This window comes from Lonchura striata, chromosome 5 (genome assembly GCF_046129695.1).
Source record: "Lonchura striata isolate bLonStr1 chromosome 5, bLonStr1.mat, whole genome shotgun sequence".
Taxonomy (NCBI): domain Eukaryota; kingdom Metazoa; phylum Chordata; class Aves; order Passeriformes; family Estrildidae; genus Lonchura; species Lonchura striata.
Window position 1 is genome coordinate 558176 of NC_134607.1, and position 70115 is coordinate 628290.

A 70115-nucleotide genomic window follows, 5' to 3' on the forward strand; every position below is an offset into this window, starting at 1 on the left:
CCACAGAGCAGAGCAGCTCTGCACCAATGCCTTTAAGAACCACAGACCAAGGTGCCACAGTTTGACATATAATGCCCAACGAGAATCCAACCCTTAAGAAATTAATTAATTTTCATTTTCCAGTCTGTCAGTCTTGTTGAAGAGATTTTGCTCACTGTATAGCAAGGTTGCTGTGACAAATTTTGACAAAATCCAAGTTCAAGTGTTTTTTGGTTTCGCAAGCATATGAGCTCAGTGAGAAAGAACAGACTGAGATGACAAGGAGAACAGCCAATCCTGTTATATTTGTCTTTCTTATTACTGACTTGCCATGATAAATATGGAAAATTATATTTGGCTAGAAGGAGGCTGAGAAAGGGAACAGATGGCCACCAAAAGAATACTAGAGCAGCTAATAGTCACTGGCATATTTCCGGGAGAAAAATTTAAATCTGAAGCCAAGCAGAAGCATTATCCATTTTTTTCTGCTCAGGGCACTGTGCATGGAACTGCTCCTGCTATGCTCTGACTAGATGAAGGTGGGCTTCCTGAAATGCCTTCGCTGAATGAAATAAACAGCTCCTGTCCTGCACTTAACAGCTCTTGCAGTAATGCTGACAGAAATAGTTGACAAGGTGGGGAAAATGTTTGTGTTCCTACTGTATTTTCAGTGAGAGAGTATATTTGCTGTGGCTTTTTAATGTGTTGCGTGATTTAGCACCTGTGTTGTATTCTTTCCATGTATTCTATGGGCTTCATTCATTTTTGAGAACAGGGGAAGGAGAATGCCTTTGTGAATGAAGAGGCAATGGGGTCTTTATTTCATGTAGTTATGTATTTAAAATTTCCAAAATTTAATTCATTTCTGATTTCTGTGGCTAACATGGTAATGAAAAAATACTCTGGTATTTTGAGAATTACGGAAGTGTGTCATGATGCCTGATTTTGCAGAATGCTGTAAACCTAAAACTTGGTGACTGCGGGCTAGAGGGTGGATGAGGAACCTTGTTCTGTTTCTTTGGTGGTAACTGGAATGAGCAAGGTGCTCCAGGATTTGAAGGGCTGGAATACCAGGAGATGATAGTCTGGGATTGCAGCATTGGAGCTGTAGGATAAGGCTGAGCGCCACAGGAACAGGGAAACCAGGAATGAAATGGAGTGGAATAGTAACAGTTGCTGCAGTTTTTCTTTGGAGTGCATCTGCCTGACCAAACTCAGCCACAACAGCTCAGCTGCAGAGCCCATAGGGTAACTCCAGGGTTTTGCTAGAGCAGTTCTGCTGGCTCACCTGGATCAAGACCATCAAATAAAGCCACTGTATGGACTGTCCAATAAATCCACCTGCCCCCCACTCAGCCCCCAGCAGGACTGGTGTGGGCACAGATCAGTTTTTCCACTAATAAAAATTTATGTTATTTACCCATTTAGGGGAATTTTATGAAGGTCTGACTTTATTGAATAAATTGCCTAAAGAGCAATAAATCCATAGTTAGTAGGTTTTGAGAAAGAGGACAAAGAGGATCACAGATTTCCATGGTTTAAAAAAGGCATGGTTTTGCTTTTGCACTCTAAAAGGAGAAATGTCTGCCTCAAAATCTTGGTAATCTTTCCCCACTGAATGGAAATTAAATGTATTCTAAATTCTGGCAGCACATCTTGACACCCACTCACCTTCCTCCTTAGCTCTTGCTTAGTTTTAAAGATGTTTTTTGAATTTTTCATGCTCTGTTAATAAATCTACTTAAAAATTAGTAATATGGACATAACTTCCTAGATTTTTAAAAGTATTGTTAAGAAATAAAATGCCATTTTGGAGTCAAGATTCTGCAGTCTGCACAGGTACGTGAAGTCATTGTTTCTTTGGTTTTCAGTGATATCTTTTTCTTTATAAAATCTTGGCTTTGTATTGATTTGTAGCTAGAAAAGCATGAAGCAGTTAAGGAACTACATTTAAATGAAATGCAGTATTTTCATCAGCTCCAGGAATTGAAAATTATAGCTTGCAAGGAATGAAGTATGGATGAAGTGTGAGGAAAGAGTATAACATGCACTAAAATTAATAGTCTTACTAAGAGCTGGGCTGATATAATTAGTAGTTTTGAATGTGTATCCCAGACTCACCTTCATAACAAATGTGATTGTCCCTTGAAATGCAAGTTACAAGATTTCATGAGAAGATTGTCTGTAGATTGTCTGGTAAAATACCCTGGGACTGAGTTTTCCATGGAATCATCATCTTAAGAAATTCATACCCCTAAGGATACTTGGTGGCCTCAGCAAAGTTTGTCGTGCTCTAGTACACTCCTGCTTAGGATGCAGTAGTCTAGTGACCATCCTCTGTGGCATTTGCTGTGCTGGCACTTGTAATATTTTGGATTTACAGCACATCATCCCTTATCCCTGGCTGGGTGATCGCCTCTTCCAAAGATGGGAATTACTGTGTCCAGCAAAGCCAGATTTTAGTACTTATCCCTTTCCTGCCATTCTCCTGTGTTTCACAGCCATCAGTGACCCTTCATCTCACGCCAGAGCTGTTCTCAGTTTGTTCTAAATCTGAAGTTTGCCCTTGCTGTAGGGTTTGTTTATTCATTTGTGAACAGGAAGAGCACACACAGAGCACAGTTATCTCAGGGGCAGTTTCCAGCTAGTCTGCCTGGCTTCAGTGGTGTCTTCCTGCTGATGGTGACACAGCTGAAACCTACCAAGAGGCAGCATTTCCTCCATGTGGTCAGGTAGATCTGTACACAGAGTTTTAGCTCCATATTTCCTTTGGAAAAGTCCTTTAGAGTCTCTAATCTATGCAAGGGTGCATATGCCACTGGCTCTGGAGTCAGTCGAGAGGAGGCCATCAAGATTGTCAGAAGGATGGAGCAGCTCTGCTGGAAGGAAAGGCTGAGGGAATTGGGATTGCTCAGCCTGGAGATGAGAAGGCTTTGGGGTGACCTCACTGTGGCCTTGCAGTGCCTGAAGGGAGCCCAGAGGGAAGATGCAGAGAGACTCTTGACAAGGGCCCAGAGTGACAGGACAAGGGGGAATGGCTTCACACTGACAGAGAGGAGGGTTAGATGGGATTTCCCATGGGAAAGGAGGAAGAAATGGGAGGTAGGAGATGGGAGGAAGAAATTGTTCCCTGTGAGGGTAGTGAGACCCTGGCACAGGTTGTCCAAGAGGATGCCTGGATCCTGGGGCTCTGTGCAGCCTGGTCTCATGGAAGGTATCCCTGCCCGTGGCAGGGGTTGGAACTGCTTGGTTTTTAAGGTCCCTTCCAACTCAAACCAGTCTTGATTCTGTTCAGGGCAGGATGTGCCAGAGCCTTTGTCAGGATATGTTCAGTTTGATCTCCCTGTTTGCAGCAATACTAATTTGCCCTGAATATATATCAATGTTACAGTGTGTGTGTGTGTGTGTGTGTGTATCAGCTTGCACGCAAGCATCCCTTACCCGTCTCACACCCAGTTTATATATATATATATATATATATATATATATATATATATATATATATATATATATGTTTATCTATGTCTATGTCTATGTCTATATATGGATCTCTGCAGTGTATTGGCACAGGTGCAGCATCTCATCTGAGTTGTCCCTGCCTTTTCCAGGCTCAGACAGACTCTTTCAGGAGCCCTTTTGATCAAATTCAGTGGGGTTTACTCCAGCCTATAGAGCAGAGCTCCAATGTGCTTTAGCCACAGAATTTTCTCAGTCTAAATTATCCTAAAGATTTGTACATTTCATTGCAGTTTGTTATTGGGCAGAAGTGTACAATGCTACTTAGCATGTTTATTGAAAAACTGCTGAAAGCACCAGCAAACTCTTTAAAATGGTGAGCTGCTTAGCACTTTCCCCATATGGTTTATTTTTTATTTATTGCTGATACTATCTGCCCATTGGGGCCAATGGGGTTTTTCTATATTTCAGTAAACCTAAACCCTGATTTTATTTTTAGAAGCTGAATCAGTTTAATGCTTCTTTTAGCAATGTAGGAGCTCAAAATCTACGTAGTGATGCAGTTTAAAGTGGTCCTTCCAAGCAGACTTATTACCAGCTTCCAAGTACATATTTAGGGATGGCAGAGGGCCCCTTTCCCCTTGGCTGAGCACAGGGGCACACCAAACATCTGAGAGGCATAATAACAAAATAAAATGTCTCTGCCCCATCCTACAAAACAGCAGCTCAATTGAGAGAGCCATTGCCAGAGTGTGTAACGTGTTTTCAGCAGCTTTTGTGGCCCTCTCTCACACCTTGTGTTGGCATAGGCACTGTCACAAAGGAGGGAAATACAGAAATCAGGCAGGGGCTCCATAATTTTTTCCTCCAGAATAATTTTTATTAAAGCTTCACTTTATGTTTGCAGTCTTCCCACGTGGATGCTTTTTCTCAGTCTCAGCTGACTGTTCAAGAGAGGGAACATCTGGGCTCTAACAGAGTCTTACATCAGGTATGTGACTCTTCAGCTGACTTCAAAAGTAGCTGAATTCTTGTTTTTTAAGTGATCTCTTATAATAAATGAATATGGGCAAGTCTTCTATTCCTTGTCCTCTTCCATTTTCTCTGTGGCTATATGACTGTCCCAAATGCTTGCAAGTATTTTGGTTTTCCTGTGTTCAGTAGCATTTGAGGCATTTCTTCTGCCAAGTTACTTTTGTTTCTTGAAGCTTTTGGGAAAAGTCTACTGGAATCCCAGTTCTAAGATTTTAAATGCTATTCCACAGTACTGGAATAAAAAAAAGTTGATTAAAGTTGATTGGTTTGAGAGCATTGCTCCTTTGCATTTTAAGAAAATATCAAACCTCACTCTTGTTGTCAAAAGCTTGCCAAATATGTTTCTATGCTTCCCTGAGGAGAAAAATTTCACAGGTTTATGTGGGCTGTAGTTTTAGCTCTCTAGACCTTATTCTGCATTTTACAGTGCATAGTTGATCTATTTCAGATTTATTTCAAATAATTGTTTTATTATTCACTAAAGAAATAGTCTACCTGAAAGAGTTTTCTTTGCTTCTAAGAGTTTGACTTCTCTGACTTGAGATTCAAGACGTTGATAAGACATACAAAGCATTCATAAAACCATGCCCTTTAATGTCTGACTGTAATTAACAAATGATATAGAAGTGTTTTGCAAATAATAAATGGGAGAAGTCAGGAAGAACTAGTAATCCTGGATTATTTAAATGAGCATAAGCACTTATTTCTAAGCAAAGTTTGCTGAGAGCTTGTCTTTTCCTCACTAATAAGGAGTACAGCAAATGAGCCCAGTCAATTTGAGCTCCATATAAAATGAGGGGGAAGGAGATATGGAGAAGCCGTGCAGGGAAGACTTCCCACTGTATCCACCCCTGGTGTTTGGCAGCAGTCCCAGTCTCTATTCTGCCACTGGGAATAGTTAATGATATTTTCTCCCATTGACACTTCATGGCTACTTACTACCCTGTGTGGGCTTTATTTTCCCTTCTCACAGGAGTCCTGCTGCCTGGAATGGCTGCTGGGCTTCCAAACCTAGCCACCCTTTGCAGCTGAAGCAGTCGCTGCCCTGATGCTGGATGGAAGTGTTCTTGTGAGGAGTCTCATTCCCTAAATTGTGCTGGACTGCATGAACAACCTCCTGCTGCTTGTTAGTACAGCTGGAGCTGCCTTAGCATCTGCTCATTTCCCCTTTGCCTTTAGGTGTCAGAAGCGAACCACACACATTTTCCAAGGAGTTACATCCCTCTGGAGTTCACAGATGTGGCACAGAACTGCTTGCTAGGCCGTTTATGTGACATTTCCTTTTGCTTTCTATTTAGAGAGTCAGTTGTGGTGTCCTTGCTCTCCCACATCTGGAAGGTCAAGTGAAGCATGGTCTGGCTGCAGACACTGCAAACCCTCCCCCCTTTGAAAGCAGCCTGCCTCAAAGAGCAAATAAGAGCTTGCAGAGTGTCCTCCCCTCTTTTCAGGTGAGTTATAAAGCTCCTGGACATCTTGTTTGCCTGCTGAACCAGCCTCTCTCTAAGTACCACTGAGAGAGTGTCAGTGGCAAAGTGTCACAAGTGTATACGTGTGGGGGAAGAGAGAAGAAGGGTCAGAATTAGAGACAAGTATGGAAAAATGCTTCATTTTGAAAAGAACCCATTTTTACTTGCACACATCCTTAACTCAAACCCCACAACCACAAAGATGCTTTTATTGAAGTGGTACCAGTCAGGACTTCTTGCAAGGATGTGGTGGACCAAGCTTGCCCACTTATTAGTCCATATCCCATCACTTGGGTTCTGCTTCTCTTGGCAACCATGTGCTGGTTTTTGAATATGGCTTTGGTACCCTTCTGACACGCACAGACACTGAGCTGTTTTTTTGTCTCCACCCAGCCCTACTTTCTCAAAGGATGAGAAATAAATAAAGGAATCATTTAGCTTGGAGGAGACCTCTGAAGGATATCTGGCCCAACCTCTCACTACCGAGCAGACTTGGAGCAGGCTGCTCACATAATGATCCATTTATCCAGTTCATTTCCCACTCACTGGGCTCCAGTGTCACAGGCCCTGCTCAAGACAAAGTCCACGATGCTCAGTGCTTTTCTCCCACTGGCCAAGCCAATCACTTAATCAGAGAAGACAACAAAGCTGTTCAGACACCATTTGTTGGCATATCCATACTGGTTATTCCAAATAAACTTCCTGTCTTTCACTTGGTTTGGTATGGTTTCCAAGAGGGAAACCACAGCCCTCCAAGGCTGACCAGCATTGGTATAGATAGCATTTCTAGAAAGTCTATATACTGAATGAATCTGGAAGATGAACTTCCTTCTCTCATTTATAGAGATTTATCTTTCCATAGTCCAACAGCCTTTAGTGCTTTTGGCAGAATTTGCAGTCTGAATAAGCAGGGTGTTCTAGTGCCCAAGCTTGCTTGTTCTGTCTCAGCACAAAATTGACAGAGATTACTCAACTAATCCAAAATAAATATATTGCAGCTTTGACTCTGTGAATATAGCAGTTTTTAAATTTTGATTTTTTTTTTTTTCTGCTTGGCAGGAAAATGGAACTCAAGGCAATTTTCCTCAATTTAACCTTCCAGACAGTCTTCCTGAGAGTGATACCAGAGTCCATACAAAACCATCTGAACTGGAGAGCACCAGCATTGGGGTCAAACTGCCTATGACAGCTTCAGGTAGAATATCCCTGGATAAACTGAAAGCGCTGGAGTGACAGGCCTGCACAGATGAGGAGTGTGTACAGTCAGGACACTCAGGGGCCAGAGTTACCATGTTAAATGGCTGCTGAAATATTTAGCAACTTAGAGCACAGCAATATGGATGGGACTAAGTGATTTATAATTATCCAGCTTGGGGAACTACCCAGTAGGGGAATGATTTGACTAACACAAATACAGAAGAGAACCATGCAGTATAAAAAACAATGTATATTTATCTGAGACTTAGGTGGGGTAGGTGACAGCAACATTCCATTACAGGGATAAAACCCTTTCCTACTTCCTTGTGTCTGTGTCCCATTTTATTGATGTGGGCTAAATTGCATTTTGGGAGTTTTTGGATCTAGAAAGTTTCTGACAGAGTTAATCTATTTCTAGAAGGAGTCTAGGAAAAAAAAAGTAGTGGCCTTTTGCTTTGAAATGATTTAGCATTCCTGCATTGCTGGATGAAGATCTGCCACTGTTTAACAAAACACCCACACATGCATGCAACACATAGATTTATAATGCTCCTGTCTGAATATATATCCACATATAAATGATGGGAGTGGAGGTGTTAGGGCAGCTGAAATTCTATGCAGGAAGAATCAGAACTAGGAGAAATGCAGATTTGGGCTCCATTTAATTCCTAATCTCAAGCATCTGACTGATGATTTTTATCAGAAAAACAAGTACTTGAAAGCTTTGGTTAACTAGTCATTACTGACATTTTATAAATATAGCAATCAAACCAATAAAAATGTGACTTTTCATGTAAGTTATGGAGCCTGAGGGAACAGATAGACAACAGATGGAATTTTCAAAAAATCTATATACATAACTTCCCTCACAATTAAATAATTTTTACCTAAGCTCTCTTAAAAGTCTTGCTGACAGATGATGAGTGCTTTATTGAACTTAATACTGCAAGCCAGAAAAAAAATAGAGATTTATATGAAATTGTAGAAAAAGAGAAATTTGAGTTGGAAGGGAACTCTAACAGCCTTTCTCAGCATCCTGCTCAAAGTGGTGGGCTGTACTGTGAAATGTTCCATTGTAAAAGCACTTTGCCATCAGGTTTCTGACATTTTATTGATTTTTGGTTTTACGTTCTTGTTTTCTGATTTAGAAGCCTTGAAAAATTTTAGAAATCAGCTAACAGTCTATGAGCAAAAAGAAATTTTCAATTATACAGAGCTCTGGTTTCTTGGCCTGGAAGCTAAAAAGATTGAAGGTTTGCCTGAAACCCAGAATAATAATTGTTATGATGATGAGCATGGTTCCTACTTAAAGGTAAGTGGAAATATTATGGTATTCGTTTTGAGCTCAGTAAGTTTGTAGTGATTTTATTTCAACTCTTTAAGTGTTGTCTGTGAAATAAATGTTATTTCTAGAAGATAAAGATTCACACAGTGAAAATGTGCCTTTTAAAGCTCAGGGGAGAATTTACTTTGCATGTCATGCAGTGTTGATGCAAGGTAGGTGGGCTGTGGAAGCATCACTTGGGATTTTCCTTGTTACCCTTATTTGATGTGGACTTCACCTGCGGCTAGCACACCATCTGTCATGGAGAGCAGGCTCAAACACACAGGAGCTACTGGAAAGCCTGGTCTTTGTTGTACTCCTTGAATCTGAACTCTTTGTGTTCTTTTGAAGGTTTTGCATGACCACATTGCCTACCGCTACGAAGTCTTGGAGGTCATTGGGAAAGGGTCATTTGGGCAGGTGGCCAAATGCCTGGATCACAAAACCAATGAGTTAGTGGCATTGAAAATAATAAGAAATAAGAAAAGGTGAGGTATCTGCTGACTTTAAACCAGTACAATCATCATCACCAGTGACAACATGAACAAATCAAAATCAAACCTCCTGTACATTCATTAAACACAGTGAGGGCAGAGTGAGGAAGGAGGATGTTAGGAACTGACCTGGACCCAGAGGAGAGACAGCCTAGGAAAGCAAGCACAGTTTCTCCAGGCTTACAAGGAGGTCTCTCTATGTGTTGCACAGTGAATACACAACCCAGGTAACCAGCTGTGCAGGCATGAGAGCAGGGAGCATCCCCACAAGGCTCCAAAACCACAGAAATATGCTGGAAGGCACCCATCACTTGCTTGAACGTGAAAAATTTTACAGTGGTCCTAAGCAACCTGTTCCTGTTTAGTGGCTGGTTACAAATTTGTGAGCTTGAAGCAGAGTCAGTGAAACAGATGTTCAGCTGTTTTCCTCCTCAGTGAACACTAAGTGTAAAGATGCTTTTCAAAATACACTGTCTGACTGGTAGGTGTGAAACATGGCCCTGTTCAACGAAAGTGAAGCATTTCCATAGATTTGAGAGCACCAGGATTTTAGTCTGGATGCTCACTGGAAACCTTCTCATTTAAAGGTTTTTTCAGACAAGTCAAATTAGGTACCCTGAAGTGTTATGTAAGGCCAGTGTATTTAGACTAGGAATCAACCATCAGAAATAAAAATTACAGTGGTTAACAGGGTTGAATGAAAAATTTTAATAATTGTTCCACTTGCTGAGCTTACATAAGCTTGTGGTGTTTGTAGCATTTGCAGAAATACAAATGCTACCCTGAGTTGATGTCACCATTCCCGTGTCATGTGATATTTCAGATTTCACAGCCAGGCTTTGGTAGAAGTGAAGATCCTTGATGCTCTGCTGAAGAAGGACAAAGATGATACTCACAATATCATCCACATGAAGGAATACTTCTACTTTCGCAATCACTTCTGTATCTCCTTTGAACTGCTAGGGTAAAGTACATTTTCCTTTACACACACCTTGAGGAGAATTGTAGCTCTTGTGCCTTACAAGATTTAATTTTTATGTCTTCTTCAGAAGAATTGGCAGCTAGAAAAGAACACTATCTAAATACAGACTGCATAACTGAGCCTTTGATCACCCAAGGTGAACTGAAAAAGGCCACGTTCAGACTTCACACGGGCAATGACATGATCCATCCCTTATTTTCTGTGCTGGGTATTGAAGTCTTCTTCCCCGAAAGACCTATGAGGAAAAGAGTAAATTCAGGACTGGTAAACTTCAGGGTATACAAGTATGAATAATATCAAATAATTTAAAATTAAAACTGCATCTTGATTTTTATACATCTTTGCTGCAGGGCATCTTAGGAGGAATTCTGGAGGAACTTTGGAGAAGTCAGATCATTTTATTCATCAGCCTTCTTGTAATCAGGGAATCAAACTGGAGTTATCCAGGCTACCCCCATTTCTCCACCCCTTAGGGTAAAACCCCCACTGGTGTATGTGCTAGAGCCCCTGCTGAAGATTCAGCATCATATGCACAGCTTGATCCCAGAGAAACCTAAATCCCTTGTGTTGCTGTATATGAGTCTGTCACTTACAGGCACACAGGGTAAGAGGTAACTTCATTCCAGGGAAGACACAGACCAGTCTTTTCTGAAAGCTGCTATGGAAACACACAGGAAATGGGATAGCCACTATCTTTAGCTCCCCACCATGGAGTTGAAGACAGGTTGTCATAGAAAAATGTTTGTCTGGTAAAATTTTCACTGCCTTTAAAATACCATGAAAAGCCTTTGATTTGTGGTCTTTTCCATTAAGTCTGGGAAACTTTAATTCCAAAGGAATGGGCCGTGCCTGCCACCAGTGGACACTCCAGTGAGGAAGGCAGAAAGCTCCAGTTGGTCATGTCCTTGCAGATGTGTGCTAGTGCTGAGGACACCTCTCACAGGGAAGAATTTATTCCTAATATCCAGTCTAAACCTACTCCTTTTTCAGTTTGAAATCATTACCTCTTGTCCTATCACTATCACTTCAAAAATATCTCTCCCTCTCCTTTTTGTAGGCCCCTTAAGGCACTGGAAAGCTGCAATGAGATCTTCCAGAGCCTTCTCTTCTCCAGGCTACTCGAAGTTGCTAAGATGTGATGGTCACAGGAGGGATATAAAAACCTAATGAGACCTGAATTGATATTGGGACGGGTTATCTAGAAATATTTACTGCTGGTTAAAAACCTTTAGACAGAAATTATTTACTCAAGATGCCAAATCAAGGAGAAATGACAGCAAAAGGAGACAGAAGAAAATTAATTTTGGTTACTGAATGATTATTGTTCTTGGTGAAAATCAGCACAGCTGCTTAACAGCAGAGAATTTATCAGGAAAGTTCACTGGTTTTACATCTGCTTTAGATCTGGGAGGTGTTTGTGCATATCACATGCAGAGCAGTGTTTGCAGGGAGGAAAATAGCTCTCCTTTTCCTCTGCATGAGTCCTCCATGTGGGAAGAAAAGCTCTTAACACACTGGAAACTAATCATGCCCTTAAAAATAAATTCCCCAATCTCTTATCTGCTCTCTGTCTGCTGCTTCTTTCTCCCCCACAGGATAAATTTGTATGAGTTGATCAAAAAGAACAATTTCCAAGGCTTCAGCCTGTCGTTGATTCGCCACTTCACTCGGTGTGTGCTGAGGTGCTTACAAGTGCTCTACCAGGAAAGAATCATTCACTGTGATCTGAAGCCTGTAAGTACAATCATTTCATCACCTGGTATTCTGTACAGAATAAATGAACTTGTCCTGTTCTTTATTGACTGAGAGGAACTGTCAGGAGAAACCCTAAAACCCAGTATGATGTTTGTACAGAAGCTGTAATTTATTTCAAATTATGTTCATGCTACAGTCAGCTGATTATTACCATTGATTCAGTTCATTCACCGAAGCATTAAATGAGATTATTTGGTTGCCAAAACATATGCAAATATGAATAAAATTCAGATAATGACTTTTTACTTAGAGTAAAAGTACTTGTAAAATTAGGTATTTCAAGATGAGAGACATTGTAATGCGAGGAGTATTCACAAGGCAGCCTGTTTCAGGTTATCTTGTTAAGTCTATTTAATTTCTTAGGCAAAACTATAAAATTAAGTAGCCTAGTAAATGGCAAAGGAATTCTGTGGAACAGTATTTAGGGTGTTCACCTGTTTTTGGAGGAACATCTGTCCTCCAATTTCCTCTGCTCTATCTGCTAAGCATTCATGATAGGTTAAACATTTTCATTCTCCTTAAGCCCCAAATTTAAATTTTTGCATTTTTCTGAGAGTTCTGAAGGATTTTAATTATATTTTCACTTGAGTTCAAGTTTCTCTTGATTTCCTTTTCAAAAGGGCAAATTAACCAATAAAGCAATAAGTAAGTTCTCAGGTAAAAATGCTAAGGATAAAATTCTATTCTCACTTTGCTGAATATATCTTGATTTAGAATTCTGAGAAGTCGCATACTATCTATACCCATTGTCTTGCCAAAATCTTTGCCAGACCAATTTGCAGTGAGAAGAGAGACTTGCAAGATAACCCAAATATCTGAATCAAAAACGATTAGCCCAATGGGAAATCTGTTTCCAGGCAGCCACTGGTAAGGAATGATGTTAGCAGCATCAATTAGTGTAGTCTGTATTTAAATAGAGCAACATATTAGTGAAAATGTAGTGAGTTAACTAAAAGACAATTTTGTTCTCATTCAGCAACTGTACAGTTTCATGAATTTATGTTGCCTGAAACTCACATCTGTTATCCCATCTGCCTCCTATGATATTTCTTAGCACAAAGTAGAATATGGAGTTTCTCTGGCCTTTATGCTAGGTAATCACTGCCTCCAAAGCCTGGTTTTCCAGCTTTGATCAGCTCCTTTGCATTGTGAGGGATTCAGTATAAGAGACAGTCCTATGTGCATGAAGGGATATCGAGCTGTAGAGAGGGGATGCTGCTTCCCTTACTAGAGCACCTGGATTGTGGAAGTCAGTCCTAGCCTTGACTTTCACCAGCAGCAGCTTCTACTTCCTGGCACATGAAGCATTTCCTTATGTGCTAGTTACCCAGGAAACCACTTCATCATTATTTAGCATCCACCTGGGAAGTGTTCAGCCCTTTAAAGCCCTGACATATAATCACTGTAAAACTGATAAAAGTAGCCACCTGTCTGGTGAAGAGCGGAGAAGGAAATCCTTCATTTAGACAGACTTTTAATGAGGATAAAACTCAGCTTTGCAGAAGAGAGCTGAAGGCTGTGTTTGCTCATCAGTGCACATATCCCTGAGCTGGCTGTTTAAGGATCACTTCTCCAGCTGGAATTGCAGGAGCCCAGTGCTATACCCACCTGCACCCAGCTAGGAATCCATATGACCCTGCCTTGTCCATTTATCCCTCCCTTGAGACCTGTGCCTCACACAGGTGGGGAGGGATGAGCTGACACAGAGTCTGGGGAAGGCAGTGCAGGGAAGAACTGAGGAGTGTGGCACCTTCATAGGCAAGGGGCTTTCTGTGCTTACAAAAGGATAGTTCTGGTTAATTCAGCACAGCACAAAGCCAGGTGCACTTTGGCTTTTACTAGACAAGCAACCCTGACTTTTGGGGAGCTCCCTGGTTGCCCTTTCCTGCAGCCTGGGTACCTTTACAAATCTCCTCTCTGCTTTGCACAATTGCACATTATTGGCTGTCTCTTCATGTTAGCAAATGCATTCCAAAAGAGGTTGAATTTTGAAGCTCTCATTATGCAGAGAAGTGTAAATGAGATTTGCATTCTGATTTTCACAAGTGTTCATTAACTTAATATGGTGCTAAACTCTTCTTTTCCCTGTGATTTTTTTTCTTTTTAGGAAAACATACTATTATACCACAATGGGCAAGGTTCAGTCAAAGTTATTGATTTTGGATCAAGCTGCTATGAAGACCAAAGAGGTTTGCAGAAAAGTCAATTTGATGTAATTTTCTTAATAAGCTTTCTTAATTTTAAATAATGTGGAAAAACTATTTCTTGGATTGGGCTACTATATTGACCTATGCCCATAATTAGAACCTGGTGAACTGTTCAGCCACTGATGGTGGAGCAAATACTGTTAAAGACAAGTAAGATATTACCATTCTTTTTCTTTGTCCCAAGCCTGATCAGCTCCTCTACTCCTGCTGAAATAAGAATTGCACTTTCAGGAGTGGTTAGCTGGAACAAACTTAAGAGGATAATCTAAATATTTTGCTTATGAAGAAATTTGTCAGATCCAGAGAGCCTTTCTCTGTGAGATGGTTAAATTATAATTGGTACTTTTTGTATGAATACCACAGGGAGGGAAATGGGAACTGTGCTTTTAATTTAGGAACTGTTGATTGATGCAAATGGAACACCTTCAAATAGGAAAATGAGCATGGATAAACTGAATCACGGCATTAGTAAAACAATTTCCTTCAGTGAAACTTGTTGAAGAACAATTTCTAAATAGAACAGGGGAAAGTGTATCACCCATTACTTTTAGGATGGGATTTGAAAATGTTTCCAGAGCCTATGTGAGCAATCTGTGGATAGACAGATTTATGATTCCTGAACATATGCCACTTTCCTGTGAAATCTGCAAATTGATATTTCATTTCCAACTGTGATATTTTTCTTCTTGTCTAACTTTTGATCCAGTGTACACCTATGTTCAGAGCCGCTTTTATCGCTCCCCTGAGGTGATTCTTGGTCATCCTTACGCTATGGCTGTTGATATGTGGAGCTTAGGCTGTATCATAGCAGAGCTTTACACAGGCTACCCACTGTTCCCAGGGGAAAATGAAGCTGACCAACTTGCCTGCATCATGGAGGTAACTTTTGGGATTGGTTTGCACACCCATTTGATAAACTACACCACCAGAAACAAAGAGAAACCTCAAGCAAGAAGGGAATATGATTGGCTGCAGCCTGGCCCTTCAGAGGGAGGTTTAATGCAGCCAAATGGCTTTTCAAGCCAGAAGAGCCCCCTGAGCCTCTCTTCCTCTAGGCTGAGCCCCTTTCCCAGCTTCCTCAGCTTCCTTTCATCAGACTTGTGCTCCAGCCCCTTCCCCAGCTCTGTTCCCTTCTGTGAACATGCTCCAGCCCCTCAATGTTCTTCTTGAAGTGATAGGTCCAGAACTGGACACAGGATTTGAGCTGTGGCCTCACCAGTGCCATGGAGAGAGGGACAATCACTGCCCTGCTTCTGCTGGCCATGCTATTTCTGATGCAAAGACATGTACAGGCAGCACTAAGGAATCCTTCAATTCCTTCCACAATAAGACAAAATATTTTGCAGACATTTCACAGTGAATTGCAACATTCAACTTCTTTTCATAAGAAGGGCAAAATGCCATATCTCACCTGATGGTTGTTGTGTATCTTTATGAAATGAGGAGTAACTCTATGAATTCATTTTCTGTGAAGGTATTGGGTCTTCCACCAGCTGATTTTATCCAGGCTGCATCAAGGAGGAGAACATTCTTTGGTAATTTCTTCTGATTATTCGTCCTTGCTGGGTGCCTCCTGGGTAGTTAATCACTAATTAATAGCACTGGTAGAGAGTAGAGTCAGAGATCTTTAGCTAATTCCTAGTTAATAAAAATACTTCCAGGAAGAGGTATGGAAAAAAAGCAAAAGGATAAAATGAGACCTATAAACTAACCCTGAGCTCTGCTCTTCATGTCTTATGGGCCTCCAATTGCCAAAGTGATAGAGAAGTTGCTTTTTAAAAGTATTGCTGCTGAAAGGAATGCAGTGGGCTCTGGGAACTAGTTTGTATTTTTCATTTCTCTGTATATAAATTGGGTTTGGAAATTGCTCAAAGCAATCAAACCAACAACAGTGGTCTCTGGGATGTAACCAATCCTGTTTGCCACAATTCTGGTAGATTATCAATCCAACAGGGCAAAACTGGAGTTAGTGGGATGAACATAGATACTGTTTATGCAACTTTTTAAAGTATTTAGTGAAAGTGTTTAATGTAACTTTCTGAGGGTGTCTCTTTTTTTAAGATTCCAAAGGTTTTCCTAAATCAGTAACTAACAGCAAGGGGAAAAAGAGATGCCCAGACTCCAAGGATCTAAGCACAGTGCTGAACACCCATGATGCTGGCTTCTTGGACTTTTTGAAAGGATGCTTAATGTGAGTTCATACTGTATGCAACAAGCTAGTTTTGACTTTGCTTTCATTCTTTTGTGCCTTTAAAATCTTGGCATCTCTTGTGTTTGCTTTTTTATTTTTCGGTGAGATGTTTTGAATTTGGTTTATTTTTTTTGTTTGTTTTGTTTTGTTTTCCACATGGCATCATTTGTATAACTATTATTATTGACACTTTACTATGCCTTCTTTAGCAGTGATTTCAAATTTCTTTCTAGCAGTTCAGTAGCACTTTCCTAAAGAAATTCTAAAGAAACTGCTAACTTGTGGTTACATGGGGAGGGAAGAAAAAAATCATCCCACTATGTTTCACAAGAAGGTTGCTTTCAGTGTTCTCTGTTTGCCAAGTCTGTGTGAATCACTGATTCATTTTAGTTTGCTGGTTGAATCCGAATTTTCAGAAAATAATTTCATTGGAGCAAAAAACCAAGCCTTAAACAAGAATGTTGGGTCCCTACCCTGATACCAGCAGGAACTGCATATTATAAAAATGGTTTGATGCTGCAGAGGGTTTGATCAGCATGGTACTGACGTAAATGGGTTTTGAAGGCTGAAGAAGATCACATAAGATTTTTCCATGGTTATTGGATAAAAAGAAAATTTTTTTGTTTCAAAAAAATGTTCTCATGACCTGACTTTCAAAAGACAAGGCTGAATCTCTTGCCTCTTGCTAATTTTCAGATAGAAATAGTTGAATAATGATTTGTCTCCCGTGGATTTAAGGTGGGAGCCTTCCCTGCGCATGACTCCCGATGAAGCGATGAAACACACGTGGATCCAGGAGCCAAAAATCTTCCGGAAAACACAGACCCCAAGGAAGATGAGTGATGGCTCATTCTCTGTACTGGAAAATAGAAGAGAGACTATTCGTAAGCATGTTCCACCTCAGAACTAAGTGCATTTATGTCAGTGTTTGGTGTTTCTTTGTGTTTAGTGTCATCTGCCTGGAAGTGTGGAGATAATGGATGGCTCCTGAAATGGGGTGGGTAAAGGCAGCATTCCTCACTTGTGTAGAGCTGCATGCCTTATGTTTTAGTTCAGATGTCTGCAAGAAGAGTTGGAAGTGCTGAAGAGTCACACGGAAAGCCCTTTTCCCTGCTGAGAGCAAAACACTATCTGACAGCACACCACAGTGCATGTCACTTTCAGAGCAAAAGAATGCAGCAGTGGGGGTTGTAAGATCCCAGAGAAAACTTTCACCTGATTTGCTGGGAATTTGTGTCAGTCCTGTGTTTTACCTGCAGTTAAAAGTCTGCAGTCTTAACCCTCTCATTTTAATGATTTATTGTTGCAGAGAATCTCTGGAAGAATGCAGCTGACAGAGTGAGAAGTGAACTGGCTGACAGACTGACTCCTTTCACAGGCACAGCAGAAAGTGATGTGCAGAACACAAGAAAACATGCTATTTCAGAGAAATATTTGGAAAACCACATGGAAAAGCCTATTAAATATGATCAAGCAGAATATAGTGGTGAAAGAGCTCTTCCAAAAACTTCTCTTTTTTTCCCACCGATTAAGTAACACAGAGCATAAGCTATGATTGGCTCAGTTGCACACCTAGTGTATTTCGTAGGTATTATTTGTACTCAGGAATATAAGCTATATCTGTCTGTTCATGGGCTGTGCACATTGTAAGTATATTTAATGTTCTTTTTACCCTGAAATCATCTAGTCAACCAAAACAGAATTTGAGAACCATTCCTTTTCCTCATCTCCATCTTTGTGATCAGAGATTCTTCACAACCAGCAGCAATAAAATGGAGACTGTAGAGGTGGAGAGTGGCTTATTCTTGGTGTTTTAACAGACTTTGGAATTTTATATTTTCCTGGATCTAAAAGAACAGATGTGTTGACTGAAGAATCTGAATCCTTTTACTTACCGCAGCATAAGACAGGAATAATTCATGGATAAGATTACGGAATTTACTTATGTATAAAACAAATAGGAGAAATCAAACCCAGCATCCTCATTTTCCTCCTGCTCCATCTTCCTCTTTTTATAGTGAAGCTGCTAGATGAAAACCATTGTCACACCATCCTAGTAGATTTAGAAATGTAAATTTTGCTCTTTAGCTCTCTCAAAACAACAGAGCAGAGTGGTATTCTGGGCCCATTTCTGCAGGGACTCAACAGAAAGAATGGATTAAAGCAAGCTGATTTGATTTGGGAAAATTGTCCTTCGTAACAAGTTTAACTTGATACTCTGAAAAAAGCCCAACTAAAACCAAACTAATTTCTATGATCCCTATGGCTTATGTGCTTAATGTGTTTAATTTAGGTATTTCACTCTTCAAGCAACAGACTATTTTTTCACTGCATTTGTAAAGCACCCACCTCATTACACCTCTTGCATTTACTGGAGCTTATAGCTAGAAATTCGGTTGAAAAGGGATAATGAGAAAACTATCCTACCAAAAGCAGCTGCTACTTTAGTAGTGACACTCCAGCAGCCCCCAGGGAAAGAGGTGTTCAGAGGTGCTTAGAGTCACCATAGCAGCAAACTCCCAAAGGCTCTTTTGCAAAAGGAAAGGAAAGGAAGGATATAGTCCTCAAACAGTTCCAGTGTTACAGGAGTAAACAAGCCACCTGAGAGGTACAGCTGAATCATGTAATGGTAGAAGTCACCTCAGGGAAAATGGACTGCTGTCATCATCCCCTCAGCTTCAGGCAAATCCTGGGACTCCTGAAGAAACACCTGGAAAATGAGTGACCCAAAAAGGGCACTAGCCCATTATTGAGGGTAATTGATTGAAGAATTACAAGGATATTTTGGCAGACAAATACCATCCTGCTGTAATAATGACATTCCTGACAAGAAGGCCAGCTTTCAATTACAGAATTATTTGTACCTCTGGTGTCAGAGAGACTCCTTTGCATCTGAACCCTCACGGAAACCATAAATGCTCCTATTCCCATTCTTCAGCAGAATGATGTACTGGGAAAAGTGAGTTCTGTTCTGCACCATGTTATGGCACAGCACAGGCAGGGTGGGTGCACTGCAGAGTGTGGACAGAGCCCTTACCACATTTCTCAGACCCTTAGAACAAGAATTTACTGTTTGGTGCAGTTGCTGCTCATTCTTCATCTGCTGTGTCACATTCCTTTCACTGCTTAGGCTGCCCCAAGTTACAATATCTAATTCTCACAACTGTGCACTTGGGTTTTTGTCTGCTCTACCTCAGGGGTAAAGTTTGGGCTTAATTATATTGAGGTACCCTTCACCCCTGGAATTGATGTCACCCTAATGAAGGTGTAAATGGACTTCTGTGCTGGAGCTGTGTTTTCTTCACAATTAGTATATTTCAGTAGCTCTTTGTAGTAAGCATCATCATATTTTTTCTCATGGCGTATGTTGATGCGTTTTCCAAGGCATTCAGTGTTGAGGGAAAAGTGGCAAAGTCATCTAAGCCTATAATTCAGTTTGATCATCTTTCCGTATAGAAGGGAGATGGATGGTATTTCACTGCTGCTATGAATTTGCTGTCTTCCCTTCCTTGCTGACCTGCTGTTCTCTTTTAATTCCTGCAGCCTTCATGGTGATCTCCATCTTCAAAATCTTTCCTAATAAGGGCTCTTGTGGATAGCTACTGGATTTTTTCAGAGATGACAGAAATAAATAGAAATTACTTGGCAGAAATATCTAGCCCTGAGATATCATCACTGCTTTCACATTCCTCTGCAGAAACAAGTAGATCCATCAGACACAGAGGTAGCATCCTCATCCCTCTGCCGTTTGAAAGGAGATAATGAGAAAATCCTCTGTGTAAGAGAACAACCTACAAAATGCTGAGAATAATCTTCTGACTCATGTTCAGCTGGAGCCACCCTCAGACTTTTCATTATGCAGTCTCACAGAGAAAAAAACACTGATAATTTGCTTTCTTGAAAAGCCCAATCCATACATCATGTTTTGTTTCTCTATGTATTGTCATTTTTTAACCCCATTTTCCAAGAAAATGAGGTAGTTGCTTTCTTGTCCATCTCTGGAGATTGGCCTGTCTGTCTGGTTTAGTGGAAGGTGTCCCTGCCATGACAGGAGGGTTGCAATGAGATGATCTTTAAGGTCCCCTCCAACACAAACCATTCTGTCATCTTATGATTCTATCTTCCAGTTGCTGGACATTTTTACAGCCCATTTTTTAAGTGATTTGGGGTGTGAGGCTGAGAGGGGTATCACAGTACGGAGAAGTTCTAGGAATCCAACTGAGTTGAAGGGAAGGTGCAGCAGTGGGTATTTATAGGATGTCAGATCTTCAGATAACTGAGCTGTGAGAATACAAAGGCTCAGTGACCAAGCTGTTAGATTACTTCTGTCTCTGAAACCTCATAACAAAACTGTTTTGTTGTCTGTAAATAACAGCCTTTCTGGAATTGAATGCTTTCTGCATAATTGCACTTCACCACTGCTCCTGGGAGGGTATAACTGCAATACATCAAATGCACAGTCATTGCAGAGTACACATTGCTGGCCTTCAAAAGCAGAGACTCTCCTGATAGCTCCTGATCTACTGTGCAAGGATTTACCAGCAGGCATCAATTTCTGCAGCTCTGGGTGTGCCTGTGGCCTCCTGTTTGCTACGTGAGATGAGTAAAGCAAATTTATCAGCCTGGGAACTGTAAATCTTCAACCCTCTTTGTGCTTCCAGTGCTCTGAGCTTCCAGGTGACAAGTCTGTCCAGGAAATGGCTATGTAGGCACTGTTTATATTTATTCCAAAATGCCTTTAGCCATCATCTGGGATGCCCCTGCCTTTAGCAATATTTTTGGCACCTCTTTAAAGCTTGAAAAGGGAAAGGGGAAAAAAGAACTGCAGTCCTACAATTCCCCATTCCATAAATATCCCTCACATGCTGATGTGTCCCTGCTAACGCACTTTGCAAATTACTTATTAAAAGGAGAATCTCCACCTCTCTATCCTCAGGTTTTTTTGGCATCCAGGATTTTCAGCCTGTGGAGAAGGAAAGGGTTTTTCACAGCTGCAGTGGGACAACTCCTAGAACAGGAGGATTTGTGCAACACAGCTGTGGATAAACAAGCCCAGAGCATTGAAAGAGCTGGGAAATTACATTAAGTAAAGGTGAAGTCCTTTCACAAGGCAGCTTTTGAAAAAGTCTCCCTTATGCCACCTCTTTTCCTTCAGGATTGCACGTGTTACTCAACAAGGAGCTTTACATCTCCTGTGCTCCTTCCATATGTTCCTTAAGATTTGGAAGAAGTAGCCCTGCAGATGTGTGGCAAAAGGTGAGTCAGCTTGTCACCATCTTCCACAAGGGCTATAGCTTTTTGAAATAAAGAGAATCTGGGATGTGTTATAAATTGTGACACGGCAATTTGAAGTGTCTTAATTCAATAAAGCAATTTTATTTAAAATTGGCAAGCGAGTAAGGCAGGCAAAAATTCAGCGCTGGGCGGCCGGGGAATCTCCTGCTCCACCAACGGCACGCAAAAATGTTCTGTCCCAACCTTCCTTTTATCCCCCCTTTTCTCCTTGCAGACGTGACTCTCCAAATGTAGTCTGAGTCTGGTCGTTGTGATAGCTTCTAAGTCTCTTCTTTTGAGATACAGTAAGCAGACCAGATACACACACGCCCAGGACTTTAATCTCAACCTCCTTATCACCTTGTAAGCAAATAAGCATTTCAAAGACACACCAGTACATTCTTAGCCATTATCTTATGCAAAACAAATTAGGTTAACATACCACAGTACATTCTTATGCAAACTAAGACAAGCAAGCATATTACAGTGAACAAATTATCTTTTACTTATCTCAGGATGGATTCAGACATGGAAAAGAGGGATGTCAAAGAAGTGAGTAGCTGAATGTAAGGTTATTTTTTAGCCTAGTTACAATAGTTTCAAGTTACCACTCTGTTAAATACCCATTTGGGTATCAGCCTTCAGGCATTTTTAAACCCAATTTCTTTTTAAGTTGAATTTTTTGTTAAAATTTGTCCGAAAAGACCAGAGGTGTTAAATAACCTCACCAGGATGCAAATACTGTGAAATTATATTGACATTACTTCAATTGGCTCTATATAACAGTACTCTGCTTCTTCCTGCACTGCAACAGGGAGTTGCTGAGCTGGGGAGGTGTGGGGTGGAAGTTGTCTGTGAGTCAGGGATATGTGTGCTGCCAGCAAAGGATTTCAGCAGTGGAACAATCAGGGCTGTTTTGAGAGTACTGGGCATAGCATTTTCCTTCCTCCTCACCTTCTGAGTTTGTTGCACGTCATTATAATCCCCAGAGAGAAAACTGAGTGGAACTTCACTGCTTTCCTCTCCTGTCTGTCTCTGTCTGTTGCCTGAGGCAGATACTCAGAGGTGCCATTGCATCCTGTGATTCTGACTCTCCTCTTTCTTTTCACACTTGGCTCCTGTAAGAGCATTTAGTTTTCTACAGGAAGCAGATTTTATCTTCCTCCCTCTTCTCAGGTCATCTATAATTTTAAAATCTTCCTTGGCATGCTTTTCACTGCCAATCTGTGGTATCTTCCTGCTCCTGCACATCTCTCCCACGCCTCTCAGCAGTGCCATGCAAACACCACCACATCCTGTTCCACCCAAGAGACCAGGCAACTCTAATCCTTGTCACACAGCCAAACTACTTCTTCTTGTAATTGCAGGAGAGTTGCACATTCCAGCGGTGTCTCAGTTGCATCCTCCAATCTCACACTCTTCTCCATGTGAGGAAGGGATTTTCTGCCTAAAAGTGGAGAACAAGTCACCCATAGGCAGCTCTGCAAGATGCAGATCCACTTGCCTTTTTCCCTCCCCACTTCATGATTAGTTCTGTCTTTGGTTCATCCTCCAGACAGGCCAAAGTCTCTCAGTTTTGATATCCCTGTGCTGTGCTAACCTCCAAATACTCAATTTGCATTACTGTATCCCTCAGCCCTGGCTCCCCCCAAAACCAGAGTCTTGGGCCTCTGGAGCAGACAGTATGAAAAGTGTCAGCATTTGATTAGAGAACTGAAATAAGAAGTCATAAATATACTTGCTGTCTAAAGCAGGATTGTCAACAACATGACCTGGGATTCAAGCAATCTGTATGCAATTTGATCTCTTTAAACCCTGTGCCTGAGGATCAGATAGGTAACTTTCCTTCTCTATTGTTCATCTGTTCTTCCAACACTTGCCCCAGAAAAATAACACAAATGGCTTTTCTGCATTTTCCCTGCAAGTTAATAGGAATAAACTACCATATCCTCCAGAATCCACAGATCTGGGATAAGTTTTGTAGTGGATTATGCAATTGGGCAAATTGGAGACGATGGACAAGGCAATTCCTGGCAGAACTGGTGAGAAACCTGCTGAGGGTTATTGTTTTTATGTCATTACACTGAAAGGCCTCAGGCAGCACAAGAGATGATGCACTATTCTCCATTGACTCACTCCCACCAAGGTATACTACATGGAGCAGAGGCATTTTTCTTATTCTGCTCTTCCAGATTGCTATCACAGGAGCCCTTTCCATGTGCCACAACAGCTTCCTCTGATAAGCCCTGGCATTAAGACTTGGCTTCTTTCCTACAAACTTGTCCATAACCATCCCACCACAGTGGCACAATCAGGATTCATTTTAGAATCTGCAATGGCAAGACAAGTTCATCAGAAGAGCCCCTTTTCCTTGGTGAGGAGAGCCAACATTCACCCACCCTGAGGAGTACTGAGTAGGAGGTAAGCACTTGGCTGCCTTGTTTTGGTTCTGTAGGGCAAAAAAGGTGCTAAAAATGTTCAAAGATGTATATGAGATGGCTTAGTACAGTTTCACTCAGGCAAGGTGCCAGGGCATGTTATGTAAAGTGTTGGTCTTTCCTACATTTTAAATTGAATATAGAACAGTTGGGTTCCATCCCTCCTTCCTGGCAACCAGCCCAGCCTTGGGCACTTCCATTATAAACTGGGTTTCTCCTAGCTACCCAAGGTACCAGCAAGACTCAGAGACTGCAGAGATGATGGTGATCTTTTCAGGAATCAAGAGAATGCTCTTCCTCTTGTTCCTCTCTTGCCTCTGTTCTGGCCAGCTTGCATCTCCACTGCTGTGTTTCCCCACCTTCCTGGATTCTTCTAGCATGTTCCACCTCTGCTAGGACCATGAGGAACAGGAGCTGATGGGGTTGAGCTGCACATCCACACTGCCTCATCCACACTGTAGATTCATGGAGAGCTGCCTGGATCTGACATTGTGACAGGAGGTGCCTTCTGAAATGGCAGCATCTGCTTCTCTGTAAGTTGAAAAGATATCCTCTTCATTCTCCTTTGCCAAGGGTCATGCTCCAAGTATGTTGGAAAAAAAGGTATATTGAAAGGCTAAGAGGATTGGGAATCTTCAGCCTGGAAAGGCTGAGGGAACTGGGATTGTTCAGCCTGGAGAAGAAAAGGCTTTGGGGTGACCTCATTGTGGCCTTGCAGTGCCTGAAGGGAACCCACAGGAAAAATGGAGACTCTTGCCAAGGGCCAGGAGTGAGAGGATAAGGGAATGGCTTCACACTGACAGAGAGCAGGTTTAGATGGATTTGAGGAAGAAATTTTTCCCTGTGAGGGTGATGAGGCCTCGGCACACTTAAATATGTCAGGCATAGGATAGGACATCCCTGGGAAATGTTTTTCCACTGTCAGGAAACCACTAAGTACAGATGTCTGATGTTAAAGCAGCTGGAGTTTAGAGAGAGAAAAATGCCACCAAGGCTGCTAAATAAAAACCAGGCTGTTGTTTTGTTTTATTTTAAGTATAAAAGAGAAATTGGCAGCTTTATTTTACCCAGATACAGAGAGAAAGAATTTATACCAGTTTGCCAGTTTCAGTAGTTTTGCTCTGCTCAGCTGTTTTCAGTTCCTCTTTCACATAACAGTAAAATATATGTTGCACAAAATATGTCACAATGTTTGTCTAAAAATGGGTAAACTTTGGAGGGAGTGAGGTAGCCAGCCTTCCTTATGGTCATCAGCTGATTGCAAAGTGATTCTTGTCAAAAGCACTTTTTATATCTTTTTTTGATTGTGACCCAGACAGAGACCTTTTGGCTCTGAATTACTGCAGGAAAAAACAGAAGAAACACTTGTTCTTATTGGTTTAGTAATGATATCTAGAAAGTGATTTGGGGTAAGCCCAAAGCATTTAATTTCGCCTAAAATAACATTCTGAAAGGAAAAATTGAAATGTTTGCTTTCAAAAGTATTAAACATTCAATTATTTTCAGAAAATATATTTAATGTTAACGATTATTTTTTCCTCCTTGGCAGCAGAAACTCTTTGTTTATATTAGAAAATAATTTTGGTCCCAGAAAAGTTACAGGTTTTTTCAAATCTTACATATGAGAAAATCTTTCAAATCTTACATATCAGAAAATATCTCCCAATTATTTTAGGTCTGGATACAGTAAGCAAGCACATTAAATCCAGAAAAATCCACATTTGCTCAGCTGTCAAGTACATCCACTGAACCCAAGGAACAGATAGTTTGAGGGATAGACATCCTAGTTACTGTAAGTGGAATTTAAGTGAGGTTTTTCTATTTGAAATCTTCTTTCTAAGCCTCTCTCTCTCACATCCTTGGTTTTTGTTTTAATTTTCCTTTTTACTACAACCAAAAAAGTCATTATCCGAGTATTGTCAAGGGGTGAAAAGCCAGCCCAAAGGCTTGCTTTCACAAAGGAGGGTTGTTCTTCCAAATGTTTACTCCATTCTTTGTCCATAATGTATATTTAAATATTTCATCTATTTCAGAATAGCTGATTCGCAAACTACTTCTCTTTGAATTTGGATATTGTAATGAAATATTTACCAAATCTGTTTTCTTGATGAGGTACAGAGACGCAGTGGACTCAACTGACCCCAGAAGATTCTTCACCTCTGACCTGGGGCTGCACAATGTAAGTATTATACTGGTATGTTTAAAATCTCCCCTTCTTCTGTCTTTCCTGGTCATGGCCACACTGAGTTTGGGATTGCAGAGGCTGAAAGATGGACATGACTCTTCTTGGAAACATGGAAGTAGAGCTGGCAAGAGTAGGAGTGAAATGGGAGTGTGAGGGGTTATCTGTTAGGAAAATGCTGTCAGATGTTGCCCATGTCCTTAGCTAGAGTTTACGAAACCAAATTCATTAGGTGCTAATGAATTACAGCAGAATTATTAACACAGACATCTCATTATTAACACAGACATGCAGGCCCATTGTCCCATCCATATAGACACACATTAAAATATCTTTAAATTATTGAAGATATTTACCACTCCCCATCATAGTTTTGTGGGAAATACACAATACCACAGACACATAATAAGTATACATTTAAATGCTGAAAAGTGTGGCTAAGTGCTAAGAAATACAATACAAACTACCCTGTGTGCTATCTCCAGTATTAAGTTATGCAGCATCTCAGTATCACATAAAAGGATTTACAAGGGGAGCTGGAGCCCTGTTTTAACTTCCCCCCCATGATATTTGCACCATCCTTGTCAAATGGAGTTCAAAAGCATCAACTCAGTGGGGTATTGCACCTTCCTTCGTCAAACAGCACCGGCCCACACAGTCAGCACTCCCTCAAGATGCAGCACAACCTGCTAATCAGTGTAGGCAATATTCCACAGGAGGGAGGGGCACTATTTTTATGGCAAAATTTGTGGGATTGATGCTATCATGTGCTTGTCACTCCAGAAAACCAGCAATAAAAACAGAAAAAAAGTTGATTGAACTCAATGGATGTTTCCTACACTCAAATTAGCAATGTAATTCCCTAATAGGAAGGAAAAATCTGAATGAAAAAAAAAAATTAAGACTTGGTGGAGCTGAAAAGTCACAGAATACTTTGGGTTGCCCAGAGAAGCTGTGTCTGCCCCATGCCTGGAAGTATCCAAGGCCAGGTAGATGGGGCTCTGAGCAATCTGGGATAGTGGAAGGTGTCCCTGCCCATGGCAAGGGTTTGGAACAAGATGAACTTTAAGATTCTTTCCAACCCATTCCAGCTTTGTGGAGATGTGGAATGGCTTCCCAACTTTGTTGTGACAGTGGTCCATTTTTTATACTCCTAAACAAACAAGCTGACATAATTTCTAGTTTCATTCCCCTATTGGATTTCTCCCAAAGTCTGGACAGGGCTCAATGAGGAACCAAGGGACTTGTCTTTGATTGTGTACCCCCCTAATTAGGCCAGATGTGGCCTTATCCAGCTTCTGGATATGGAAACATAAACACATGTTTTGCCAATAAACAAACACATATAACAATAGTTCATTAATGATTGAATTTATATATATAACATTTGGTTGGAAGATTCATCTAGAGGCAACTTTAGCTCAGGGCCTGTTGTTCATGCTTCAGTCAGGGTCTGTTGTTTAGACCTCAGTACTTCATCCTGTCACAGAATTTCTGGACATATCTCTCTGTCAGGTCTGAGGGCCACTGCAAACCTTCATTTGAACTTCTGAGTCATCAACCACCACAGAAACTGCTTCACTTCCTCTTCTTTCTCACACACAGTTGGTGTTTGCTTGGCTTCTCTGGGCCTCTGATTATGGGACATGAGGCACAGTATACTGTGGGAACCCAGGGCAAGGGGACTATCCCCCTGTTCGAGCCGGGCTCAAACCCACCACCCGGGGAGTATGCCAGAACACACCCCTGGCTCTTTGAAGAAGCCTCTGTGGTGTTCCAGATCTGATGGCTCTGAGAGAATATATCCATAACACAAAATTGTCTTTCTGTGGAAGAAATAGGTTCAATCAGAATTGGTATTTATTTTATTTAAAAACATTCAACTTTGTCTTATAGTTTGAAATCAGAAAAGCCATGTGTTATATTTCTAGAATGACAATAATATACAGAATGGTTTGGGTTGGAAGGGACCTTAAGATCATCTCATTTCACTTTCTCTGTCATGGATAGGGACACTTTCCACTATCCCAGGTTGCTCAGAGTTCCATCCAACCTGACCTTGGACACTTTCAGGCATAGGGCAGCCACAGCTGGGGAATCTGTACCAGGGCCTCACCAGCCTCTCAGAGAAGAATTTCTTCCTAATATCCAATTTAAACCCACTCACTGTCAGTGTGAAGCTGTTTCCTCTTGTCAGGCACTCCAGGCCCCTGTCAAGAGTCTCTCTCCATCTTTCTTGTAGCTCCCTTCAGGCCCCAGAAGGCCACAATCAGGTCACCCCAAAGCTTTTGCTCTCCAGACTAAAATATCTCATTCTCTCAGACTTTCTTCCTGGCAAAAGTTCACTAGCTTCTCAACACTTTGTCGGCCTCATCTGGACTCTCTCCAACTGTTTCATGTTGTTCCTGTGCTGGGACTCCAGAGAGAAAAGAGCCTCAGCCTTTTTTTTTTTTTCTCCAAACTTAAGAAACCATGGAATTCTCAGCTTCTCCTCACAGGACATTCCTTCCAACACTTTCACCAGCTTTGTTCCCTTCGTCTGAGCCTCCATTAAAGGACCTTCACATCCTTCTTAAATTCTAGGGCCCTGGGCTGGTTTTGGCTGGGATAGAGTTAAATTCCTTTTTATCAGCTGGTATGGACTATATTTTGGACTTGTGCTGGAACAGTGCTGAGAACACGGGGATGCTTTAGTTTTTGCCGAGCAGAGATTAAAGAGAGTGAGAGTCCTCTGTTTGTCATCCCATCCCACCACTGAGGGGGCTAGGGGTGCACAAGGAGTTGAGAGGGGACACAGATGACCCCAACTGCCCAGAGGGATATTACAAACTTAAAAAGCCAAGGGATTGTTTTGTTTAGGCTGCACTATTCCTGGGGCTGCTTTTGTATATTAAGCACCTTTTGGGCTTCCCAAAACAGACTGGACAAATCCCCTGTTCTGATCCCCATTTTGCCTCTCAAATTCCCTTGTAGAGAAGCAGACAATGTCTGTGAGCTGCACAGAGCCCACAATGCTCAAGACACAGCAGGACAAAGTGTTTTGTGGGTGGGGGGGGGTGAAGCAATGGGAATTCAAGACACTTCCAATAGCTGAACCACTTCCCAAGACAGGTGACCTCAGGGAGCCCATCAACGTATATTTCCTCATGGTACTGACATAAAACCCTGTGCCATCAAAAGATGAAGCAGAAATAAACTTCTCTTTTCACTAGAAGTTGATGTGTGACCAGAAGAGTCATGAACTTCCTCCTGAAGGTTAGAGAGGGGAGGGACCTCTGAGTTGTTCCCAGCCCAGAGTGCCACTGACAGAACAGCCAAGGGAGGAAAGAAGAGAGTGGAACAAAAATGGCAGAAAACGTCCTCTATGCTGACTTGAACTTACCTGAACCAACGAGACCCAGAATCCTGACGGTCTCAGATGTCCAAGGTAGGTCCAGTGCTGAGCACTGAGCTTTCTTTGAATTCTCCAGTCTCTCTCCCACACACATCTGTTGAGAGAGGTCCTTGGAGCTCCAAAGTCCCAAAGAGCACAAGGGAAACATGAGGGCCAGTGCTGGAAAACTGCAGGTGGAGTGTCCAGAGAGGGTTTTGTTTTTGTTTGTATTTACAAAGGCAAGTTGTTGTAAGATCTACTTTTCTCTTGCTGAGGTGCAAGTGTGAGGCAGTGTCTGTGCTGTGATATTAAGAGTCATTTTTGTCCATTTTGGAGAGCATTCCAGAGCTGAACATCCATTGCTCCTGGCCCTGGCCAGTTGTCCCCCAGCAGGCTGAGATTCCTGCAGCAAACTGCTCCGGATGGAGTGGCTGCTGTTGCTGGTGTTCACAGCAGTCTCTTGCACAGCTGTTCCTGCTTCCTGAGCACAGCACCACTGCCTGGGGGCTTCTCCTCCTGCTCTGGCTGTCCAAACTGCTTGTTAAATGCACAGGTGGGAAATGGTTTATAGACAGGTTTAGTCTTATTTAGGATTAAGCACTTTGCAAACTTCTAACTGAGGATTTATCTTTCTTTAATGAGTTTAAAGTGATTGCATATCTGTCTGCAATATCTGCCATGAAATTAGATCCTAAAAATTAGCAGACTTCATAGAGTGTTTCTCTGTATTTAATTTTCATTTTTCTTTCCTTTCTTTCTATCCCCTGCTTTCATTCTGGCAGAAATTATTTATTGCCATCTAATTCTTGTCTTTAGCACAATGTGTGAACCCTCTGCACGTCTTTTCGGATGGGTGGAGTTATTAACACCAGGAAACAGGGTTTTACAATCCCTTTCAACAGATGAATTCAGGGCCTAATTGACCACAACAGATGCCACCTGATTGCAAGTTCCATATTCCTTAGAATTTTACCCTTGTATTCCTATTCAAAATTTTGATCAATTTCTAGTAACATTTGAGTGTTTTCTTTCTGGAAAGCTCCTATCCACTCTTCTATGGTGTTCACTGAATTTATGCACAAGATTTCCCAGATATCATCACCATCTTCTGAGAAGAGCTCAAAACCCTGACTTCTATCTTAGCTGTGTACGGAGATAGAACCCAGAAGGCTCAGTGTTGTATATCCTGATGACTTTGAGAGATTTATAACATTACAACGTCCTATTTTTTACTTTCTACCCACTTTTTATCTCCCTCTGACCTTGCTTTCCTCTCCATATGTTTTCTTTCCTGCTGTTTTGTATATATTACCTGCAGATGATATAATAGAATTCACCACGTTATTTTCTCCACGTTATCGTGTTAATTTTTGATAAAATCTCAAACCACTCCAAATTTAGCATAATCTGCAGTTTTCAGGCTTTGATGTTTTAGTCATTCTCACCACTCCTGTCTGGGTGAACCTCCTTAGGCCACCCTTGGCACATTTCTTCCCTTTTGTCAAGACTGACAATGTGTTTATATGCCCCTGTACCCTCTGGTGTTGTCTGTCTTGGAGAGAAACCAATTTTCTTCCTGCCTCTAGCAAGTGCTGCAAGGGTGAAAGTGTCATCATGGAACATAGAATATCCTGAGCTGGAAGGGACCCACAAAGATCATCCAGTCCAACTCGTCGCCCTGCACAGACACCCCAATAATCCCACCCTGTGCATCCCTGAGAGCACTGTCCATACGCTCCTTGAGCTCTGGCAGCCCTGGGGCTGTGACCATTCCCTGGGGAGCCTGTTCAGTGCCTGAGCACCCTCTGGGGGAAGAACCTTTTCCTGATATCCAGCCTGACCCTGTCCTGACACAGCTCCAGCTCTTCCCTTGGGTCCTCTTCCTGGTCACCACAGAGCTGAGATCAGTGCCTATAATGGAGAAAAATACAATTTGTGCATAGTTAACCACAGTCACATCAACCAGCTGCTGTCCTTTGTTCAGCATTTCTCACCATTTCAGTAATTTTTGTTTCATTTAAGTTGATTCTCAGATCTCTCTGTGCTCTCTTCTTGGTCCCAGGCTCAAGTTGTACCTATGCAGAAGTGAAAGTGAAATCCCAAGAGACAAATGCTGCAGCAAACTGCAAATCATCAGGTGAGTTTAATTGTCTGTTAAAGTGATGAGAATTCAAACAAGAAGGGGAGAGGGGCTGATCCTGATGCCCCAAACATGCAGTGACACAAAACCATGAGGAGGCAGGAGGATACAATTGTCTGCTTTCCACACTCAGAGCAGGAGCAGCTGAGGTGTTGCATTCTGTGCCACTAAACACTTGTTGGCTTTCCTGGCAGAGGAATAGAAGGATGTGATGGGCCACACCCAGACAGTCCCGAGCCCAGGCTCCTGTCCCCCGCAGCACTGGGAAGTGAGCAAAGGAGATGAGGAAGCACAGGGCAGGCACTGATTGTGAGGACTCTCCTCCTTTTCAGCTCTCCTCAAACCCATGGCAGGTTGGCATCTGTTCAGTTCCTTGGGTGCAGGTGACCAGAGCCAGCAGGGAAACACCAGGACACTGAGCCTGGCTCCAGCCTGCAGATCTGGAAGGTCCCAGATTCCCAGTGGGAGCCTGGAAAACGCACCTTGGAATGCAGGGCAAAGGTGCTTCTGTCCAGCTGCTCCCCTAATGTTTATTTTTCTATCCTTCTGTAGGTAAAAGCCGTTGTTCCAGAAAACATGCTGCTATATTGGTGGTGATAATCCTCGTACTGGTCCTGGCAGTATATTTAATAATCACATGTAAGTTCTTTTGTTAGTGTCATAACAGCAATTAATTTGTGTCTCTCTCCCATGGTCTGAGGTACAGGGCATGACATATAAAGCCAGTAGGAATGGAAGTTTGGTTTGAAGGCAAAGGACAGCAGTTTTTAGCCAATCATAGCTATAAGACGAAATCTGTAAGAGAGTTGAATGGTTTGAAAGTTGGAAATTTAAAGAGATAAAATAGCCAAAATCCCAATGAAAAACCGACAACATTCAAATGACAAAGAATTTATTATACACATGATTTGATGAAACAAGTGATGATTCGATAATGCCTACCAGTAATACAATTGCTATCTGTGAGAATCCCACAAGCTGATGAGGTTGTAGCATGAGACCAAGATGTCCATAACACCACAAATCTTAAAATAATTACGAATTAGAGTTCATTTGAAGGAGGCAACTAAATCACATCTTACAGGAGTTTGCTTAAGATCATAACAAATTTGAGCTACATAAACTGATAAATGATATTTTGTAGTAAAAAAATATCTTATTTTCATCAGAAAAAAATAATAGACCCAATTGGTATTTCCTTTAAAATTTTTAAAGAACCATTTTAAAATTTCAGGTGGATTTTTTTGTTTCTTTCCATCCTTTGATAGCTGAGAAAGCCTGAGAAGCTTCCACCACCAATAACTCTCAAGTCCCAGAGTTTGCCACCTGCTCAGAAATGCACATGTGGAAGGCATGGCAAAGTCTTTGATCCTTGGAACTTAAAGAATAGGGCTGGGGGAGGCAAGTCATTCTGCTTTTTTAAGGCAAAGAGTTCAGGATTGATATCTGACAGTGCTCTGACATTTATAAACATCCAACAGCAAAGGGTGGGGCAAATGAAAAACAAATAATAAACCAACAGAAAATAAAAGGATCTAACATTGAAAGAGGAGTCCTTAGACTTAGATCCAGGTCTGGCTTCAGTTATAGTTCTTTTGTGGGTCTCAGTATTGGCTCAGAACAGCTACAGACCTGAAAAAATACGCCTAAGAAACTTGAGATCAAGATCAAACTTGAGAAATTAAATCAAGGCAGTTCTTAAGTTCAAGAGCACACAGGTTTCACGTGTTCTCCAAATAAAAACTGTTGCTTTATGAGTTTATGCTAAGTTTTAGTTTTGTATGAATATTCCAATAGGTCTTGTTATTAACAAATCCAATGTTATTAAGATACAACTTGTTTAAATGGACTAAAGTGTTGCCCTTTACTCAGTGGAACATCACCTAGCTATTTAATGATTTTTATAGTACTCTCATGAGCAGAGTTTGCATTCTGTGTTGGGTGAAGGGGCTCAGTGAGGTGCAGCAGAGCTCTGACAGTGCATGGCACAGTGACCATTCCTTGCAAGCAGAAATCGTGTTCTTATTTCCAGATGGTCCAACTGCAGGCAGCCAAGAGGACTCAACAAGAACCATCCCTGAAGAGGCACTAGGTGGGTAATCCTCTGTCATTGCAGAGGGAGTTTCCAGAAGCCTGTGGCATTGACTGTGAAGGGGACAGGGGAAGCTGTGTGACTGGGTTTTGTTCAGAAGGGACACAAAGAAAGAACACCCCTCCCATCTCAGGAATACAAACCTTATCCTGGACACCCCCAGGATGAGCTCTGGAAGGCACTGGAGGAACAATCCCTCTGGAAGCACAGCACTGCTGAGAGCAGGATGCACAATAGGCTTCAACTGCTTTTCCAAGGCCCTCCATTACCAGCCTTTCGACTCAGTGCAATCCCCTGTGGCTGTTTAGGATCTGCTGAGCAAAGATGGGAAAGGCTGGATCATGTTTGCTGTGCTGCTCCCTGCCTGGTGATTCTGGGCTGCTGTCAGCTCCAGAGGCTGTGGGAGTCCCTGGTGCACTGGTGACAATTCCCAGCAGGAGCACACAGGCATTTCTGGGGCTGGAACTGCCTCTCTCACCTCTCTGTTATCATGGCATCCTTTGGTTAGTATGAACATGGATTTTCCACACCTCTTCTTCCCTTCTGCAGGCTGCCACCCACGATGGGAGAAACATGGGAGAAATTGCTACTTCTTTTCTCCAGAGGCAAAACCAAAGAGCTGGAATGCCTCTCGTGCAGAATGCACTGCTATGGGCTCAGACCTGGTGGTCATTGACAGCAGGGAAGAGCTGGTGAGATCCAACTCCTGGGGCAGCTGCTCGGGGGGCTGGAGCTGCCTGGCCAAGGGCTGAGCAGTGACACTTGTGCCACCTCCTGTCACATGTCCTTGGGCTCTGGACCTGCTGCGAGCCATGGACACGCCAGCCCTGGCAGTGGGAGCAAAGCCCTGCACAGGGAGAGGCTTCCTGGGGCTTGGAGTCCTTCTGTGCCCAGGCCTGATCCCATGGCAAGGAGAAAACTCCCTGCCCAGCTGGCTGGGGTTTTGCAGGGATTTAGTTCACAGGCCAGGGAGGTTGAACAGACACTTCTTTGTGAGAGCCATGGCTGTGACAAAACCTGAGAAGGCTTTGCCAGCCCCATCAGAAGGGAAAAGTGTCCCCGGGTATCAAGTCACACCTGTCTGACTGCAATGTACAGCTGTAATGGCACCGGTGTATTATTACATTTATTACAGTCATAAGGGGCATTCAAAAGGGTGATGACCTTCAATAGAAATGGAGAAATTCATCCTGTGGAGCTGTGAACAGAGGTGCTGTGGCTGGGGGCACACTGCACTCTCTGTGCTGCCTGTGCAGCACTGAGCCCTCTGTGCCTCTGGTGGAGAAAATGTCATTTTCACGAATCCCCATTGTTGGCTTCCTTTCCAGAGCTACCTTCACTCCCAATCAAGATATAACTACTACTTACTTGGGCTCACACGCCCTGAAGAGGGGCAGAAGTGGAAGTGGATCAACAACGTGGAACTCAACCCAGCCATGTGAGCTCATTCCAGCAAGTCCCTGCCATGCAATGTCTGGGAGAGGAAAATCCCAAAGGCAGAGCAAAGAGCAGAGAGCCCAAGGGAGATCCAGGACTGTGGTTTGGGGGAAGGGGATTCCTCGGGATGCAGGTGCTTCAGCACATGCCTGTGCCAAGGAAAGGGAGCCTTTCAGGCCAGGGAGCACGGGGCTGTCCTGGAAGGATGGCAGGAGAGGACACAGCTGTAGCTCTGCTGGGGAAGGAAGGATCTGGCTGGATGCAGTTCCTGGGGAAAGGAAGCAGACAGGATGCAGGGACAAGAGAGAGGGTGATGTCAGCACCATTGGGTGCAGGGGACCAAAGCAGGGGAATGTTTCTGGATGGGAAAGCATTGCCCAGAAACTTTTTTGGAGCTGTGGGGAACAAAAATGTGGGATGGGAGGGGGATTCCAACAAGGCAGTTCCTGGTCCCAGTAGCACAAACACATCTTAGCAGCCAGGTCAGGTGCCACTCTGCCTTTCACTGCATGTCAGTAATGTCATCAAATTTTTCTTTTTTCCCCTGATCAGGTTTAATCTAAATGGATCTTACCGGGACTATCACTGCACAGCCATTGGATTTGGTGAAGTACATACTGCACCTTGTGATGGATCCCAAACAACACAAAATATGTGTGAAAAAGCTGCAACAATTCCATAAAGGCATCAGAAGGAGAGCTAAATAAAGAGGTGCGGGCTGATATGTTATGCTCAGCTTCCTGTAGGACCCATGGGTGGGATGTGTCTCATTTCTCTTTAGCTGCCCAGTCTCTGCTCCCAGGCTCTCCTGCAGCCTCTCTCCAGACTGGTGGCCCAGCCCAGCCTAGCCTTTCCCTGATGGTGTCTGAGGCTGGAGGGATCCCCTCTGCAAGAGCTGGCACTGGCACAGGAGGAGTCTGGGACTGTCTCGTGCCAGAGATGGCATTTCCAGGCAGGCACTGCCAGGGGAGAGGAGTCCAGCCTGGGGACAGGGGTGATTCCAGCCTGATCCTGACTCTGCAAGTCACATCCATCCACAGCCCTTTGTTCCCAGCCCTGCCTGGGCACAAGGGGACCTTTCCCCACCTGGCCACAGCCTGGCCTTGCCTGCAGCCACAAGGGAAGGGCAGCACAGATTTCTGGTTGGGATCCTGTAGGGAAGGGCAACCCCACTCCTTGCCAGGATGGACAGGATAAGGTCAGGTGGGGTTGTATATAAATCTTCCCCTGTCCCAGACTGTTCCATGAGCACCTCGGATCCCTGAGCTTGTGGGGAGAATGGGAATCAGCGCAATCCTGTGTGGGGGAAGTGAAGGAATGTCAGATTTATGATGTGCTGGGGAAGGGTACTGAATAGAGACCAGCAAGGCCTGGAGAACAGAGTCCCAGGAGAAGCTGATCTGGACAGAAAACAGAAAAATGAAACCCACAGTGACCTGTGAAGGAGCTGCTGAGAAGTGTGAGAGTGACCCACACAGAATGGCAACATGGTGCTCTGCCCTCTTTTCCTTGGAGATTGGTCATGTGAGGAAATAATGCCTGAGGGCTTTAGCTGCTCAGAAAATTCAATCCAATAGCAGAAACAGGTGGCACCAGGAAAACAGAGCTGTTATCAGGAAACATGGAATGTCACCAAAGCTCTGCCACTCTTCTTCCCTGGCTCTTGGGACCCTGGGCCTTTTTTGACTCCAAGAATTATCCTTCTTGCAGTGTTCTTTCAGGCTGAATCACTCCTCCTTTATTTGTGCCTTTTATGGCTTTCTCCTTCAGCTGCAGGATGGAGAAAGCTCTGTGAAGTCCTTGAGAAATCCAAGGCCTGGTTTTACCTCTTGGAAAAAAAATTGCTCAGTCAAAAAATCTGTACATCAGCATGTTGTGGCCATCGGAAGAGAAAACAGAATCTTACAAGAAAAAAATCTCTTTTTAAATTGAAAGCACATTTTGATGTCCCTCACACTCACCATCCTCCTCACTAACTGCTTGCATCAAGATGCTTTGGAAACGTATTTGCAGTTCTTTCCCTGATTTATAATCCCCAAAGAACAGTGTAAGAACATGAAGCTGTAGCAGAACAATCCCAGTGTCAGACCCTAGGATCTTATTTCAGAAGGATTAGAGAATATGAGGAAGAAATTGTTCCCTGGGAGCATAGTGAGGCCCTGGCACAGGTTGCCCAGAGAAGCTGTGGCTGCCCCATCCCTGGCAGGGCCCAAGGCCAGGCTGGATGGGGCTCTGAGCAACCTGGGATAGTGGAAGTTGTTCCTGCCAATGTCGAGGGGTTGGAATTAGATAAAGTCTGTTCCAATCCAAACCATTTTATGATTCTATGATCAGTGAGTAACAAAAGTTAATCAAAGATTATTTGTGGTAGCAGGAGGCAGCAGCACAGGATCCAACTCTGACTTTTCAAGTCAGTCCCATGGGAGCCCTCTTGTAAAATGCCATGCTTTTTCCTTAGAATGTTTGCGTTTTTCCTCCTTAAATCATGGCAACATTTTAAAGTAATTTTCCAGTATTTTAAAGTAACTTTTCCAGTACGGTGGGTATTTCTGCCTTTAGCCTTCAAGAAATTCCTGTCATGTTTATCAACATTTATTTCAGGAATTGTCAGGAGGCTTTGTAGCCAAACTGATGAGGAAAAGTGAAGGTGAGTGTCTCGGTTACAAGCATCTGAGGTTAATAACAGTAGTTTTAGAGGATCAGATAATTCACAACTATGTTGACAGCATTTCTCAGGGGTTTTTTTGCCAGCCTGGAGAATCTCCTGTAGCTGTGAGAATTACCTTCTGTACTCGTGGATGAACATGAAGAGAGCTTTCACTCCTGAATGCTCTGTGGTTAAAAGCCACAATACTCTTTTTTGACCTCAGTGACAGGCAGGACTGAATAGCAGGAGCCCAAGCCACTCATTCAGAGTTAATAAATGCTGAATAAGCTGTTCTTAGAATGCCTGCTGTGCACAAACCAATATTCCACTGTCTCCTTGTATGTAAAATGTGCTCTGCATCAAGCATGTTCTGAACCTCCCTGCTGCCCTAATTCTGCACACCCTTCTCATCCTCTCCTCCTCTGGATTCATGTCTTGCAAAACCTTTGGAAAAATCTCAAGCTTGTGCTCTCTGGACCCATTCCTTCTTCTCTCTCCTGGGGGTCCTCAGTTCCCTAGCCTCCCTGAAGCCACCATGCCTTAAGCCTTGTCACACATATCTTTTGGATTCTTCTACATCCTTTTATCTTTCCTTCCCCAGTGTCTTCCTGGGAATTTTGACCAGTCCAGCTCTCCCAGTTTAGTGCTTAAATGAACTCCTGCTGCAGGTAAAAGCTAAAGGCAACTGCAATTCAAATTATACTTATGGAAATATAACGTTTATATGGTTATTTATAAGCTGTCAACAGGAATACCTGGTGATGATTTTCAGCAACTCACCACTGCTCAGAATCCTTGACAATGAAAGTAATTGGAAACTGCAGGGAAAGCTTAAAGTGTAACCCCCATTCCCATGGTTTTCTGTTTGAAGTTGCCTGCCCAGGTACAGAAGGATGTTTATTTTGGATAAAGCACTGCTGAGTTCCTCACCAGCCTCACAGAGAGCTCACATGATGACATGATGAACTGGGGAGAGCTGCGTTCCTCAGGCTGTTTGAGCACACAGCACAGCCCGGATCTGTTCTAAGTACATCAGTTATTGTGCAAAACCAACAAATGAAATGGATGATATGCGTGGGCCTGTCATCCAAGCAATGCTGAAATTTCTATTGCACCTTCACTCCACAGGCAAGCCAGCATCATCAGGCTTTGTGTTCTTCTAGGTGAAGCGAATCACTAGCCAGATTTTCCAAAGAAGTTTAAGTAATCAGCACTTACATACTTGATTTTACTCCCTCGTCCATACAAAAGAAGAAAATAAATAAATATGAAATAAATAAAATTGGGAAAAAAGCCCCAAAACCATAAAAAAACCCAAAAAAACCAAACCCAAACAAAAATTCCCCACGCGACAAAACCAAACCAAACCCTTCTCTCTTCGTGTTAGTTCCTGGAATTTGCCGATGTTACAAGATCCTAGTGAGATTTTGTAGGAGCCGACTTCTTGTAAAGAGTCCTCATTTCCTATTTCTCGGGAGTTGCGGGCTGACTGCTCCCGGCTCGGAGCCCCGCTCGGCACCGGCGAGCCCCGCGGCTCCGTGGCCATGCCCCTGGGGGCCGGCAGCGGGGGGAGAGAGGGGAACGCGGGGAGCGAGCACAGCGAGGGGAGCGAAGAGAACGCGGGGAGCGAGCACAGCGAAGGGAGCGGCTCCAGCGCGGCCGGGCGGCTCCGCGCCCCCCAGCCCCGCGCGCATGGGTGAGCGCGGCGGCTCCGCGGGCTGCGGCACCAAAGGTGATGGGCCCCCGGGGGACATCGAGGCGCCGCGCTGGGATGCGGGGGGGATCCGGGACATAGGGAGTCGGGGATGCTGCCCCGGAGCCGCCGCACCGCTGGGAACGCTCCGCGTTGGCAGCGGGAGCGACTGCCGGGAGAGGAGAGCCCCTGCGGACACCTCGTCCCCACCACTGCCCCAACAGCCGGGTACAGGGCGGTCTGTGCTTCCAGAGCCCTGGTTAATGCTTCCAGAGCATTCCAGGCGAACAAGATGAGATTAAAAAGCTGTGGCTGTAGGATAAGGATAATTTCTCAGGGGTTTTGGGTTCCAGAACCGACGGCTTTTCTTATTTCGCTTATCCACGCCGTGTTTAGGCTCTTAGTGTCCACCGTCATTTTATCCCCGTGTTTGTTTCTTTCTCTTTGGATCACTTTACATTCTGGATGATGTAACTGAAGTTTCAGTAACTCGGAGTTCTTGTTCGCTGATAAGCCTTGTGAAGATGAGTTAAAAGTTTCTGCTCCCAGCCTGCTCTCCACAGAGAGCTACTTTTTAATTTTTTTTTCTTCTTTAACAGCTTTGTGTGTCCTGGGCTTTACTCCCCTGTCAGCTGGTTCTTATTTGTTATTTTGGGTTTGTTTGTTTTGGTTTGGTTTTTTTAAATTCCTTTATTTAATATTTTCAGGTCTGTTCTCAAACATCTGGCTGTGGCGAGCTGTCGCTGGAGTCCTTACCTCTGCTGTCATTTTGATTTCATGTATTCATTTTGGTGAGTAAGAAATTTTAAAAGAAAATATAATTAGCAATAAAAAAAAAAGACCAGAGTTTGGGATTCTATACTCAGAGGGTGCTGGGGCCCTGGCATGGGCTGCCCGGAGCAGCTGTGGCTGTCCCATCCCTGAAGTGTCCAAGGTCAGGTTGGATGGAGCTTGGAACAGCCTGGTCTGGTGGAATCTGTCCCTGCCCATGGCAGGGGATGGAACCAAATGATCTTTGAACCAACCCAAGTCACTCTGTGATTCTGTGTGAATCTGTGATTTCTGTTTGAAATTGTGGGCCAGTGCAGGAACAACTCCACATGCTTCAGTGGGGTTAGGGAGGGCTCAGTTTAGTCTTAGTTTACTTTTGGTATCAAGTTTGTCAGATCACTGTTGGTCTTAATCCAAGTTCAAGAAAACAAATAACAACAGGAAGATTGTCCTACTAATCTGCAGTCCTTCAAAAATGATACTATAATAAACAAAGTTATTAATTCAACTGTGAGGAAGCAACACATGCAAAAAACTGGAGTTGTTGGAATTTTTAAGTTGTAGAAGAGTCCTTGGGTGATAGTTTATGATCACCTTCTCAGCTACTTCTACCAACGTGTCCCTGGCCACCCTTTTAAGGATATGTCAAGAGGCAGAAGGGTGCAGGATCCAGAATACATAATTAGTTTACAATAATTATTTCAGCTGGTCAGAAGTAACAATGATGTGGCTAGATTTGGATTATTTTAGATGATGCAGCCAGAAAGCAAATCCTTTCCCAGCTGGAAGAAATGGGTAGATTGTTTTTTATCTTTTCCCAGTAAAGCCTTCTCTGGCCAAAGAGTTTCCTGTGTGTCCTTCCCTGGACCTGTGTCCATCAGGCTGGCTGTACTTCCAGAGGAAGTGTTACTACCTCTCAGAGAGTGAAGCTGCCTGGAACTTCAGCCAGAGCAGCTGCTCTTCCCACAATGCTTCCTTGCTGGTCATCGAAAATCATCAGGAGCTGGTAAGGGAACCAAGGGGGATCCTGTTTTCCCCCCAGTTCACTTCTTCACTTCTAGGGAACTGCTTCTCCAGCCTCCTCAGCTGAACAGTTAGGAAGCTGATGCAAGACCACAACGAGTCACAGCCTGCAGAAGACTTTGTGGCTCTTTTCCCGGAAAACAGGAAACATCAGTTACACAGTTCATGGTTTAGAGAATGTGTGAATTAAATTTGGTGCTGCTCACAGCTATAAATAGTCATATTGAAGGCATTTATCCAGGTAAACACTGTTGCATCTCTATCTGTTTATCTTTAATTAAACAACTGGTTTCTCATATTGAGATAGGTTGATGATGCAGAAGTTGGCAAATACGTTAATTGTGACCTTTGGAGTTAGGAGATAGTTACCCAAAGTGCAGCTTGGAGCATTTTCTTTTCTATTATACCACAGTATTAGGAGAGATTACACCCTGCACAAAGGCCTAGGAGAATCTATTCTGGATCTGTTCCAGACCTTGATAGCAGACCTTGATATTTTAGAATATCCTCTCTATAGGTTGGTCAACCCTATCCCAGTCAGCAGTCTCTGTATATTTAGATTTAATATTCTTTCTTCTGCAGGAAAGGCTAGATGGTTGTTTTGCTTTTGCCCTGGATCAAAGACTTTGTATTTTGATAGCTGGACTGAACATGCAGAACTTCTTTTCTCATGTGGGTTTATTCCTACAGAGCTTTATGATCAAGATAACAAAGCAAGACCCATGGATTGGACTCTATAAAAGAAATGAAGAGTTCTTTTGGGTAAATGGAAAAGCATTAGACAATGAACTGTAAGTTGATGTGGAGGGGTTTTGTTGGTGATATTCAATTATAGGGGAGTAAGAAAAATAAAACAGAAATAGTGACTTGTAGGAAATCTCTGTTATTATGTTGAAGGAATTATTATGGAGAGGGTTATGGAATGCAATTAAGATTTCACATGGCATTGTTAAAACTGTGGCAGATGAAAGTTGGGGGATAAGTTTGTAATGTTGAGAAGCAACACCAGGCAGGCTCATGGTAACAGACATCAGAGAAAGCAAAACCAAGAGGCAAAAAAGCAATGGGCAGAAGGGAATGGGGGGAGGAAGGGAAGGTTACAGTAACATGAATTCCTCATTATAGAATATACTTTGCAATAATACAAACTTGCATGTAAGCTGTGTGAGGTTTATAGCAAAGAGATGTGGGAGACTGCTAAAACATGTTTTCATTTTTATAGAATGCTCCTCAGAAAGAGGCTGCTGGAGGGAAAGGAAGATGTGAATTTATGTTGCATGGGCTGCTCTGTGGCCAGGGCCTGGTGTTCTGTGCCACCAGTGCCAGGTGTGGGGCACTTTGTTCCTCTCCCTGGCAGCTGTCCCATTTCCTCAGAGGCTGCTGCAGCTCATCCTGGAGCAGCTGCTGGCAGGAGTTGGCAGAATTACCACTGATAGGCATAAGCAATGAGATTTCACAAGTCTGAAATTACCTCTAAAAAATGGAAAATTTAAATACTTTTAAGTCTGTGACATTACTGGTGATTCACTTCATCCCCAGGCCCTGAAGGCTTCATCTGACAAAGGCATTTAATGTGAGATGTGAGGAGCACGTGGGCACCTCAAATTGAAAACTGCAGTCCTTCCCACTCTTTTATCCCATCTGCAGTACAAATATCCACTGTTGCTTTCATTTTCAGTGAGGTTCTTCCCATTCTTAGACTTCTGCCTCACCACTTGCCTCAAACTGCCCCTCCTGAAGGGGAGGGCAAACACCTCGATACGCAAGCTCAGGTGATACTACACTGGTGGGGTATCCCTTGGCTTTTCCAGAGACCATTCCAATGTGCTTGGACTATCCACAGAACTTTATAGCACTTTGTTTGAGAACAGAGTTGCTGAAGGAATCCCTTACCTCTTATGTAGGGACACCTACACTGTGGAAACTGAGGTTTGCTTCTTGTTTCTCCCCACCCCCTTAACCATGGTGCCTGTTGGGTTCTGAGGAAGGGAGAAATTAGAGATGCATTTCCTTCACAGCTTTTGCTGGAACCTTTTCTCTGGATAGGAGGATGTGGAAGTGCAAGGTGGTGGTGCCCATCTTGATGGCACAACATCCCTGAATTTCAGTCTCCATTCTAAGGATGTATTTCACATTAAGTGACCACTAAACAGGATGCAGGAGTACTGCAAGTCCTGGATTTTTATTCTGGGCACAAGATACCATTAAGAAAATACAATCTCAATGGTGTTCTCTTCAAGGCACAAAACATAATCCTTCTGTGGTGCCTTGCCTGAGATAAATCAGGCTTTATTCAAAGAGAACCTGAGATGCCCGTAGCTGCCTTTGCTCTATTGCAATATTTGATTCTGGGTGTCCTAGTAATCCTGTCTTCCCTTCTCCCTGACAGGTTTGAAGTAAAAGACTCTGGCAGCTGTGCCTATCTGGATTCCAAAGGAGTCTCAGCCTCAGGATGTTATTTAACCAGGAAATGGGTCTGTAGCTTGGATATCAACTCAGCACAATAAAGGTGGACAAAGCCACCACCCCGACAGAGCTCTGATATGATGCCTACACGGGCTATTTTTACACTTTGGGACCTGGGAATGTGTCCCATCTCCTACCTAGAGGTGAATGACTTTTATGGTAGCCAGAATTCTCCACCCATGGAGGAAGGCTTTAAAGATACCATCTAAAAGGCTGTCTTCAGCATCTTGATAAGTCATTTCCTTGCTCCATTTTTCCAGCTACTTCCCAGCTGTAGTTTCTTTTTGTGTGCCATCAGTATTTCTTCCATTTACTCTTCTTTTGTAGGAGCAGCTGCTCTTTCTTTCCCTTTTGGGTGTGCAGTTGGAGGTTTTTGTTCTGCTTTTCCTTTTGCCAGGTTCTGTGTATGGGTGTTGAAGTGTTGTCTGCCTGGAGGGCTGCCAGTGCGTCATGGATACAGGGCAATGCAGAAGTGAACACTGTTGTTTTAGACAGGACCACAGGAAATTCCTCTCTTCCCATTTGATGGGATGTACCTTGCGTTGTATTCCATGTTTTGTTTATGTTATGTTACATTAATTTTGTTAAATCCCAGTGATAATGCTGTCAAGCTGATTTATGTAGCTGCACTGCACCTGAAGTTATCCTCACAACACTTTCTTTAGTCAAAAAAAAGTCACAGTAGATAAGAATATTTATTTACCTGAGCATCTGCACTGATGGTAGAGAGAAGAGCTGGAACTGGAAGAGTGATAGTGAAGCTGCAGGCATTAATGTGTAAATGTAGAAATAGTCCTCAGTGCAAGGAGGCAAAATCAGAAGGGAATGAGAGAATTAGCAGCAAGGGATGTTTTTCTGTGTTTTCCTCATGCCCTGTGCCTGTCATGGTGTGAGGCTTCTCAGCAAGGGGACATTTCCAGATGGACAGTCAGTGTTTCCTTGTGTAGGTGACATTTTCAGCAGCAGCTCCAGTGCTCTTGGGTTGCTGGGAGCCTGAACAGAATTAGGGCACAGTCCCTCTGTCTGAATCCCACGCATGTCTAGCAGGTTGTCCAAAGATTTAAAGTGTCATTTGACCCAGAGAAAGCAAATTTGCCTGGAAGGAATATAACTATCAAGCTTCTAGAGAAGGAAGAATGGGAAGTTCACTTTCATTATTTTCTGTGACAGGACTTAACTGTAGCAGGACCATACAGATGGATGCTGCCAGCAACTTGTGCCTTTCAGATGTTTATTTAAATATAATCACTAATTTTGCCGGATTACACTTTTCTTAATTGCTTGTATTCTTTATAGACACAGTAACAGGACTCTACAGTATGAAAAGCCTGATTATCTATTAATTTATATGTTGGGAGGAAGGTGTTATTCTGCAATGTTTTTAAATTAACCTGATTCTGAAGGATATGGTATGTGCAATAGTCCTGAAAAAATAGTTTACAGAGCCCCTGAATTACAGTGGTTTCTATCTTAATATTGGAATATTAAGAGTATTTTTCATCTTAGGCACCATTTTGGTGAAAAAAAATAAATTTGAAGCGAAGTAAAATATACAGGTTTTGAACACGAAAAAATCTTTAATCATAATGTTGGGGCTGACATGAAACAGAATATTTGATCCAAAAAAAGATTGTTTTGCCCTTTTTAATACCTCATAATGAGTCAGACTTTTAACAAAGGTTAAAAAATGAAAGCTCTTCTGGAATCTGACTCCTCAGGGATGCAATGAACTTCTTTGGTGATGTTCAGAAAAGAAGATGCAAACTCTTCCAACTTGCTTTACTCAGAGTGGAGTTTGATGAAGTACTTCAATGGTAATTTCTTTTTTCTTTTAAATAAGTGACTGCTTAAATTGTAGGTAAGTACTTCAGTAAGGCCCTGCAGAAAGTTGTTTAATTACATTAATAATAGCAAGAGGGCCCAAATCATAGATATTTCATGAATACTGTTAAAACCTTAACACCACAACTAATTTGAGAGAAGCCAGCATGCAGGGGTTTGTTTTTCTTGTTAAGTTCAGCATGAATCAAGAAGGATCTGCCAGAAAAGCAGCAAATGTTAACTGCATGGAGAAGGGTGTGCTGTGAGTACCCTGAAGTGAAAATTTCTCAGCAGTCAGAAATTCTCTCTCTGCAAAGCATGTATTATATAGGTATAGATTGACTCTTCAGACTCTTTCCTTTTCTTTGCTTCTCTGTCTAGAATAAGCAAACCAATCCTCTTCCTCCCACGTGCTGTGCTGAGTTTGGGGGATTTTTGTTGTTTCCTCTTACATAACAGCAGTTTCTCATGGGTTTTGAGCTGCTGATGCTGCATTTTGCGTGGCAAATTTGTTGTTGTTTGAAGGGAAGTCCCTGAGGGTACAGTTCACTTTTTAATCTGCAGCCCTGAAATGCTGGACATTAACCCTCCCCAGGCATGTGCAGGTATGAAGAAACATCTCTGTGAAACTGCAGCTGCCTTTATTTGTGTGCATCATAGCAAAGATGAGATAAAGGCTCACCATCTCAAAAGCCATGTTAGGCTTGTTTCTGTTTCTCATTGCCATAAGGACTTAAATTCCAGTTTAAGTGGAAAAGTTAAAAGTGCCATTTTTGTTACAATAGCACCATCAATTCATGACATTTCATTTTTGTCAAATATGGGAATCTAATAGAGGCACTAGGTCAGACTGCTCTTAGCAGCTTTGTGCTCTAGACCCAGAAACAGCATTTATTCAGACACTTCAATGCCTAAGTAATGCATTTACTGAGTGCACTCCCAGGCATAAATTTCACCAGTCTTTGGCTTTGACACTTCATTATACCATAACCGTGGTTGGAATTTAAAATGTAAAGGACAAAATATAGGTGGAGAGGAAGCTTATAAACTTTATTTCCTTGCAATGCCATGTTTGTCTTACAGCCCAAGCCCCTTCCCTAGTTAATCCCTTCTGATTCCAAGGCTCAGCATCAGAAGAGGATGGGAGCAATCAGCACATTAACCACAAGTGTTACAAGTCACTCCATGCCTAGTCTGCTGTCTACACCCAGTAGCTTTGCAGCAGCTTTGAAGAAGTCCAATAAATGCATTTTTTTCCAGCTCTCAGGTGATTTCTGTGCGTCACCATTAGACCCCAAGGAAAAAAAAAAAAAACCACGAAACCCCAAGCCCACAAACTTCAGCAAACACTAAAATTTGAAACCCAAATAAGAATCCTCAGCTCAGCAGCTTCCTGTGGGCAGGGGTGACAGCAGAGAGCCCAGCACAGCCTTCATCCCCCACAGGGACCATAATTCCTCTACATCAACTGTTTACATGCACAGTGCTCCTCCTCACCAGTATCTCTTCTCCTCTGACCCTTCCTGAGGCAGCTGCTGCCAAAATCTCTCTGTGTGAAGGCTCAGCACCCCAAAATCCTCATGTGCCAGCTTGCAGGCCTGTTGCAGGACCTGTCTTCTGACTTCTTAGGGAGCACAGCACAGCAAAGTGCAAATTTCCCTGCAAGTCTGATGAAAATTATTTACATCACAAGCTGGTTTGTCTGTAAAATGGGTCTTCTGAGGAGAAGCTGTCCCTGTTGTCTGGAAATGTGGCTCAGAGCACCAGCAAAGTTGCATTCTTCTTACAGATCCACTCCTTTAAGGTCTGGCAGTTATCTGCCTGGATCACATTTTTCCTTCTGTAAACAGCACAGTTCTTGTCAGCCTCAATGCTTTTTAGAGCTGTCCTGCTGAGAGACCAAAAGGAATGCAATGGGTTGCTGGGTTTAAACTCAGCACTGCTTAAAAATCCTGGTGGTGCTCTGAGTGAGAAGGGTGAATGATGCCCACTTGACCACCCCCTTGAAGCACAGCAGCTGTGGGCTGGGCACCCCCAGCAGGGACTGCTGGCTTCTGAGGGATGGATGCTTGGCATTATCAGTGTTACCAGGATAAGGATCTTCCCCATGCTGAAGAAAACTGCACAGATCCCAGCCAATGCTAAGTGGTGACAGGCATCACCTTCAACAGAGGCAGGCAGCACATGGTCTGCAAAGGCAGAGAGTTTCTTGGCAGGGATTTCAGCAGAAGTGTGTAATAGTATCTCTGTATTAATAAATATATGAGCTGTGCCTGTGGTTGGTCCTGGAGGCAGAAATCGGTTCCCAAAAGTGCCCAGCAGGAACCTGTTGGCCTGAAACTGGCCATGAAATAGACTCTGAATACATACCTGAGGCTGCAGGCTTAGATATATGCTTTGGCTAATTAGCTCAGATTCAGAGTTGTATTTCCAAGCAGGGATACCACACTGTGCTTTTCCCAAAGATATCTTCCCCAAAAAAATCATCACCTGCTTTCTTTTACTCTGTGATCTTGCACTGAACTCCACGTTTTCTCCACATCTTTGGTGTCCGAGCCAATCCAGATATATTTGGTATCTTTGTCTTTGTTGTCTATAAATTCCTGTGGAATGATTAGAAGGATGTTACCTGACAGAAGAGCTTTCCTGCTGTGCCCAGGTCATGCTCCTGCCTCACGCACAGCTTTTATTTCCTCTTGAAGAGCAAGGGCAGGGATGCAGCCATGGCAGAGCAGCCCCTTACATCAGCTCCCACACATGACCAGCTTCCTCTCTTCCCAGAGCCAAGCAGTGCAAAGTCCTCAGCATTTCCTCTTCCCAGTCAAAACTGCTCTGGCTTCCACACTTGGCACCTCTTGTGCTTCTCCTCTTCAGCTCTGCTCTGCTGACATTCCCAAACCCAGCTCCTGTGCAGGGAGACTCAGATCCTTTCCCTGATGGGGCCCTTGCTTGTCTACATGTACTCTTGACATCCAGGCTATTTCCTCTTGGGAGAAATGTTTGGTTGAGGCCAGGCACATGCTTTTAGGGCTGCTGCAAGACTCACCATCTCAATTTCATCCTCAATGACAAGCAGCTGGGATTTCCTGGCCAGGCAGTGTTTCTGGCTGTCCTCCCAGCTCCTAGCCTCCTCGGAGAAGAAATAACATCTGCCCCTGTGCAGCTGCCACCCGGGGGGACACAGCTCACATGTCGTGCCTGGGGGTGAACAGGGGGGAACATTTAGCTCCTGCAATGGATGGAATTCCTCCCCCTGTTTATGAGCAAAGTATTCTCCAGGACAAGAGGAGGATATGTGGCATTTCTGACAGCAGCTCCTGGCAGACAGAAATGTAATGAAAATACTGGAAACTTTATATCAACAGAGGAGCAAGACTATGGTGATTAAAATGTTAGTTTAGATTTTGTTATCACTGCTCTGCAGGAGCACCATGCTTCCTGAGTTCCTATAAACTGCAGTGTGTCAGAGAAATGGGAACAGAGACAACAGAACAGTGTGCACCACACATCCTCTATGCTGGAAAGGACTAACTTGCCTCACCCTGTCCATCTTCACACAGCTCCTCCTTGAGCTGTTTCAGGAGCACTGCTGAGACAGTCCTCTCTGAAGAAATGTCACTGCTGGTGCTGTTCAGACCATACTGGGGCAAGCTTGCTGATTTTCCTGCTCTGCCCTTCAAAACTTGAACAGCCCAAAGTGAAAAAAAAAAAAAAAAAAAAAAAAAAAAAGAGAAAGAAGTCATGGTTAACAACAAGGATGAGGAAACGCAGTCTTTATACCCAGAGCTGTACTGTGAATGTGAGGATGTCTCTGTGTACATTGCCTGGTACTGACACAGTTATGAGCAAACTCAGTGAGTAAAGCACAGTTAGGAAAGCCCTCCTGGGAAGATGTTCATGGAATGGACTGGCTTTGAAAGACTTTAATTTCACTCCAAAACCTTCCTGCCATGGGCAGGGACACCTTCCACTATCCCAGGTTTCTCAGAGCCCCATCTACTTCCAGGGATGGAGCAGCCACAGCTCCTCTGGGCAACCTGTGCCAGGACCTCACCACCCTCACATTGAAGAATTGTTTCCCAATATACAATCTAAACATTCTCTCTGTAAGTGAAGCCATTCCCCCTTGTCCTGTCACTCCAGGCCCCTGTCAAGAGCCTCTCATTTCCTGTATTTGTGTACAAGTTGACACCTTTCAGTGCAACGCTAAGGGAATTCTTCTCTCAGCTCTTTCAGAGGTTTAACCGTGTCTACAATGAAGGGGTGAAGCAGGAGGTGGGATCTACTCACACTGCTTGGCTTGTATGGCCACAACTCCCAGGAGGATGAGCACGAGGACTGCCAGGACCAGCGCCACGTAGAACCAGGCTGAGCACCTGTGCTGGCAGCCTGCAGGGAGGCAGGAGGAAGAGCAGCTTAAGGTGCTGGCACTCTTAAGCTTAACACTGGGGAAACAACAGAGAAATCATCTGCCTAAAATCAGTCTGCTGTCAGGAGGATGGAGCGGTATTTCACTTATCAAAAATCTGCATCCATTTTGCATCCATGGAAGTGGAATCAAAATGTTTGGTCACAGAGCAAGTGATTAAGGATTTGCCCTTTTCTCTTTTGACTTATTTTTCTCAAGCATTGCCTCCTCTCACCTACCCACACACACCCTGTAGGACCTTGCAGAGCAATTCAGGGTAAGTATCAAGGATGGCCTGAGGTGTCAGGGATGGGCTGTGGGGTGTTCCTCCTCTCTGCTCCCAGGCGTTACTGTTCCTGCCCTGCAGCACAAAGATAACTTCCCTAAAGGCACAGGAAGAAAAGCCCCATACTGACACCCCCTGGCACAGCACGGGGAAGTGCATCAAACCAAGCATCCCTCCAGCTGTTTGACATTCATCTTGTGTCAGAGGGAAACACTCAGGAAGCTGCAGAACCCGAGGAAATTTGGGATTAAGGTGCCAGTTCCACGAAGCACAGATTTGCACTGTTATAACCTCTGTTTCCCTGACCTTGTCTGCGTGAGATGAGCAACTGCTCCATCCTCTGGCTGCCTGACCTGTCTGGTGTGATGTTCCCGTTGCCTGGCAGGCAGCTCCTTCAGTACAGGGAGGGTGACAATCACCAGACAGTAATGGCACATGGAGACCTGGGCATTACCCTGCTTCCAAAGCCAAATGCATCCCTGGGACTCTTCCCCCCCCATGAGGATTCTAAAAAAAACCTGGAATTTTACTTTGCTTTACTACATTTTCCCACGCAGGGCACAAAGGCATTTTTAGAAATTATTTTTAAAAAAAACATCTCTCAGTATTATTTTTGAAAGGAAAAATGTAAAATCTGAGAAGCCAGGAAGAAAAGCAGCAGATGAAATTATAAATCAGACCTTCATTGAGAGAGCGTACATAAAAGCTCTTGATAACAGCTTTCATTGATGGGCAATAGGAAAAACTGCATCTAGAATTAGTAACCAAACAAAATTGCACAATACCAGGAGTGGAAGTCTCTGTTCTGCTGTTCCCTTGGGGCTGGGGCTTCACATGCAGCTCGGCATATGTGATGGTGTTTCCTGTAAACAGAGGGCAGCGCTGACATTTGTGCCTGTGCCAGTCACCAAGTGCAGGAACAATAAAGGCGGAGCCTCTGTGAGCAGGGGGGTGTGTTTCCAGGGCTGCTTGTTCAGCATTTTCCTTTTCCTAGGCAAGATGATGATTTACCACTTCCTCCTGCTGTCAGCAGATGATCATCAGAAGATGATGATTTACCACCTCCTCCATAAGCTTTGAACTGTTGGGTGCTGTGTGGCTGGAGCAGGAGCCAGGCAAACAGGCTGAAGGATGGGAAGGAGCTGGATCCTATCCATGGCAAGCATCCCAGCTGTGGCTAAGCCATCTCAGGAGGTACCACAGGGGCTGGAGGGGCACCAGACCGCGACTGCTTTGTGGGGCAGAGATGTGCCAGATGAAAACCAGCACTCAGAGAGATGCTGCTGCAGCAAGGTCATTCCTGAGGGCATTCCTGACTTGTGAGTGCTTATCCCAGGATATTTCAGGTGCTGCCTGTAGTGACAGAGGAATGGATCTGCTGGTCGAAGACACGCTTTTCCAAAAGCATGTTGCCGAAACAAAACTAAAAATGGCATTAAAATCTCACCGTGTGGGTTCAAGGCACATGGATTCTTTCTGAAGATGTTTTCAATATAATTTACCTGGGTATTTTGCAGAGCAACTGGTTAGTATTATGGAAGGTATTTGGACATTTGGGATACTGCTTTTGGCTCCATAAATTGAGAGATTTTTATCCATTTGTGTAAAGAATAAGCTTCTGTGCTACCACTCTATTTTGTGATCACTGGGGCTTTTACAAAGAAGTGTTGTATTAAATTTCACTGATCAGGCAAAAAACTTGGCAGAAGAAGAGAGTCTCATTAGGTTAAAATGAGCCAGCATTTCATATGAGAATTGCTCAAGTGTGGAGAGGTTTTACAGTAAAAAAAAAGCCCACTGAGAACCTGATTGCAAATAAGGTTATTCATATCGGGGAGACAGCCTGTGCTTTAGAGAATCTGACCCAATTCTAACCTTGGCTGTTTTCTTTCTTTCAATTTATCAGTTCAATGAACTACAGAAAGTTTGTAAATTGAATGTAATTGTTCTCAAAACAAATGCTCTAAAAGTTTTTCTTCTTAGAATGTAAATAATTTTCCAAAAACACTCAGGACTTCTAAATGCACTAGCCCTGTAAATGGAGGTGCTTCTAAAATAAGTATTTTAGACATTCTGCTACTATTAGTAAATAACTTCTCCCTCAAGTGCATGTTTATTCCTTCAAAGAATATCTCTAAGACTGTAAGAAAAACACTCACCCATGCAAGCTGAATATTTAATCAAAATCATTCCTTCTATTACAGTGTGTACAGGCTGGTATGATTATTTGACTGCAAAGTCCTCAGAAGTCAGCAGGAGGTTTTAAAACACCACATAACTTTAATTCTGCCAGATGCTTCCACACCCTCACCTAATTCAACAACAAGGTCGAGATCTCTGCCGGCCACTCAAAATGAAAATTCACTTCACTGTGCTTGTTGTCAGGTGCAGAAAAACATCTCTGTTTATTGGTGGGCATTATTAGAGGCTCCAGGTGGACCTGGTCAACACCCAGAGCAGCCCAGGAGGTTAAGGAGGGGAACAAGAAGTTAAGGGCACAAGCAATAGCAGGCTGCAATTGCTTGTGGGTTAGTTTGGTGATAGACTTGAACTCTCCTTGGTTTGTTCTTCTCCCAAGGAAAGTTCTGTGTAGCCACTCGGGATTCATAATCAGGCAACTCTCAAATTATCTGTGAGGGAAGCAGGACACAAAAACTGCCAGAGTCTTTAGCTGGGAAATGGATTCCAACGTGTGTTTAGCCTTGCTGGGATTTGGGAACACTTTTCTGCTTTTGAACACCCGGGTTGAAGCACATGCACAGTATCAGCATCTGCACCTAGCAAAGCCTGTGCAAAGATAGTGCCATTGCTAAATCCTCCTCAGCACACTTTGCCAGAGCAGCCAAGAATCCCCAAATTTGTCCTCATTATCCAGAGCCCCTGAGTGGCAGCTGAAGTCCAGCTGTAATCCAAGCCAAATCAAACCAAATGTATTTGAGAATAATAGGACATAAGAGTGGGGAAGGTGCGACTGGGAGCTATAAACAGTGAAGAAAAGATTAGTTAAGAGATTTTGTCTCTGTATACTTGAGATAGAATAACTAAGACTTGTAGAAGTACTGGGTGGATCTTTGTGCCTGGTTTTAAAGGAGATGGAAGCACTGGAGTATGAACAGAACATCCACAAAAATGATTAGCATTTTTGAGAAGTTAAATGTTTAAAGGGAAAAGGGCATTGAGAAGTCACTTAACAACCATTGCTAGTAACTTCATGTGAGAAAATATCAAGAGTTAAAATCAGTTCAACAAAAGTTTACTAAGAGCCATCCACATGTTAAAGATAAATTTCATTGGAACTGAGCTGTCCAAAACTGAGCTTCTCCTTTAGGGAGCATGATCAAGGAATGGTTTTGGATGTCTTCTAATCAAGATTTGATCTCTGTCTCCCTTCACAAATAAGTTTTATCACTTTGGATACTGGGTGAAATTCCAGGCAGGCCCTCTTTGTGTTGCACAGGTTACAGCAATGCAAACAACATCCATAGGTGCATGAACACAGAGTCTAAAGTAGTCTTTCTGCTATATATGTAATAAAGTGAACTAATTTTTATCTTTTGGATACCAACCTTGTAAAGATATATAAAAGGTATTATTTTCTGTAATTTAAGTGCATGTATTCAGAGCACCATAATCACTGTTAATCTCCATTGTAAGTAGAACATCTAAAAATGCTCATTACACAATGTTGTTTCCTTAAGGGATTAAATACAATAATTACTAATGAAAGTATAAAAACACCCTTAGTCTGATGCCACAAGCATTTCCTATTTGCTCATAATAAGCTGTCATTCATGTTAGATGTCATCCAGAATTTTGTCCAAATGCTTTCATGAACTAATTACATTTTTTTCTCCGAGTAGTAGAAATGTCACTTCTTCAGAAAATTTACCCTGAATACTGGCTTTATCCTTTGGGGTTTTTTTACAAAAATATGAAGTGATCACAGATTGATAATTTGGTTCTGGAAAATCACCACTGGAAAATTAAAGAGAAAGAGCAGAAAGTTTTTAGGGGACATTCAGTACTTCTTTCAGTGACAGTGGCTGCACTTCCCTGATTTACTAGTTAATTTACTGCTCCTTTTCCATGAAGATAAACATTGATCTGATTTGTGGGCTAGTTAGTAATTCAGTGGAGCATTGTCTTGATCATGTTACTCATTTAAAAAGAAATATTATGCTCATTACTCAACCAATGAACACTTTTTCTTTCCAATTCTGTTACTTAAAGCTTGGGACCAGACCTGAGCTGCTGCTCCTTGGTGGTTCTGCTTTGGGAGCAGCTTGGCTGTTTTGTACTATGAGGATCTCGTCCACTATTCCAACTTCTTGCCCTTCCCATGCAGCATCTTATGGCATTCTTCTAGATTTACCAAATTTAAAACGTGTGAGAGAGGAAGAGAGAAGAGCTCAAGACAGCAGAAAGTGTGTGCCCAAGAGGTTTTACCTGGGTTTGATGTCCCTGAAGGAGCGTGTGGCCTTTCCCTGGGCAGCATCGCCACGGCCGCGTAGGTGACATCCCCTGCCATCCGTGAGCCTGTCCCTCGGAGCTATGGAAAGAGCAGTTTCAACTCACTCCTTTGCATCCTGTCCCAAGTTTGCCTGCCTCCAAAACACTCACATGCTCTGCTATGGCTCTGAGGAAGGCTGACAAACACAAAAAGAGGAAGTCACTGAGTTACTTCTTTCAGTGCAGCTTCAAAGCCTGTTTTCAGCCACCATTCTGTCTCTTCTTACCCTTCAGAATACAGAAGCAAATGAAGATTAAAACCCATCATTTTCACTAATATATGAGAAAAAGATCACGTTGGTCAAAGCAGAGGGAATTCTCTAAGGAACACCCAGAAATGGGCTTACACAGGTATGAAAGGCTTGCTGGTTCTCAGGAGAATAGAGAGAACAGTTTTTGTGCTGTGGCTGTTTTGTGCTCCTGTGCATCTTACACAGCCTATTCACCTGAAAGAAAGATAAACAAGAAGTACATGTAGCAGCATAAGATGGCTTGGGGTTAATGTACTGAAACCACTCAGCTTCAAAAATGTAACTCAGATTCTAACCTGCTCCACACACAAAGTACTTCGGTTGTTTAACAGCTGAATTTAGGTGATATTGATGATGCATTAACATGAACTCAAAATAAAATTTAAAACAACATGACCAATGCCTTTTACAAGAATGTTTCCATACTTTACTGTACCAGTAGTTACAAGGAGCTGCTGTTCCTACATTGCTGGAACAATTTCCTGCTTGAGCCAACAACTCCACAGATGGAAAATCTGAGTTGCCTTTATTACCTTAAACTCCTTTTTCATTACCCACATGTTTGCTACAGGATATTTTGGTGACAGTGTTTTTGTCCTCTATTTCAGCTCAGGGGGAAGCCTCACAAATTTTAATTCAAACATGGACACCTTCTAAAACCTAAAAATACATTTAAACACTCAGAAATGGAGCCCTGTGCATGACATCCTGCTCTTGGTTTTGTACCTTATTCCCACTTAGAAAATTCCCTCCAAGTTCAACACAGAAAAGGTCTGAAAACCTACCTGTGTCTGTTGAAAATAACGTTTGTACAGGCTGTTTACAGGGGTTTGTTACATTCAAAGGGACCTGAAAAAACCAAAGCTCGGGGCTGTAACCTTCTATTACTGATTTTTCCCTTGCGATGTTAAACACTAGTAATGGTGTTAAGTGCACAAACAAAAAGGTGTTGGGTGGGGTGGGGGGGAAGAAGAGTCTTTGATAGTCATGGAACAGATTAGTCAGAAGTGCTGCCTGAGTATGATTTATAAGCAATGTAAATCATGATGGGTTTATTATCTGATACTAGACAATAAATCGATACTGTGAGCTGCAGCCTGATAAGGTTTGTTTCACAGACACCTACATAGCAGCCACACCGCCAGGCCTCACATGAAACAGAACTTTGTCCTCTGAATCAGTTTCCCCCTGAACTTCTCAGCATTCTTTACAGCAGGATAGTTAGGCTCCGAAATGGAAAAAAAAGGTAACGAAAACCCAACTTGAACCAAACCAAATTGCCTTATTTGGGGTTTTTTCTGAAACTTTAGTCCATAAAGGAGAGTCAGAAGGTGGGTTGTTTGAATTCTCAGTCTCTTTCCATCGCTGCACACACACTTCAGCAGTCTTTTCTCACATGATTTCCTCCTAAACCAGAGGTAACCATGTGCAGTCTTGAGGCTGTTCCCTTTCATCCTGTCCCTTGTTCCCTGGGAGCAGAGCCTGACATTCCCTGGCTGCTCCTCCTGTCAGGGACGTGTGCAGAGCCAGAAGGTCCCTCCTGAGCCTCTTTTCCTCCAGGCTGAGCTCCCCCAGCTCCCTCAGCTGCCTCTTCACAAGCTGTAATCTGGGTTAAGTTTAATTTATTGCATGATTCACCCTCACCTTGTGTCTTTTGGGTTCTCCAGGTAGAGCCTTGCCTCGGTGCCTTTTTTCCTCCCAGGAAATGAATCTGGATTAATATGCAGATCTTACAGAACCCTGGGAGGCCCCTAAAATACCAGGGGCTGTGTATCAAACATCCATATGTCTGGGGAGGGGGGAGTGGTGCTTTAGCCTTGAATTTTCAGACTTTCTGGCAGAACATGGAGATATCTGAGGGTCCAGACTCTCTTGCAGTACCTGCAAGGAAAGCTGGTGGGATTTTTGTGTAGGATTTCTCTGCACATCATGTAGAGCTTGACGGGCTGGAGCTTCAGGGGCTCTGTGGGAGTAGGCAAAGGGATGCGAGCTCATGTCATTCCCCATCCTGATGTGCTCCTGGGTGCACACAGACTCCCCCTTCCCAACTGCCAAGCCTGAGCAATGTCACAGAGTGATGTTCTGGTGGCAGCACACAGTTGCCAGCTCCAGCTATGCACAGAACTAACGTGGTGACGACTGCAGATGCCACCTCCTCTTGTGGGTGTGACAGCATCACCCTCACTGCGTGTGGAGGCAAAGGCAGACTGAAAACAGTGACGTGGGCTGCAAAGCAGAATCCAGCAAAGCAGAATTCAGCCCCTCTTGCCACAGCACAGGCAGCTCAGCCCAGGGCTCCAGCTGCCTCGTAATGCACGTTTGAAAGACTTTGAACTGCTGGTCTGACAATAAAATCCAGTTCCCAAAGGCTGAGCTGCAACACAGAGGCTTCCAGGCTAAACTGAGGGAGTCCCATGTGTAAATGTCCAGTTTAGGTTTCAATTCTAAGCCTCTGCTGTGTCACAGCAGAGCCTGTTTGTACGATGAGGTTCAAAAGCAGCACCCAGAAGGCATGATCAGAGCTAGGGCTGAAACAAAGACAAATATTGCCATAAAGGAATGTCTGTGCATGGTTATCCCACACTGCAGCAGGAAGAAAGATCTCATTTAAACTTTTAAACTCACAGGCTGAAATTTATTGATCTATTTTGTTAGTCCTTCCCTGCTGTGCTCTATTCTGCCATACAGACATGGCCTGCCTTGCTTCAGGCCTAGTAGAGCTCCTGTCTCTTACCCTCATGGCTGAAAAATTCTGGGTTTGGGTATCACTTCACCTGTGGGTTTGAGAGCACTTAGCAAAGAAGGGCATCAATTCCAGGCTGCAGTTGGAAGAGCAAAAATAGAAGGACTTGCCTGAGCCCATCAGCAGGTATGGGGCAGGGGCTAGAAAGCTGCTGAGCACTTTTGGCCCTCAGCACAACACCCTTTTCTGAAGCTGTGCTGGTTTGGGCTGGGACAGAGCTAATTTCATTCACCACCATGGATTCCTCACCATGGATTTGTGCTGGGAGCAGTGTGGAGAGCAGCTTTCAGTAACTCAGGGGTGTTTTAGCTATTGCTGAGCACTGGTTACACAGCATCTTTTCTGCTTCTCACCCCACCCCAGCAGCCAGTGGGCTGCACAGGAGCTGGGAGGGGACACAGCTGGGACAGCTGACCCCAGTTGACCAAAGGGATTTCCCACATGGCATCATGATCAGTATTTAAAGCTGGGGAAAGAGGAGCAGGGGGGATGTTTTGAGTGCTGGTGTTGCCCAAGTCACAGTTATGTGTGATGGAGCCCTGTCCCTGGGAAGCTGTGAGTTAAATCCTTCTTTTGGTTTTTCCTTAAGTGTGCAGCTTTTGCTTTATCTATTAGAGTGTTATCTCAGCCCAAAAGCTTTCTCACTTTTACTTTTCTGCTTCTCCTCCCATCCCCCAGGTGTGAGGGATAGAGTGTTTCTGTGGGGCTGAGATGCTGATGGGGTTAACCATGGCAGCAGGCCAGGCTGATTGCTGATACCTCATGCATTTGTGGGTTGTTGCTTCAAAAATTGTAAAACCTGGATCCAGATTCATCAGTTCCCTTCTTTGCATGTATTCCAGAGCTCTTTCTGGAAATACATTCCCATGTAGAGTTAGAAATCCCTTAGCTGTCAATGCATTTATTTCATGTGAAAGTGCTTTTGGGTAAAAAATTTCTGTATGCCTGTGAAATTGGAAGCAAAGCTGTTGTAAAAGCAGGACAATCTATAAATTCTGTAGATTGAATGGACAAATGGTGCTTGTAAGCACACACAGCTTACAATTCTTCCAGAAGTTATTGAAATTAATACTGAATAGCAGGAATTAAGAACAAAGAACACTTCCTTCCACAAAACTTCCAGTGCTCTCTAGCCTTATTTCTTTATAAGTATATGACAACTTTAAATTTTTCCCCAGGAGGTAGAAATGCAACTATGAATGAATTTTTCTCGCTAATTTCAAGATTCAAAAACTCTTATCACATTGGCCTCAGAACAGGTTAATATAACAATGCAGATGATACAGCCCCTAAATTGTGATGCTTGCATTTAAGAGAAGTCTGAGGTATAAGAATCCAGCTTGAACAAAAAAGAGTCCAAGTGAGCAGTAAGATCATGTATTACTTGGATGGAATTAACACACTTGAATCAGTCCAGCATGTAATATTTGCTCCCAGTGAACTGCAGCAGTGGAACTGGAGTAGGAAGCCAAGGGGGAAGCAGGGTGCTGACAGGAGTGCCCAGTGCTGTGTGGATCTTGAATATGGAAAGACAAGGAGCTAGAGAGAAGAGCAGTACAGAAGAACAAGAAATCCTTTTCAATCCTAAATTTATATCACCACTGAGAGGTTTCAGTAAAGAATCCCAGGATGGGTCAGGCTGAAAGGGACCACAGAGAATCATCTGGTCCCACTCCCTCACTCAAGCAGGGCAATCCTAAGGCACAGGATTGTGTCCAGACTGGAATATCCTGTGAGGAAACTCCACAGTCTCTGTGGTCTCTGTTCAGGGCTGGGTCCCTGCCCAGGACAGAAGCTGTGCCTCCTGCCCAGGTGGAGCCTCCTGGGCTCAGTCCCTGCCCGTGGCTCTGGTGCCATTGCTGGGCCCCAGAGCAGAGCCTGGGCCCTGCTCGGAGCCCTCCCTGCAGCCAGGGACACCCAGGGCTGAGGGCCCCTCTCAGCTGGGGCTCCTCTCCAGCTGCACAGCCCCAGCTCCCTCAGCCTTTCCCTGCCAGAGCTGCTCCAGGCCCCGAATCCTCTCGGCAGCCTCCGCTGGCCCCGCTGCAGGAGCTCTCAGTGCAATTGTAATAATGGATCAACTGGAACAACTCACATCAATAACATTGCACACAATTTATCCTCCTATGCTGAGTAATTGATGTTGGCTCTTGATTTCTTTTCTGTTAAAAATTGTTCTTACATATTTGTCCATCTGGTATTGCTCATTAACTGAACATCAGAGCTAATTAACTGTTTGAAAACTGGATGTCTAAGTTCTCTGAGGGCTGGGATTTTATGATCTGAGAGGATCTTCTCTGGGACACTTAAAAGAAATACAGTTTATCAAGAGAAGCTTGAAAGTCTTCCAGCATAAATCTTTGTACTTTGTCCCTTACTGCTCCTGATGCTTTTAACAAAATCCCCAGAATGTGTTGAAAAGAACTTAGGGGACAGTAAGTTACTGTCTTACAGCATTAATTTCTATTCTTAAATTTTCCTTAGATGTTGTTCCTGCAAACAACAACACACAGAGAAAATCCCCCAAAACCTCTAAAAACCACCAAAACTGAGATGCTCTCTAAGTGTGATCCTAAGTGTGCTGAAGAAGGCAGCAGCAGGAGGCTGCTGTGCTTTGAACTGAAGGCAGGCAGCAGCAGGGCTAGGAAAGAAACTGTGCAGTGTAAATCACACAGACAAGTGAACTCTTTCTCTGTCCCTTTCTCTTCCTCTGTCCTTCTCTGACAAACTCCAGACCCTCCTAACAGGTGGTTCTAACACTGCACTTTTCTCCTGTGCCATCTCTTAGTCCTCAAAACCACTCTTCCAATGAAGAAACACCAGATTGGAGCCTCTCAGACCCCTTCTGCTAGACTGGTGGATTTAGTTTCATTAATCTTACATTAAAATCAGCTGTCTTAACTTCTGTGTTTTTTTCCAAATGCTGGAAATTGCTTTTTACTTTACCAAAAGAAGATAGTGTGCATATATCTCACTAAATAGCTGGAAAGGACATTTAAATATTAAATATATTGATCCTTAGTTCTGCTTTGTTCCTGTCCACTTGAGGAACTTTAGGTACATTTGAGCAGCTTAATGCCATTATTTAAATGGAGACTAGTGAGGCCTGGAACTACAGAAGGAGCCCTGTTGAAACCTTGCAGTTTGCAGTGTTTCTGCTGCACTTCAAAAGGATGAGCCTGGGGTTTTTTTAACAGCAAAGATTTGTTAATTTGGAAATTCACAGGCAAGGTCTTTTCCACAAAAGTGAAGTGGGCTGGGCATTCTAGCAAGACCTTGGTTGTAACAGATACATTCTTCTCTCTCAAGGATTTTTTCATAGAGGCGCGCAGAGAGAAGAAAGAGAAAACAATTTCTATTTCTGCTCCTTGTTTTTCCCATGTGGAATGTGTTTGGAGAATTGTTTACCTGGGGTGAGTGCTTGACTGGATTCAGGTGAGGATTGTTTGAGCCTGATGGCCAATCCAACCCACCTGGGGCTGGGCTCTCAGAGAGGGTCACGAGTTGTGAGGTAGATATGGTAGGTAGAAAAGTAGGTATGTAGTTTTAATATCTCCTTTAAATGGTATATTAATGTATTATAGTAATAATAAAGAAATCATTCAGCCTTCTGAACTAGAGAACTGGAGTCAGACAACATAATTTCTTCTTATTGGGTTCATCTACGTTTACAATACTTGGTGATCTTTTAAGTGCTTTGTCTGCAATATTTCTTTCTGGAAATTGAGGGGTCAGTGGAGAGTTGTGGTGGTTTTTTTTGTTTGGTTGTTTTTTTTGTTTTGTTTTTGTTTTGTTTTGGTTTGGTTTTGTTTTGGTTTTTTTTTTTTTGCTTCTGAAATGGTTAACAATGATTTCTGACTGCTGTCAGATTCAGCAAGATTCAACCAGCTTTTTTGAGGGGTCAGGATTACCTCCTGACTTCACCTTTAATGTGTCAGCAGAGTGTCTAATGGTGATAAATCATGGGAGAGCAGTCCAGGGAGGATCAGCCCTGGAGCAGAGGAGGTGTGGGGTGAAGGAGAAGCAGAGAGGAGCTGATATGGACTGACCCCATTGCCCCATCCCCCTGTACCTCTGGGGTGCTGGGTGAGGAGGGGAGTGAAGGCAGGAATAAAGCAGCTAAATTGAGAAAAGAAGGAGCAGGGACAAGGTGTTGCTTGAATCTTTTTGTCTGCATTTCTCACTGTCCAAATCTATTTCAATTTGTAAAAGTAATTCACTTCCCCTAAGTCAAGTCTGGTTTTTGTGCATGATGGCAACTGAGAAGTGATTTATCTGCTTTAATCATGACCCTTGGCCTTTTTAATCTTATTTTCTCCCCTGTCCTATTGAATAGCAGCAATGAGAGAGAGGTTGGATGGGTGTCTGGCTGCCAGCTAAGGTCAATGTTACCAGCCTGTATTACTTTACACTTTTTTTTTAAAATATATTTTTGCTAAGCTATGTAAAATTCTAGTAAAACAAAGGCAGTGGATCCTGTGGTTCTCTCAAGAAGATCTTAAAATTAGTAGCAAGAGACCGTCCATGGGAATATTAACAGTAGACTCCTGAGTGAATTATCCTCCTGAAGAGGAGCAAACCAGTTTTAAAAGTCAGGCACCTGACTTTTAAATAAGCTGTTCAAATATTTTAGTCTTTTGTTTCACTTGCAATAAATCCCCTTTCATTCTTAAATTAGTTTTTGAAAGGTTGGAGTAGAAGTGAAAATATTTTCATGTAATGATACATAAAGATAGCAGAAAGCCCACCCAGGGAAAGGAAAACCAGTCTTTTATTCTGACAAGAGTTAACACCCCTCTCATCTCCATCCAAGTGTAAGCTTAAGGTTATTCACAGGTTGGCAGCAGAAATTGATACCAACATTGCAAGGATGAAGGTCAGAGGCAGTGCCAAGCCTTGAAAATCCAGAGCACTGTCTCAACAGAAGGGAAAAGCAATCCAGGAAAAACCAGGAATGCTTACATTTAATCATAATGCTCCCCTGGAATTTTCTGAGTGGGTTTGTACCTGCAGATGATGTGCAGTGGTTTTAGAGATCACAAACCTTATTCCTCTTCTGCACATTCAGAGAACTGGCTTAGTTTTTCATCCTGCTTCTTGTTATTCAAACAGGAACTTCATGCACACTTTATGCTTCAGATTTTATTTCACCAGAAAGAAAACTTCAAAACCACTCACACATATATATGAAATGCTTTTATCACTTCCTTTTCTTTTGTGAAGTCCAGCACATGCTTTAACTGAATAAACAAAGAGCAATTCTGAGAAATGCAAATCCTTTCTTGGCAACGTGGTGTTGTGAATGCAAGGCAAAAACTTTGGGATTTTCCCTTTATTTCAGAAGGGTAGTCATACCCCTTTTACTGAGATGATAGATCCAGGAATCATGACAGAGATAAGCAACCAGGCAAGGACAGCAAAAAGCCAGCCTACAAAAAGGCAGATGTTGAAAGGAAGCAAAATGAGAGAATTCTAATTTCTGTCAGGCTGGCAACCTGTCACACCCTGTGGGGGGTCCACAGGGCTCCATCCTTGGCCCTGCTCTCTTCCACATCTTTGTAAATGACCTGGACACAGGACAGGAAGGGGTACTAAGTAAGTTTGCAGATGATCCTGAATTGGCGACAGGAAGGGGTACTAAGTAAGTTTGCAGATGATCCTGAATTGGCAACAGTTAGCACAATGTGTAAATGCATTGTTCCTTTTGACATCCTATCTTGTTCTTCTAGCTAGGAAGCATCCAATTCCTAAATACTCTGTTTGGTCGGTGATGTTGCCCATAAAATACAAAAATGCTACGAAAATCCTGAACCACAAGAGCTCAGGGTCTCTGGTCACACAACTGGTGAAGACTTTTTGCAAGTTTGGGCTTTATGTCTGATATATCTCTTTACATGCCTGAAAGCAACCATGGTTTAACAGGTCTCAGTGGTTCATTATCACTCAGATATGTTGATAAAATGAACCTGTTTAAGTCTGACATGGAGTAACATTTACTTTCGTGAACGTCCCTACAGTGCAACATGTAATAAACCCCCACTTGTCAAAATTCCACTTCAAAATATGTTTCATTTAAATGAAGATTCAAATTCCTGTAAGTGGCTTTGGCACCATCTAAAGAAGCAGGAAGCTGCCTAGAAGCTTTATGATACAGATCAAATGACACTAAAGGTGCTTTAATAGAATGTAGATGCTCTCATACAGTCAGAACAAAAATAAGAGGAACTAAATTCTGCAAGTCTTTCACTTTATTAGTGCCCATGGGAGCTCTTATCAGGCTGTGAATGTTCACAAGTTCAAAACCTTTTTTGTCTGGTAGCACTGAGGTCACAAAGCAGGCACCCTCTTTTTCCATCCTGTACTCTGCCTTTGGATTTCTTCTGCAACTTCCATCTTAATTTTGCCTTCTGCAGAGCAGCCTGGAGCAATGTGTTGTGTTGTAGAATCATGGAATGGTTTGTCTTGGAAGGGACCTTCAAGATCATCTTGTTCCAACCCCCTGCCATGGGCAGGGTCAACTTCCACTATCCCAGGTTGCTCAGAGCCACCTCCAACCTGGCCTTGGACACTTCCAGGGATGGGGCAGCCACAGCTTCTCTGGGCAACCTGTGCCAGCCCACCCTCACAGGGAACAATTTCTTCCTAGTATCCAATCTAAGTCAATTCCCTTTCAGTTTAAAGTCATTCCCCCTTGTCCTGTCCCTCTCCAGGTCTCTTAGAGCTTTCTTCAGGCACTGGAAGGTATCCAGCTCTGAGGGCTCTACACCTTCTTACCTTCTCTTCTCCAGGCTGAGCAGCCCAATGTGTCTCAGCCTGTCCTTGTGGGAGAGATGCTTCAGTTTTCAGAGCATCTCTGTGACCTCCTCCAGACCCATCCCAACAAGGTCCCTGTCCTGTGCAGATCCCCAGAGCTGCACACAGTCTCATTTCCTAACCATCTCCTTCTAAATCTTTCTTGCTGGGAAATAGGTCCCCATTCTGCAGCCACCTCTTATTTGTGGATGGTTTTTAGAAAAATAATGCAAACAGAGTGTGAAGAAGCTCTTGGACAACCTGATTTGAGCCACCAGAAAATGGTACTGTGCTTTCAGCAACCTTCAAGTCTCTGAGTAACATGAAAATGGTTGCTGCAGGAAGTGGAGGTAACTTCTACACATGGGCAGCCTCTCTTCTCTCCTTGCCAGGGCTGAGGTGAGCCCTGCCTGTCTCATCCACAGCCTTCCAGCTGTATCAAGGCTGGATGGATCCACTGATACCAAGTCAGAGGTGAAGCTGATAGTAAAAGAATTTTAAAATCATGGGGATAAAGGGTTAAAAGGAAAAATAAGCTTAGTAGGCCCTGGAAAAATCAACATCCTAAGCACATGGAGAACTCGTACTTGCTAGAACTGCACTGTGTAGTTAGTACATGATAATTGATGTAATTGTTAGATGTGATGATTGTTTAGTAATTAAATATAATTACTGTTTAATCATAAGAATAATCACGAGAAACTGTGGTCAACGACCTAAGAAAGATCATGAGAAACTCATGTCAATGTATACAATAGGACAATATAAGTTTAATAATTAATATGTGAGTCATGTAATGATAGAATATAAAATACGTTCAGCTCGAAAGCCATCTTGGAGTCAGATTTGGGTCTGTACCCCTGATTCCCAGAGCTCTTAATAAAAGCACCTGCATATAATCATATCCCATGATTATGTGTGTTTCTGAACACTAACAAAGCCTTGAGAGTGGAGCTAAAAGTCTTGAGTCTTGACAAATACCCCCCCTCTTCTCTGTGCTCGGACTTTCCATTTGCAGCACCTTCTGTGCCAGTCAGCACAAGTTCTTTAACTTGCCATTTATGTCCAGTTGGTGCTCTCCTTTTTGCAGGAGGAATCCTTATAAATGGGATAGGAAGTTGGAATGTGAGACCTCAGACACAGTTCTCACATGTTTGACACTAAATGCTGCTTGTCCTCCTCTCCCACAAGATTGCCAGAGGACCCTCCAGGAGCCCTCAGGAGTGTTGGGGTTAACAAGGGAAGGAATGAAGGTCTCTGTGGGTGCCAAAACCCTGACACAGGGGAGAAATAGCTGCTGCTGCTACTTTTGTCAGAGCCCTGCCCCAGCAGCACATCAGTGTGTCCTGCCATGGGGCAGCCCAGCTGCCTGGCTGCTGTGGGGATACCCATGAGAAGCTTCTACTTCACCACCTTCCCTTCCTTCACCTCTGTGAGTGAGAGGGGCTGGGAATCCTGGACACCTGCCTGGTCACCTTTTTGGGTTTGAGAACACACAAACCTCAGAGGTTGTGGGCAGCACTGCTGGACACTGCAGTCACTACAGTTTCTGCACCCTAAAACTTTTGGACACAGTAGATCCCTATAACCAAGCTTCTAGAGAGTTTTAGTGCCAGCAGGAACAGGATTATGTCCAACAACCTCTGAATAGGAATAACTGGCAACTAAAGACTTAATTTGAATGATTGTGGGCTTTGAGATTGACATCTCTGAGGAGTGTGTTCTATTTTTTAGGTTTACCTTGGAGGGTTGGAAAACAGCTGAAATGGGGTGTTTGAAAGAGAGGGATATGTTTGATGAGCTCTTATGCAACTTATAAGCAAAATGACAATTCTGCTGGACTTCAAGGAATCATGCATGGTCAGGCACTTAGACCTTCCCATCTCCCTTTAGAAACACTTCAGTTATTGAAATGCTTGATATTTAACATGGGCTTGTGTGAAGGTGTCGCTGCTGCTGTATCTGTCACTCTTGCATAATTCCCTCCCCTTGTAGCTTTCTGTGCACAGTATTCTGTGTCCTCAGCACTTGGTCCTGAACAACAGTTTCAAGCAGAAGAACAGTGTGTGCAAATATCACTGATGCCCAAACAGCTGCTCGTGCTGCCTGAAAGCTGCTGAGATCAAATGAAACCTTTCTTGTAACAATAAAAATGATCCCTGAGAAATGCCAGCCTGGGGGAGGTCTTTTGTAACAGAAAATAGCTCAGTTTGGCCCTGACAAACACAAACCAAAATCTGTAGTTGTACTTAAGTGCAGTTTATTCAAGATAGTTTTTGACTGGTTTTTTGTCTCAGAATCCCAGAGGGAACATCCAAGGTGCAACAGCTGAAAGCCCCAAACTGCCCTACAACCCCTCCTGTCTCAAAGAGCCTCTTCCCAGGAACTCAGGGAGGGAGATTTCCACATTGTAAGTTTGAGACTCACTGCATTCCTCTTAGAGTTCTGTTTGCATCAAAATTAATTATTTACATAAGTCATAAACCACATGCAGACCTCTGGTTTCAGCTGCACCAGAGTAAAGCAGGGATAACCTTAGGGCAGTTGACTGTGAAAATTCCTGGGTGTGAAGCTGGCATCAGTGGGACCTTCAGGACTTTGTCAGCAGATCCATCTCCAGTGCATCTTGTCACTAGTGGAACACTCACCATCCTCATCTGAGTGATCTCCTGTGAGTTATTGGAGCCAGCCAGGCTTTAATCAATTGAAACAGAAAAAATATGGGACTTAATTAATTGCAGAATTACAATTTATTTATATTTTCATTCCTTAATATACAAATAATATTAGTTTAAAATCATGGAATTATGTAATAAAAAAAATAAACTTGTAAGCAACAGTTTAGGTCAGCTGTGCAAAGAATGGACAGAATTCAGTAGTTTAGCTTTTTAAGCCCATATTCAAACTGGCACATCTGGAATAATAATAAAAACAAACTGCTATGATGTTTCCTGCAAAAATATGTTTCATGCAGTATTAAAAATTCCAGGTAATCTATCCACTACTACTAATCTATCCACTAATACTAATCTATCTACTATTTTTACAGGCGATATGCCTGAAGTGTCAATGCTTCCAGTAGGATTTCACAATGATTGAGTTTATCTTAATGCATCATAAAATCTTTACTATCAAGGCCTTTTGAACATTGTGCATAAAATACTGCACTACTTTTTGGCAGAAGGCATCACATCCTTGTTGTTATTATTTATGATATGCATTGTAGATTGATCTGCTCAGACTCAGGAAGTTCTTCAAATATTTGAAATAAGGTTACTCAGAGGAAATCTTGAAGGTATAGCATTCAATACTCTTGAAGTACTTTTTCTATATCCCTAGGAAAACATATAAGGGAAAAGTTGGTGAATTATCAGATGGGAAGGCCTCCACCCTCCTGAAAATAGCAAATTTATTATCCAGGGATACTAAGCTTGCATCTGCTAACTCATACAGATCACTTAAAAGGAAAAAATAAGAAATTTTTAAAATACTATTCTCAGTTGCTTTTATGCTGCTTGTTCAGCTTTAGTCAGCTCCTCAGTTTATACTCAAAAGCTGAAAACTTAAAGTGAAACAGTGGCCTAAATCCATGGATATTTATATCCATAAATGTGCTTGTTTTGGATATGAATTTATTCTCCATAGCGAAGAGTTCAAAACCATGAAGTAAAGAAAGGTTTTCCCCTTCCTACTCTGCCCAGTGCAGGAATAACAACCTGCAATTACCTATTTTGGGAGGGAAAATGCTGAGGTTTTTTGACCTAAGCCAGAGGATTTCCTTTAACTGGGAGCTGTAGCAGAGCTTTAGGTGCTGGAAAAGAGCAGTTTTATCTGCCGAACTCCAGGAATCAATCAGGTCAGTGTTGTATAACTCAAACTTCTGGGAAAAAAGGCTACATAAGTACTTCATATTTCTATCAGTTTAAACGGAATAGAAATTCTGATACATTTTATGGTGAAATAGAGACATCTAGTGACTATTTTGCATGATTCAAATGCAAATGATTAATGGAGGAGGAGAAAAAAACTCCTTCCAAATTCCTGAATAGCCTTCTAACAATACGTACATCTTGATGTATAAAATAAATTTAGTCTGGCTTTGCATTACTGACACTGAGGACAGTTTAGTGCCTAAGTACTAACACAGTTGGTAATTTATGTTGCATCTTTAAAGAATCTTCCTCAGAACAACTTGGCTGCAATCTCAAGCAGAAAAATGCCTTTTTCTATTGAACCATCACCTGCCTGTTAAGGGAAGGGCAAGATGCTGCAATGAGAAGGGGAATGATGTTGGGGTTGCAATTAGGTGGTCTTGAAGGGCTCTTCCAACCCAAATCATCCTTGGATTGATTCCATGCTGCCTTGGACAGGAAAGCTTTTAACCCTGTAATTTTCTGCTCCCCCACTTAGACACCTAAGTCTCAGCTATTTACAAACTTCTGCTTCCCAGCTGGTACCTCCACAGTCCTCCCACTTCCTCCTGAAAGGTCAGTCAGGTACTGCAGCACTCTGGGACACTTCACATTTTCTCATTGTATTTTAGCAGCTTTCCTAGTATATGGTAGAGTATCACTTTCTCCCTTGGCTGTCCCCCTTTCCATGACAGAAGAGGACATTGTGGTTCTTCTCCACTCTGAAGAGACCCACCCCTCCCCACCCCCCACCCCAGCCAACTTAATGTTTTTATAAGGTTCTAAATCACATTATCTTCTGGACCACATATAAGTGTTCAAGAAATGTAAGTTAAAATAATTGTCTAACAGGCTTTAAATTAACATCTTTCCCTCCTATCCAGAGAATAGTGAGTGCAGAATTTGGATCACTATCCATAATAGCCTGTAGGAATAAGGTGTTTTTACCTTTACCTTAGATTTTTTTGGTAGTATACCTCTGTGCCATCACTGTTGATGGGTTAAGATGCAGTTCTGTGTATTTGTAGATTTTTGGTGTAATTAATATTTTTCTTAAAAAGCAAAAATACTCACAATTCTGCCTTTTAAGCTTTAGCCATGTATCTTTCATGGATACAGTCCAAGGTGGGACTTGCTACCTTCTATGTGGTGACTTGGACCACTTAAATAAAAGACAATGACCACAGCTCTGCTGAGACCCCCCTGCAGGGCTGCATCCAGCCCTGGGATCCCAGCACAGGAAGGACAGGGAGCTGCTGGAGCCAGGCCAGAGAAGGGACACCAAGGGGAGCAGAGGGATGGAGCAGCTCTGCTGGGAGCAAAGGCTGAGGGAACTGGGATTGTTCAGGAGAAGTTTTGGGGTGACCTCACTGTGGCCTTGCAGTGCCTGAAGGGAGCCCAGAGGGAAGATGGTGAGAGGCTCTTGACAGGGTCTGGAGTGACAGGACAAGGGGGAATGGCTCCAAAGTGCCAAGAGAAGGTTTAGAGAATATGAGGAAGAAATTGTTCCCTGGGAGCATAGTGAGGCCCTGGCACAGGTTGCCCAGAGAAGCTGTGGCTGCCCCATCCCTCACGGCCAGGTTGGATGGGATTTGAAGACACTTGGTCTGGTGGAAGGGGTCCCTGCCTGTGGCAGAGGGGTTGGGACAACATTGTCTCTAAAGTCTATTCTAATCCAAAGCATTCAGTGATTAATGCAGAACCTTTTACTAACCAGGATAGTGAAGGCCCATTCTCAAAACATATCAGTGATATAACCTGAAAATGCCAAAGTT

General features: G+C 43.0%; 4 protein-coding genes across 5 annotated transcripts; 3 read left to right on the forward strand and 1 right to left on the reverse strand.

Annotated features, from left to right (window-relative positions):
- The first annotated feature begins 294 nt into the window (after positions 1-294).
- On the forward strand, positions 295-17870 carry DYRK4 (dual specificity tyrosine phosphorylation regulated kinase 4). Of its 2 annotated transcripts, none has more exons than XM_021546050.3 (14): positions 295-614; positions 4343-4426; positions 5769-5918; positions 6996-7131; positions 8282-8445; positions 8809-8945; positions 9775-9915; positions 11529-11667; positions 13796-13877; positions 14602-14774; positions 15370-15430; positions 15957-16086; positions 16825-16970; positions 17396-17870. In XM_021546050.3, the coding sequence occupies exons 1-14, from the start codon at positions 591-593 to the stop codon at positions 17620-17622; spliced, it is 1794 nt and encodes a 597-aa protein (XP_021401725.2). In that variant the 5' UTR covers positions 295-590; the 3' UTR covers positions 17623-17870. The 2 variants fall into 2 exon arrangements, with proteins under 2 accessions (XP_021401725.2, XP_021401726.2); XM_021546051.3 differs by having other exon boundaries at positions 297-614; positions 8348-8445.
- Positions 17871-17994: 124 nt separating this feature from the next.
- Positions 17995-35770, forward strand: LOC110479025 (C-type lectin domain family 5 member A). The gene is made up of 9 exons (XM_077783174.1): positions 17995-24331; positions 25911-25977; positions 29193-29407; positions 31416-31490; positions 32046-32132; positions 33526-33585; positions 34135-34277; positions 34914-35023; positions 35575-35770. Exons 3-9 carry the CDS (start codon positions 29326-29328, stop codon positions 35702-35704), a joined length of 687 nt encoding a protein of 228 aa, XP_077639300.1. The 5' UTR covers positions 17995-24331; positions 25911-25977; positions 29193-29325; the 3' UTR covers positions 35705-35770.
- A 3416-nt stretch (positions 35771-39186) lies between these two features.
- Positions 39187-46709, forward strand: LOC116183133 (C-type lectin domain family 2 member L-like). The gene is made up of 5 exons (XM_031503655.2): positions 39187-39401; positions 40070-40153; positions 40955-41139; positions 41847-41947; positions 43546-46709. Exons 1-5 carry the CDS (start codon positions 39362-39364, stop codon positions 43661-43663), a joined length of 528 nt encoding a protein of 175 aa, XP_031359515.1. The 5' UTR covers positions 39187-39361; the 3' UTR covers positions 43664-46709.
- Positions 46710-46927: 218 nt separating this feature from the next.
- LOC110479035 (natural killer cells antigen CD94-like) lies at positions 46928-54747 on the reverse strand. Its single transcript, XM_031503654.2, has 7 exons — positions 54584-54747; positions 50923-51000; positions 49734-49832; positions 48985-49125; positions 48490-48641; positions 47934-48046; positions 46928-47334 (listed from the first exon to the last, which is right to left on the reverse strand). Exons 1-7 carry the CDS (start codon positions 54663-54665, stop codon positions 47199-47201), a joined length of 801 nt encoding a protein of 266 aa, XP_031359514.2. The 5' UTR covers positions 54666-54747; the 3' UTR covers positions 46928-47198.
- Positions 54748-70115: the final 15368 nt, after the last annotated feature.

Coding starts and splice junctions, on each gene's coding strand:
- DYRK4 (XM_021546050.3), top strand. CDS start 591: ATGCTGACAGAAATAGTTGACAAG. Junction 14,775..15,369: donor AACTTGCCTGCATCATGGAG/GTAACTTTTGGG, acceptor TTTTCTGTGAAG/GTATTGGGTCTTCCACCAGC. Junction 15,431..15,956: donor AAGGAGGAGAACATTCTTTG/GTAATTTCTTCT, acceptor TCTTTTTTTAAG/ATTCCAAAGGTTTTCCTAAA.
- LOC110479025 (XM_077783174.1), top strand. CDS start 29,326: ATGGCAGAAAACGTCCTCTATGCTGACTTGAACTTACCTGAACCAACG. Junction 29,408..31,415: donor GACGGTCTCAGATGTCCAAG/GTAGGTCCAGTG, acceptor TCTTGGTCCCAG/GCTCAAGTTGTACCTATGCA. Junction 34,278..34,913: donor TTGACAGCAGGGAAGAGCTG/GTGAGATCCAAC, acceptor CTTCCTTTCCAG/AGCTACCTTCACTCCCAATC.
- LOC116183133 (XM_031503655.2), top strand. CDS start 39,362: ATGGGTGAGCGCGGCGGCTCCGCGGGCTGCGGCACCAAAG. Junction 41,140..41,846: donor TCGAAAATCATCAGGAGCTG/GTAAGGGAACCA, acceptor TTATTCCTACAG/AGCTTTATGATCAAGATAAC. Junction 41,948..43,545: donor AAAGCATTAGACAATGAACT/GTAAGTTGATGT, acceptor TCTCCCTGACAG/GTTTGAAGTAAAAGACTCTG.
- LOC110479035 (XM_031503654.2), bottom strand. CDS start 54,665: ATGGCAGGGGATGTCACCTACGCGGCCGTGGCGATGCTGCCCAGGGAA. Junction 49,126..49,733: donor GGCCATACAAGCCAAGCAGT/GTGAGTAGATCC, acceptor GGGCTGTTCAAG/TTTTGAAGGGCAGAGCAGGA. Junction 48,642..48,984: donor GCTGTGTGAAGATGGACAGG/GTGAGGCAAGTT, acceptor GTTCACCCCCAG/GCACGACATGTGAGCTGTGT.